Genomic DNA, 72,089 nt, shown 5'->3' with positions numbered 1-72,089 from the left:
GGAGCCCAATGTGGGGCTCAATCCCAGGACCCTGGGATCATGACCTGAGCCGAAGGCAGTTGCTTAATGACTGAGCCACCCAGGTGCCCCTCGTCCTTATCTTTTATTACAGTCTTTGGTTTAAAATATAGTTTGTCTGATATAAGGATTGCTATTCCATCTTTCTTTTGAAGTCCATTAGCATGATAAATGGTTTTCCACCCCCTCACTAAATCTGGAGGTGTCTTTGGGTCTAAAATGAGTCTCTAGCAGACATCATATCGATGGGTCTTGCTTTTTTATCCAGTATGATACCCTGTGTTTTTGATTGGGACATTTAGCCCATTTACATTCAGAGTAATTGTTGAAAGCTATGAATTTAGTGCCACTGTATTACCTGTAAAGTTGCTGTTCCTGTACACAAGTCTCTGTTCCTTTCTGGTCTTTGTTACTTTTGGTCTGTCTTTCCATTCAGTGGGTCCCCTTTAATATTTCTTGCAGGGTTGGTTTAGTGATCACAAATTCTTTTAGTTTCTCTTTGTCCTGGAAGCTTTTTATCTCTCCCTCTATTTTGAATGACATCCTTCCTGGTTAACTATTTTTGGCTGCATATTTTTCTCATTTAGCACCCTGAATATAACATGCCGGTCGTGTCTGGCCTGCCAGGTCTCCATGGATAGTTCTGCTGCCAGTCTTTTGTTTCTGCCCTTGTAAGTTATGGACCTCTTGTCCTGAGCTGCTTTCAGGATTTTCTTTTTGTCTCTGAGATTTGCAAGTTTCATTCTTAAATGTCAAGGGGTTAACCTATTTTTATTGATTTTGAGGGGGGTTCTTTGCACCCCCTGGACTTGAATACCTGTTTCCTTCCCCAGATTAGGGAAGTTTTCTGCTATAATTGTTCCAACATACCTTCTGCCTCCCCCCCGCTTCTTTTGGGATCCCAATTATTCTAATATTGTTTTGCTTTATGGTATCACTTATCTCTCAAATTCTCCTTGTGATCCAGTAGTTGTTTATCTCTCTTTTTCTCCATCCTTTTGTCTTTTATATCACTAATTCTCTCTTCTGCCTCATTTATACTAGCAGTTAGAGCCTCCATTTTTTATTGCATCTTGTTAATAGCCTTTTTTGTTTCAACTTGATTAGATTTTAGTTCTTTTATTTTTCCAGAAAAGGATTCTCTAGTATCTTCTATGCTTTTTTCAAGCCCAGCTACTATCTTTATAATCGTTTTTCAGAACTCTAGTTCTTATATTTTACTTATATCCATACTGATTAGGTCCCTGGCAGTCAGTACTGCCTCTTGTTCTCTTTTTTGAGGATGAGAGTTTCCATCTTGTCATTCTGCCCAGAGAAGGATAGATGAATGAGATAATAAAATACTAAAATGGCAACAATGACCCCAGAGAAATATACACTACAGAAATCAGAAGAGACCCGAACCCCCCCAACACAAAAAAGAGAGAATATAATCAGGTGAACAGAACAGAGCAATACACTGGATTCTCTGTGTATTTTGGTCTGTTTGTTAGAAAACTAGATCCCAAAATTGTAAAGAAAGAAAAACTTATATATGTACAAAAATAAAATTATATACAATGAAAGGATAGACTGTAACTGTAAAAATGGAAATTAAAAGACAAAAAAAGAAAGAATATAAACAGGCAGGTGAACACAACAGAGCAACACACTATATCATGGATGTATTTTGGTCTGTTTGTTAGAAGAAACTGCATCCCAAAACTGTAAAGAAAGAAAAACTTATGTATATACAAAAATAAAATTAAATACAATGAAAGGATAGAATGGAACGTTAAAAATGAAAATTAAAAAAGACTTAAGAGAAAGAGTTGATAAACTAAGAAATTGGTTGAAAAGGAAAGAGAAAAAAATAAAATTGAAGGACTAAAGAATCATGCTAAAAGACCCAAGAATTCTATATGCTATATTCCCCTAGCACTGGAGATTTGCAGTTCTCATTGATCAGTAAACTTGGTCTTAGCTGGATGTTCTTGCTGATCTTCTGGGGGAGGGACCTATTGCATTGATTCTCAGGTGCCTTTGCCCCAGGCAGAATTGCACAGTCCTTGCCAGTGGGCCAGGCTAAGTAATCTGCTTCAGATAGCTCTATGTGGCTTTTGTTCCCTGAAGTCTTTCTGTGCCACTTTAGGGAATGAGAATGAAAATGGTGGCCTCCCGATCTCCAGCCTCAGAGCCGAGAGCTCGGGACCCCATTCCTCAGTACTCCCTCAGGGAGAAGCAGTCAATCACTCCTGGCTCCCTGGTCTCTGTCTGCACTCTGTGCTCACTCAACCTGTGACTGAGTGTTTCTATCTCAGCCACATGACCCTGTTTCAAGCCTCTAAACCCTGCAGAGTCCTGTGGCATGCTCCTGTGCCACTCTTCCCAGGGGAGGAAGGGGAGTCTCGCTGGTTCTGCTGTTTGCTGGGCCCCTGCTCAGAGTGCGGTCACCCAATCATGCTGCAGTTCTCAGTTTATGGCAACACCGAGCTGAAAGTCCACTCCTGGGCTTGCTGATTGCATCCAGCTTCCCTGTTCCGATGCCTGGGAACTCTGCTGCATGCAGGCCCCCTGCTCTTCCTATGACCCCGGGGATGCTGAGACCACACTGTCCCATCTAGGATTCTGCCCCACTTTGACACCTGAGCACCTTTCACACAGGGCCATCCCTTGCATAAACAGACTTCTAAAAGTTCTGATGTGTTCAGCAGCTATATCACTTTCAGGTAGCAAGCTGCTGGAAGCTCCCTCCCCCTGTGGTTTATCTTCCCATATATCGCTTCAGATTCACTTCTCCACGCCTCCTACCTTGCAGAAAGTGGTTGCTTTTCTTTTTTTTTTTTTTATATTTCTTTTTTTTTCCTTTTTTATTGTTATGTTAATCACCATATATTACATCATTAGTTTTTGGTGCAGTGTTCCATGATTCATTGTTTGTTCATAACACCCAGTGCTCCATGCAGAACGTGCCCTCCTCAATACCCATCACCAGGCTAACCCATCCCCCTACCCCCCTCCCCTCTAGAACCCTCAGTTTGTTTTTCAGAGTCCATCATCTCTCCTGGTTCGTCTCCCCCTCTGACATACTCCCCTTTTCTTCCTCTCCTGTTATCTTCTTCTTTTTCTTTTTTCTTAAAATATGTTGCGTTATTTGTTTCAGAAGTACAGATCTGTGATTCAACAGTCTTGCACAATTCACAGCGCTCACCGTAGCACATACCCTCCCCAATGTCTATCACCCAGCCACCCCATCCCTCCCACCCCCAACCACTCCAGTAACACTCAGTTTCTTTCCTGAGATTAAGAATTCCTCATATCAGTGAGGTCATGTGATACATGTCTTTCTCTGATTGACTTATTTCACTCAGCATAACACCCTCCAGTTCCATCCACGTCGTTGCAAATGGCAAGATCTCATTCCTTTTGATGGCTGCATAATATTCCATTGTGTATATATACCACTTCTTCTTTATCCATTCGTCTGTCGATGGGCATCTTGGCTCTTTCCACAGTTTGGCTATGGTGGACATTGCTGCTATAAACATTGGGGTACACGTAACCCTTCGGGTCCCTACATTTGTATCTTTGGGGTAAATACCCAGTAGTGCAATTGCTGGATCGAACGGTAGCTCTAATTTCAACTGTTTGAGGAACCTCCATACTGTTTTCCAGAGGGGTTGCACCAGCTTGCATTCCCACCAACAGTGTAGGAGGGTTCCCCTTTCTCCACATCCCCGCCAACATCTGTCATTCCCTGACTTGTTAATTTTAGCCATTCTGACGGGTGTGAGGTGGTATCTCATTGAGGTTTTGATTTGGATTTCCCTGATGCCGAGCGATGTTGAGCACTTTTTCATGTGCCTGTTGGCCATTTGGATGTCTTCTTTGGAGAAATGTCTGTTCATGTCTTCTGCCCATTTCTTGATTGGATTATTTGTTCTCTGGGTGTTGAGTTTGATAAGTTCTTTATAGATTTTGGATACTAGCCCTTTATCTGATATGTCATTTGCAAATATTTTCTCCCATTCTGTCGGTTGTCTTTTGGTTTTGTGGACTGTTTCTTTTGCTGTGCAAAAGCTTTTTATCTTGATGAAATCCCAATAGTTCATTTTTGCCCTGGCTTCCCGTGCCTTTGGTGATGTTTCTAGGAAGAAGTTGCTGCGGCTAAGGTCGAAAAGGTTGCTACCTGTGTTCTCCTTTAGGATTTTGATGGACTCCTGTCTCACGTTTAGGTCTTTCAACCATTTGGAGTCTATTTTTGTGTGTGGTGTAAGGAAATGGTCCAGTTTCATTCTTCTGCATGTGGCTGTCCAATTTTCCCAACACCATTTGTTGAAGAGACTGTCTTTTTGCCATTGGACATTCTTTCCTGCTTTGTCAAAGATAAGTTGACCATAGAGTTGAGGGTCCATTTCTGGGCTCTCGATTCTGTTCCATTGATCTATGTGTCTGTTTTTGTGGCAGTACCATACTGTCTTGATGATGACAGCTTTGTAATAGAGCTGGAAGTCCGGAATTGTGATGCCGCCAGCTTTGCTTTTCTTTTTCAGTATTCCTCTGGCTATTCTGGGTCTCTTCTGGTTCCATACAAATTTTAGGATTATTTGTTCCATTTCTTTGAAAAAAGTGGATGGTATTTTGATGGGGATTGCATTGAATGTGTAGATTGCTCTAGGTAGCATTGACATCTTCACAATGTTGATTCTCCCAATCCATGAGCATGGAACGTTTTTCCATTTCTTTGTGTCTTCTTCAATTTCTTTCATGAGTATTTTATAGTTTTCTGAGTACAGATCCTTTGCCTCTTTGGTTAGATTTATTCCTAGGTATCTAATGGTTTTGGGTGCAATTGTAAATGGGATCGACTCCTTGATTTGTCTCTCTTCTGTCTTGTTGTTGGTGTATAGGAATGCCACTGATTTCTGTGCATTGATTTTATATCCTGCTACTTTACTGAATTCCTGTATGAGTTCTAGCAGTTTTGGGGTGGAGTCTTTTGGGTTTTCCACATACAGTATCATATCATCTGCAAAGAGTGAGAGTTTGACTTCCTCTTTGCCGATTTGGATGCCTTTGATTACTTTTTGTTGTCTGATTGCTGTGGCTAGGACTTCTAATACTATGTTGAATAGCAGTGGTGAGAGTGGACATCCCTGCCGCGTTCCTGACCTTAGGGGAAAAGCTCTCAGCCTTTCCCCATTGAGAATGATATTCGCTGTAGGTTTTTCATAGATGGCTTTTATGATATTGAGGTATGTACCCTCTATACCTATACTCTGAAGAGTTTTGATCAAGAAAGGATGTTGTACTTTGTCAAATGCTTTTTCTGCATCTATTGAGAGGATCATATGATTCTTGCTCTTTCTTTTGTTAATGTATTGTATCACATTGATTGATTTGCGGATGTTGAACCAGCCTTGCAGCCCAGGGATAAATCCCACTTGGTCGTGGTGAATAATCCTTTTAATGTACTGTTGGATCCTATTGGCTAGTATTATGGTGAGAATTTTTGCATCCATGTTCATCAAGGATATTGGTCTGTAATTCTCTTTTTTGATGGGGTCTTTGTCTGGTTTTGGGATCAAGGTAATGCTGGCCTCATAAAATGAGTTTGGAAGTTTCCCTTCCATTTCTATTTTTTGGGACAGTTTCAGGAGAATAGGTATTAATTCTTCTTGAAATGTCTGATAGAATTCCCCTGGGAAGCCATCTGGCCCTGGGCTTTTGTTTCTTGGGAGATTTTTGATGACTGTTTCAATTTCTTTAGTGGTTATAGGTCTGTTCAGGTTTTCTATTTCTTCCTGGTTCAATTTTGGTAGTTGATAAATCTCTAAGAATGCACCCATTTCTTCCAGGTTATCTAATTTGCTGGCATAGAGTTGCTCATAATATGTTCTTAGAATTGTTTGTATTTCTTTGGTGTTGGTTGTGATCTCTCCTCTTTCATTCATGATTTTGTTGATTTGGGTCATTTCTCTTTTCTTTTTGATAACTCTGGCCAGGGGTTTATCAATCTTGTTAATTCTTTCAAAGAACCAGCTCCTAGTTTCGTTGATCTGTTCTACTGTTCTTTTGGTTTCTAGTTCATTGATTTCTGCTCTGATCTTTATGATTTCTCTTCTCCTGCTGGGTTTAGGCTTTATTTGCTGTTCTTTCTCCAGCTCCTTTAGGTGTAGGGTTAGGTTGTGTATTTGAGACCTTTCTTGTTTCTTGAGAAAGGCTTGTATTGCTATATACTTTCCTCTCAGGACTGCCTTTGCTGTATCCCAAAGATTTTGAACAGTTGTGTTTTCATTTTCATTGGTTTCCATGAATTTTTTTAATTCTTCTTTAATTTCTTGGTTGACCCATTCATTCTTTAGTAGGATGCTCTTTAGCCTCCATGTATTTGAGTTCTTTCCGACTTTCCTCTTGTGGTTGAGTTCTAGTTTCAAAGCATTGTGGTCTGAAAATATGCAGGGAATGATCCCAATCTTTTGGTACCGGTTGAGACCTGATTTGTGACCTAGGATGTGATCAATTTTGGAGAATGTTCCATGGGCACTAGAGAAGAATGTGTATTCCTTTGCTTTGGGATGGAATGTTCTGAATATGTCTGTGAAGTCCATTTGGTCCAGTGTGTCATTTAAAGTCTTTATTTCCTTGTTGATCTTTTGCTTAGATGATCTGTCCATTTCAGTCAGGGGGGTGTTAAAGTCTCCCACTATTATTGTATTGTTGTCAATGTGTTTCTTTCCTTTTGTTATTAATTGCCTTATATAATTGGCTGCTCCCATGTTCGGGGCATAGATATTTACAACTGTTAGATCTTCTTGTTGGATAGACCCTTTAAGTAGGATATAGTGTCCTTCCTCATCTCTTATTATAGTCTTTGTTTAAAATCTAGTTTGTCTGATATAAGGATTGCCACCCCAGTTTTCTTTTGGTGTCCATTAGCATGGTAAATGGTTTTCCACCCCCTCACTTTCAATCTGGGGGTGTCTTTGGGTCTAAAATGAGTCTCTTGCAGACAGCATATTGATGGGTCTTGTTTTTTAATCCAATCTGATAGCCTGCGTCTTTTGATTGGGGCATTTAGCCCATTTAGATTCAGGGTAACTATTGAAAGGTATGAATTTAGTGCCATTGTATTACCTGTAAGGTGACTGTTAACTGTCTGTTGTCTGTGTTCGTTTCTGCTCTTTGCTGTTTTTAGGTTCTCTCTTTGCTTAGAGGACCCCTCTCAATATTTCTTGGAGGGCTGGTTTTGTGTTTGCAAATTCCTTTAGTTTTTGTTTGTTCTGGAAGCTTTTTATCTCTCCTTCTATTTTCAATGATAGCCTAGCTGGATATAGTATTCTTGGCTGCATATTTTTCTCGTTTAGTGCTCTGAAGATATCTTGCCAGTCCTTTCTGGCCTGCCAGGTCTCTGTGGATAGGTCTGTTGCCAATCTAATGTTTCTACCATTGTAGGTTACATATCTCTTCTCCCGAGCTGCTTTCAGGATTTTCTCTTTGTCTCTGAGACTCGTAAGTTTTACTATTAGATGTCGGGGTGTTGACCTATTATTATTGATTTTGAGAGGGGTTCTCTGTGCCTCCTGGATTTTAATGCCTGTTTCCTTCCTCACATTTGGGAAGTTCTCTGCTATAATTTGCTCCAATATACCTTCTGCCCCTCTCTCTCTCTCTTCTTCTTCTGGGATCCCAATTATTCTAATGTTGTTTCGTCTTATCATATCACTTATCTCTCGAATTCTGCCCTCGTGATCCTGTAGTTGTTTATCTCTCTTTTTCTCAGCCTCTTTATTTTCCATCATTTGGTCTTCTATATCGCTGATTCTCTCTTCTGCCTCATTTATCCTAGCATTTAGTGCCCCCATTTTTGATTGCACCTCATCAATAGCCTTTTTGATTTCGATTTGGTTAGATTTTAGTTCTTTTATTTCTCCAGAAAGGGTTTCTCTAATAACTTCCACACTTTTTTCAAGCCCAGCTAGTATCTTTAAAGTCATGATTCTGAACTCTAGGTCCGACATCATACTAATGTCCGTATTGAGTAGGTCCCTGGCTGACGGTACTACCTCTTGTTCTTTTTGCTGAGGTGATTTCTTTCGTCTTGTCATTTTGTCCAGAGGAGAATAGATGAATGAGAGAACAAAATGCTAACAGGTTTACAACGTCCCCAGCAAATATACTGTATACAAATCAGAAAAGACCTGAAACCAGGGGAAAAGAAAGGGAAAGAAAGAAAAAAGAAAGAGAAAAAGAAAAAAAAAAAAGAAAAAAAAAGATAAAAACAAAAACAAAACAATACAAAAAAGGCAGAATATGATCAAATATGATCAGGCTAGTGCATAGATCAGTGCCACACACTAGATTTTGGGCGTATTTTGGTCTGTTAGAAAAAAGTGCCTCCTAAAATTTTAAAGGAAGAAAGACATATATGTACAAAATAAGGGTTGATACAATGAAGGGACGGAAGATGACTGTAAAGATGAAAATTATAAAAGATCTTATAAAAGGACTTGGTAAGATAAGTTGTTTGAAAAAAGAAAGAAGATTTAAGAAAAAAAAAAAAGGAAAAAGGGAGAGAATGTGATCAGGCAGGAGACTAGAACAAAGCCATACACTAGTGATTTAGGGTATATTTTGATCTGTTAGAAGAAACTGTACCTCAAAATTTTAAAGAGAGAACAACTTATATATATATGCCAAAAATAAGGGTAACTACTATGAAGGGATAAAATATGACTCTAAAAATGAAAAATAAAAAATGTTTTGTTTTTTTTTTTAAAAAAGGGATTTATAAGATGTTGGTTGAAAAAGGGAAAAATAAAAATAAAAAAAACAGTCAACAAAAATTAACTTTGATGAAATAATGAATCATGGTAAAAAAAAAAAAAGAAAAAAGCCATGAATCTATGTGCAGTATTCCCCTAGCGCTGGAGTTCTCCTATTCTCCTTGATCGATCAACTTGGTCTTGGCTTGCTGGCTGTTTGTGCTGATCTTCTGGGGGAGGGGCCTGTTGCTGTGGTTTCCAAATGTCTTTGCTGGAGGCGGAATTGCCCCGCCCTTGTCGGTCAGGGCTAAGGAAGCTGCTCCGGTTTGCTCTCAGGAGCTTTTGTTCCCTGCAAGCTCTCGGTACAGCTTTGGAGGACCAGGGCAGTAATGGTGGCCTCCCAATCTCCACCCGGAGGAGCTGAGAACTCGGGGCCCCGCTCCTCAGTGTGCCCCCAGAGAAAACCAGTCACTTCCGTGTCCCCGGTCTCCGGCCGCACTCCATGCTCACCCGGCCTGTGATCGAGCGTTGCTATCTCTGGCACCCGACCCCGCGCGGAGTCTCCAAACCCAGCAGATCCCTGCAGTGCGTTCCCGCACCGCTCCTCCCCGGGAAGGAAGGGGAGTCTCCCCGGATCTGCTGCTTGTTGGGTCCCTGCTGGGGGAGCCGGGCCCCGACTGGGCCGCAGATCACAGTTTATGGCAACCCCGAGCTGAGAGCCTGCGCCTCTGCTCCGTATCTGCAGCCGGCTTCCCTGCTCTGATACCTGGGAGCTCTGGCGCACTCAGGCACCCCCGGTCTCTCTGTGACCCCAAGGGTCCTGAGACCACACTGTCCCGGGAGGATTCCACCCCCCGCTTAGCCACTGCAGCGACATCCCTCTGCCGAGCCAACTTCTAAAAGGTCCGATTTTGTGCTCCGCGGCTCTAGCACTTGCCAGAAGCGGCCGGCGGAGGCCCCTCCCCCGCCGTCTATTCTCCCGAATATCGCCTCGGATTCACTTCTCCGCACGCCCTACCTTCCAGTAAGTGGTTGCTTCTCTGTTCAGAGAGTTGTTGCTACTCTCCTGTTCGATCTCCTGTTGAGTTCGTAGGTGTTCAGAATGGTTTGATCCCTATTCAGCTGAATTCCTGAGACCAGACGAAATCTAGGTCTCCTACTCCTCCGCCATCTTGCTCCGCCTCCCAGTGGTTGCTTTTCTATTTGTAGAGTTGCAGCTCTTGTTTTCTTAGATCTCTGGTTGAGTTTGCAGGTGTTCAGAATGATTTAATAGCTATCTAGCTGAATTCCTGGGACGAGACAAAACTAAGGTCTCCTACTCCTCCACCATCTTGGACTCTTCTTCTTTTTTCCATTTCTAACTGTTGGGCTGCAAGATGATGCTTGCTGAGGAAACTTAAACTATCTAAGACCTACCTTATTCCAGCCTACTTCCTTTTGAAGTCTTCAAAAGGAGATAATGCACAGAGTTGTCTTTTAAAAACAGAAAGCATATGACATCACTCCTGTGCTTAAAATCCTTTAATGGACTTCATTCAGCTCCACTCTGAAGTGTGAAAAACTTAGTCAACACTTTAATCCTTATGACAAGAAAAAGCTGGACACACTGAAAATCAATGACATTTTTGGACCCATCAGAGAACTGAGGTCTTCGGGCAAACCACCAGTATGAAATCTGAAGAAAAAGATGCATCCAGGGAGTCATGGCCAAGATCTATTTCCCTCAAGCAGAAGCTGCTGAAGCCATAGCCTTGGATCACTTAAGTCGTAATTTTGATGAATTGTTAGAGGCTGAGTATGGACTGTTTGAGAGTGAGAAACACCTGGGGGATGATACTTTATGGGCTTTACCTCCAGGAACCCCATCAGATTCTCATGGTGAAGATCTGAGAAAGAACCTTGTATGGCTCTGATAGATAAGGGAAGCATAATTGTTATTAAATTTGCCTGGAGCCCTCTCTGTAACCAAAGGACACTCTCCAGGGAGAAATGGCTTACCATGTCCCAGTTCAGGTCAGGTCATTCCTCATACCCCAGCTCCCTCCAGCCTTCCTATCTCACCTAAGAATGGAATGGTGGTAGTGGTGGACATAGGTGACAGGGCTAGGAAGAAAAGGAAGTTATGTCTGTGGAGAAACCCTGTGTAGATCACAGCTCCAAGACAGACCAAGCAGAAGACTAGTGAGGTTTAATTAGAATATTATGAAACACTGCCCCTTTCTATACTTTACCACCACATCAGTACGGACCCAGTATAACAGTTGGTTATAGTTGAAAGAGCTTCAAGACACAGACTCTTTATGGAGAGGAAAATGCTCAGGGAAGCAAACATCAGGGGTAGATAGGGGGAGACAAACAAGGACACTGGAAGACCTTGAAGCTCTGGCACCTATAGCTACAGCAAACATTAAATATAGCCCAACTCCTACTCAGATTGACATAAATACTCACACTGAAGGCCATATACCTCAGTTCCTATTACCTGATACATGTGAAACTTTCAACAGACCATTATAAGGCATGAAAAAAAAACAGTCTACAGAGACAAAGCAATCCTCAGAACCAGATGCAGATATGACACACAGTATTGGAATTATCAAATGGGGAATTTAAAATAACTGATTGTTATGTTAGGAGTTCTAATGGGAAAAGCAGACAACATGCAAAAACAGGTGAGTAATATAAACAGAGGAATGGAAACTCTAAGAAAGTATCAAGAGGAAATACTAGAAATCAAAACAGAAATGAAAAGTGTCTTCGATGAGCTCACCCATGGGCTCACCATGACCAAGCAAGGAATCAGTGACCTTGAAGATAGGACAATAGAAACTTCCCAAACTGAAATGCAAGGAGAAAAGTGAAAAAATAAGAATAGAATATCCAAGAGCTGTGGGATAACTTCAAAAGGTGCAATATGAGTAACTAGAATACCAGAAAGAGAAAAAAGAAAAGAGCAAAAGAAATATTTGAAGTAATATGGCTGTGAGCTTCCCAAATTAATGACAGGTATCAAATCACAGACCCAGGAAACTCAGAGAACATTAAGCAGAATAAATACCAAAACCAAACCAAAAACCAAAAACAACCCCTACATCATGACATATTATATTCAAATTACAGAAAACCCAAAACAAAGAGAAAATTTTTAACCAGAGTTAAAAAACCAAAGTAAGGGTACACTTGTCTTGATGAGCACTGAGTAATGTATAGAATTGTTGAATCACTTATATTGTACACCTGAAACTAAGATAACACTGTATATTGTTTTATTAAAAGATTTTATTTATTTATTTGAGAGAGAGAGAGGAAGAGCACAAAGGGAGAGGGAGAGGGAGAAGCAGACTCCCTCTTGAGCAGAGAGCCCAACGTGGGACTCCACCTCAAGACCCTGAGATCATGACCTGAGCTGAAGGCAGACGCTTAACTGACTGAGCCACCCAGACACCCCCAACACTGTATGTTAACTATACCAGAATTAAAATAGAAAATTAAAAAACAAAAAAGACCCCAAAATTTTTTAAAAAAACCTTTACCTAGTGGAACAGAATAAAAAACCATGAAAAGAAGAAGAGAACAAAGTGAAATATTTTAAGTGTTGAGAGGAAAATTCCCAACAACCCAGATTTCTATAGCCAGCCAGATTATCCTTCAAACTTGAAAAAAGAAATAGATTTTCTCAGACATCCAAAAACTGAAGGAATTCATTGCCAGCAGACCTTCCCTACAAAAAAATGTTGAAAGATGTTCTTCCGGGAGAAGAAAAATGATCTAGGTCAGAAACTTAGGTCTACATAAAGAAAGGAAATGTATTGCAGAAGGAATAGTTGAAGATAAAATAAAATATTTTCTTTAAAAGATAATGGTTTTTGGAAGTGATGATAATCACTGGGTGATTATAACATTGGTACGTGAACTGAAGTCAGTTGTGTCACAGGACTAGAAGGGAGAAAGTGGGAATGTTCAGTTCTGCACCACATGTGAAGTAGCATGGGGTCATTTGAAGGTGGGCTTATAAAGGCACGTTGCAAACTCTATGGCAATCAGTAAAATTTTAAAAAAATTTTAATTTTTAAAAAAGGAGAGTGATATGCTAAGAGAGGAGATAAAATGGAATCATGTGAATACTTTAAATTAAAACCAGAGAAGGCCAAAAAAAAAAAAAAAGAAGGGGGCAAGCAGGACATAAAGAGTAAATGCAGTGAATAGAAAATGGTTGCAAACATGATAGACGTTAGCCTGACTTTATCAGTAGTCGCTTTAAATGTGAATGGTCAACATGTACCAATTAAAAGACTGAGACAAAGTGGATTGGGTGCAGGGGGGAAGGCCCAACTATGTCAACTCTGTTGCCTACAAGAAATCCATTTTATTTATTTGTATTTATTTTTGATTTGAGTGTAGTTGACACACATTGTCACATGAGTTTCAGGGGTACAGCATGGTGATTGGACAAGTCTATATATGCTGTGCTTACCATGAGTATGGCCACCATCTGTCCCATTACGTCGTGATTACGGTATCATTGACTGTATTCCTTATGCTCTGCTTTTTATTCCTATGACTTTCTCATTCCATAACTTGAAGCTTATATTGCCTTCTGCCTTTCACCCATTTTACCCAGTCCCCCATCCCACTCCCCTCTGGAAAGACACAGATCAGTTAAAACCTTCTAATGGCTTTCCATGGCATTGAGAATAAAATCTACATTCCTTATTAAGGGCTCCAGGGCCCTGTGGTCTGGCCTCTGTTACTTCTCTGGCTTCATTTCATACTGCTCTTCCTGGTCCTTGAAAATTTTGCTCCCAAATGGAATTTTCCACATGTACTTCTACCTCATGACCTTTGTATATGCTTCCTCTAACTGCGTTGCTCTTTTCCTCAGATGTCTCATTCCCTTGCTGCCTTTATAGGTCATTTTTCAAATGCTACTTCTTCAGAAAGCCTTCCATGCTCCTGTGTTTAAAATCTTCACTTTCCCCTGTGGTTGGCTCCATAGCTCAGGGGTTAGAGCACTGGTCTTGTAAAATCTTCACTTTCCCTCCAGCCCTCCCTATGTCTTTTCCCTACTGCATTTTTTTTTCCACCTCAGCTATAAACCATCTGATGTTCTTACATTTTACTTTTTTTGTTTGTTTCCAAACTGTCCTTATCTACTACAATGAAATTCCATGAGGTGATTTTTTAAAAAAAATTATTTGTTAGTACTATATCTCCAGGGCTTAGATGGTGCTTGGTACAGAGCAGGTCTTGATAAATATGTATTGCATGTTTGAATGAAAAATGGATATACTGTTAAATGTCATGTCCTCAGTGCCTAAAACAAGTCCTAGAAGAATGGGAGCTGAATAAAATACTTGTTGAATGAGTGAAGGTAACACCTTATTATTAACTGAATTTTGGACTCAAACTCTAGTAAACCTTCAGGGAGCTAGGCTACTTCATGTGGGGAGATTCCTTTTTCTTAGGCAGGTTGGGCCTCAGAGGGCCTCAAATCAAATAGGCCTTAAGGCCTGCTCTATCTTCCCCCCAATGCCCTATGAGCAGTGTGTTGGAGCCAGTTTGTACCAGATCTGGAGAGATCATTGTTTAATTCTTAGAAATTATACAAGCTAATTGTTAAGTTTGAATTTGGCCTTGATGGGAGTATTTATAGCACAGTATTTATACTCCCCATCCTCCCCTGGGCTTGAAGAGCTAGTCTTTTACTGGCATATCAGTGGAGGACAGGAAGGAGATGGGAGAGATATTTGTTTTTTTCCCTTGGTGGTTTTCAAATGGGAACATACATTTTGATTTACCTGGGGAACGTAAAATGCACACACTCACACATAAATATCTAATACCTGGGTTCCATTCCATTTATCTACTGGTAAAAACAGAGGTATATTCATTGCCTATTGCTGCTGTCACAAATTACCATAAACTTAATGGCTCAAAACAACAAAAAAGTATTCTATAGTTTTGAAGGTCAGAAGTCTAAAATTAAGGGATCAACAGAGCTGTGTTCCTTCTGGAGGTTTCCTTGCTTTTGAATGCTTTTTCAGCTTTGACAGGCCACCTACGCTCCTCGGCTCATGACCCTTCATTGCTTCACACCATCCTTCCTTGTATGATCACATCTCTTACTACTAATGCTGAAAGTTCTGCCTACCTCTTATGAAGACCTCTTGTAATTATATTGGGTCCACCTGGATGTCCAGGTAATCTCCTCATCTCAAGATCCTTCACGTAATCATATTTGCAAAGTCCCTTTACCAGGTAAGGTAACATACTCATGGGTTTGGGGAATTAGGGCACGGTCATCTTGGGACAATTATTCAGCCTACCACAAGAAGTTTTGGCTGAACATTAGAATCACATGGGGGATCTTAAAAATTCTTACGCTCAGGCGGCATCCCAGAACAATTAAATCAGAAATTTCTGGGCTGAGACTCAGGCATCTTATATTAAAAACTCTTCAAGTGATTCCAGTGTACATGTAGTGAAGGTTATACAATACTGGGTTAGAAGTGCCAGGATGGGATCTAAGACGCATATTTAAAGACACCGTCAAAGGTGAAATCTGAAGAGTACCCTGATTTAGAACTCCTGCTTTTAAAACTGAGAGGATTTATTAATTTATATTCTGTTTGCTTATCAACCTAGGGAGACTGGGAGCTCCTTAGGTTCAGGGCCATGTTTTGCTCATCTTTGTCACCATAGGACAATGTGTGATAAATATTTGTTTTAATGCATGAATATACTTTCAAAAAAAGTAGTCTTGGGCACCTGGGTTGCTCAGTTGGTTAAGCGACTGCCTTAGGCTCAGGTCATGATCCTGGAGTCCCGGGATCAAGTCCCACATCGGGCTTCCTGCTCAGCAGGGAGTCTGCTTCTCCCTCTGACCCTCTTCCCTCTCATGTTTTCTATCTCTCATTCTCTCTCTCTGAAACAAATAAATAAAATCTTTAAAAAAAAAAGTAGTCTTGCTTATGTAATGCTTCACCTCAACACTGTCTTCTACAAGATGCATGCAGTCTATCTACTGTCCATGAACCTGTACAAATTTATTAGGAGTGCCAAGACGGGGTAGAGGAGGGCTGAGTCATTTCAGTGGGAGAGGACCACTGTCTTATCCTCATCTGAATTGCCTGGTGGCTAACTCATTTTCTTCATGCAGTTCCCCCTCTACTGTGGCTGTTTTCTCCTAGTGCATCTATGAGACATATAGTTTATCCATTCAGAGCAAGGGCATTGCATATTCCCCAGAAATATGAGTGTTAGAAGTTTAAAAACATAAGCTCCCATCTAGAGGAAGTGGTGCAAAGTAATCTGTGTCAAGATTTTTTTTTTATTAACTTGGGGCAACCACTTTTTTAAAGGTCTAAGAACTATCCATACACAGATGCATATTATCAGGTTTATTGAGTGGAAGATACCAAGTGCATCAGCAAACAGAGAAAGCCGGTGATATTCCAGAGGGGTCAGCTAACCCCCGTGCTCACATTTACCCACACTGCTTTGGCCACATTGGCCAGTCACTGCTCCCTGAATTTTCCAGACAAGGCCAAGTGCCCTTCTGCCTGAGAGTCTTTGGTTAAGCTGGCTGTCTTTTCTCTTCCCTAAGATACCTGCTTAGCTAACTCCCTTGCCAAGTTCAAGTCCTCCTCCATGAGGTTACTTTCACCATACTCCTGTTTGCCTTGCCCTGGTCTACTTTTCTCTTTTTTTCTAAGGTGCTAACCATAATCTAGTAACATTTATTTATTTTTTTTAAGATTTTATTTATTTGAGAGAGAGAGACAGACAGACAGAAAGCATGAGCAGGGGGCAGAGGGAGAGGGAGAGGGAGAGGCAGACTCCCTGCTCAGCAGGTAGCCCGATGTGGGGCTCCATCCCAGGACCCTGGGATCATGACCTGAGCCGAAGGCAGATGCTTAACCTACTGAGCCACCCAGGCACCCCAATCTAGTAACATTTAAACAGGATGCTCATTTTTAAATTTGTCTCCATTTTCTAGAATGTAAGCTCTGCAAAAGCAAGGATCTTAATCTGCTTTGTTTGCTGATTTACATCCAGCCTTCGAACAGTTCCTGGCACATACTTGGTGCTCAATAAATTCTTGTTGAATGAATGAGTGAATGAATGAGAGAAAAGGATTCCAACAGCAAACAGAGAAGCTAGGGAAACACAGAGCATGGTGTGGAGAAGACAGGATGCAATGTCCAGGATCTGTGGGAAGAGGGAAGACTTTAACATCCAAGCCAGCATGAGAAGAGATACAGAGAAGTCAGCTATGAGGAAGGAGGTTGGGATGTCAATGCAGTTTTGATTAAGGTTAAGATGCAGGAATTATTGTCCAGTGGAAGAGACTTATTACTCCCGAGGAATCCAGAAAAAGGCTAAAGATGGTAATTTAACTTGGGAGTTGAAGGGAGAAGTGTATAGGTACTAATTATTTATAAGCTAAAAGTTCAGGGCTTTGGAAAGAGGGTAGAGAAGACAAAAGGGCATTTAAGGAGAATGCTGACAAGCAGTGCCTGGAAAGAATTGTGCTTAATATATTTATACCTGAGCTGTCACCAAAAATGGTAATGGCGCGATTGAGTGCTTTAATTAAATCTGAGCTGTGCTGACCATTCAGTGTGAGTGTAAGTATTGTGGTGCTTCAGTGGGATGTGATCTGCGTGAAATTCCCTCCCTCGGGCTGCTCAGCTGACTTGTGTGTGCTTGACTCCTCTGAATAATCAATGGTTGTGGCTGGATGATGGTGCAGGAGGCAGTCTAAAGGGAATCGCTTTAGGGATATTGGAAACAGGGGAGCCGGACAAAGCCAAGGGTAGGCAAAGCACAGGTACACACATGCACACACACATTTGCAGGCATGTGTGCACATTCCCATAATGGCCAATGAGGACCAGTAACAACCATATTTTATACCATTCCTGTTGGCCTCATGGTCCTTAGCAGAGTGGTAAGTAAACCCTTGAAATAGATAACATTCGTGTTTGGGGATGGCTGGGGGTACACAGGGCATTTTTTTTCCCAAAGGGTTCAAGGAGGATGGGATTTGAAAGGTGGTTGCTACAGTTCCCTACCCCACCCTGCCTTGTGCTGGAAACAAGCAGGCAAACCGACTCCAGGACTATTAGCAAATAGCTCCTGATTGATCATGTAAACCTGCTTAGACATCAGTGCTTGTATGTCTTACCAAGGGAAGGAATCTCTTTAAAATCTGCCCACCATGACTGGATCCTAAGGAAACATGAGCTGCACTTGGCTGTTTTTCTTTTCTAGTTTGGGCTAATTGGGCATTTCTGGGAAGCCCAACAATTCCACCCCTGTCACAGGCTCAGGGATTGGGAAAGGGTGGAGGGTGAGTGGGCTGGAGGGTGAAGGCGAAAGAGCCGTGGCATATAGCTCCAGCTTTCTCCTTCAGTTTATTCTTTAGATGATTCCTTCTGAAATGGCTCTTACAAATAAGCAAGCGGCCGTTAACACAACCATGCAAAGTCTTTTGAAGTTACAACACCCCTTTCTCCTTGATCTCTGAATCTCACTGATGAGCTTTTATCCTTGGCATGGTCCCAATCTTGGTTGGCTTTGATTGCTGACATAGTGGATATGTTGTTATTTTCTGTAAACTCTACAAGTTGGTCTTAAATAACCTAATTAGAATTGAGGCTAATTAATAGGGAGGAAATTGGCCTCATGATTAAAAGGACAGATATGTATACAATGTCATATGCATCGAAGGCTGGAAACTGAAAGAGGAAAATACGAAATGTTGGTTTTTAGGATTAATAAGACTCGGTTCTGTTTATGTGCTTACTGAGAAGTGGAATACTTACCTTGATGTGAAGAACATCCTGGAAACAGCCAAAATCCTCTTCATTAGTAAGATGCTTTGGGAAGCTTTTCTCTTCTAAGTTATTTACTCTTTAGTGCTTTGGGGAGATAGAATTTTAAAAGCCGGAAGATAGAACATCATGCTCTCCCTGACCCCAGGGCATATACAAAGGGATAAAAAGAGACAAACCTAGATAATATCAATGGATTAAACACCAAGCACATTAGCCCTTTGAGTAAGCATGGTACTAAAAAAAACAGCAGAGAAATGTTTGCTTTGTTGAAACAAAAATAAATGGAACTTAATGATGTCAGTCAGGACTCAGTTGCCAAATGCAAATCACTTACTGTAACTTTTTTTTTTTAAAGATTTTATTTATTTATTTGACACAGAGATACTCAGAGAGAGAGGGAACACAAGCAGGGCGAGTGGGAGAGGGAGAAGCAGGCTTCCCGCCGAGCAGGGAGCCTGACGCGGGGCTCGATCCCAGGACCCTCGGACCATGACCTGAGCCGAAGGCAGATGCTTAACGACTGAGCTACCCAGGGGCCCCTAACTTTTAAGCTCTCTAAATAAAAATTGTGACAGAAAATGACTCAGTGTTCTGAATGTCATACTGATAATTCTAAACAACGAACACAGACCAGCACGCACAGAACACAGACTGGTTTGTAATTCCATTCTAACCCAACAGGGAACCAAAAGGACCCAGGGTCTCCCATCCTATACCCCACCAGGCTTCTGTTGTGAACACTTCATATAAACAATGGACAATTTTACTAGTTGTGTTGAATTTCGTAAGAGCTGACCATTAGTGAGTATGTTAGGCAGCCTGTCTAAAAAAACATGATGATGGAGGAAAGTGAAGACCAAAGACCAAAACTGCCCCCAGATCTGAGGTGTCAGAGACAGATTTTGAGTATGAAAGCAAATCAGGACATGGAAGTAGGAAGTACAGCAAAGAAAGGATGTTTCAGGGAAATTGTTCCAGTTAACTTAAATATTTTAAAATAATAATTCCAGCCCCCAGTGTAGACAATGAACCTCCTATCAATGTTTAAAAGTTTCCAGTCTTCCTAAAAGAAGTGTGGTCTTTTGAGCCGATAGATCAACATCATGTATCAAATCTTTTGCCAAGGAACACAGATTTTGACCTGGTGACATGAAATCATTCTGGAAACCTAGAAGTCACTACATAGAGCCTTCAGAAGGCCACCGGACAGAGTTCAGAGAGGTGGACGAGGCTGCGCCACTCCGGGAACTGTGAGGCCCCCATGGCAGTGGCCTCAGGCAGTTTGATTTTCAACAGACTTGAAAAGGTAGAATGAAAATGGTGGCTCTGGATCTGCTCCCAGAGTATCTGAGGGGAAGACTGGCCAGCAAGACGGCTGGGGGGAAGATGCTGGGGGAACAGGACTCAGGAGCCAAAAACAGATTTGATTTTTCTGTTTCATCCAATTTCTAAGTAAAACTTTGTGCGTGTGCGTGTGCGTGTGTGTGTGTGTGTGTGTGTGTGTGTGTGTGTGTATGCTGAAGAGAGATGAAAATATATTTCTTACTGCCAGGCTGAACATTTGGCCAGAACACAACTCACTCTTTGGCTGCTAGCAATACAGGCACCTTTAATAAACCCCAGTCTTGATAGGGTAATGTGGTGGGACATCTGGCTGCCAGGCGCCATGTCTTGACACTTGGAACTATTGACTTTCTGAAAGAACAGTTTTGCGAAGGCAAACAATGGTATCTGCTTGTGTTAACAGCCTGCTTAGTTTTGAGTTGCTCTCAAGGGCAGTTTTTGAGGCTTCCCACCATCTCTGATGGCAACTGTAAAGATATTTGCACCTTTATTTCACTTTCTTACTCCCCCCAACCCCCGACTTTGGCTACTCTCAGTTCAGGACATTTATCAGGGCCCATTGCCTGCTATTTACATTGGCTTTTTACTTAAACCTCCTTGAGCCTTGAAAATGTGAAGTCTTGAGAAGAAACGAATCATAGATTTTTAGGGTTGGAAAGAGACCATGAAGGTCAACATTTATCATTTTTATTTACCAAAAGGTTCTTAAGTCATTTTAGAGAGATCATTGCGCCTGTGCTGGATAATGAAGTGGGACTAAAAATAAAGACTCTAGCAACTGTGAGGACCGAATTTGCTCTAGGATCTGTATTCCCTACTTTAGGTTTCTACTGTTTAGAAGTATTAACAGAATCTGATCACCTGGGAGTAACAACTTCTTGGAGTCAATGGGCGTTTTAGGGGCAAGCATGGCAATATGCCAAGCTGCCACTGGGGGGGCGGGTGTTGCTCTCCTGCACATAGCAAGTGGGCTGTGTGGTATGTTGGGGAAATAATGTTTACCATCAGGTCTTTGATGCTGAAACATAGGGGAGACCCCATAGCTGTGTCTGGCCCCATGACAGGCGGCTGGGCTTCCACACTCACTTAAAATAAACATGCACAATTTCCTAGAGAGATTGGGAGGCAGTTTAATACCATTGAAAAAGAGGACATTTCCTTACCTTTCAGCAGCAAAGAAGAATGCTGGAATATGGTTGTACGATGCTCACATCTGATACTGAAATTTAGCAGGTGAGAAGAAAGGCTAGATATTTACTGGGTCATTTGAAGATCTTGCTCAGAAATTGTATTCTATTGTAGACCATCCTGGAAAAGGACTCCAGGGTCTTTCTAGTGTGTCAGTGAGGACTCACATACATGTACAGGTGCTATCTGTTGAACGGAACTAGAGTTTGGACCTGCCATGTGGCAGACATGGTGCTAGACCTGGAGATGGAAAAACAAAGACTTAGCTCCTGCCTTGAGGGAGAAAGCAAAAGATAGCTATAGATGGATGTCCTGCTGCTGATGTCATTCTTGTCACTCTTGGAAGAGTAAATCATTTTTCAGACACTGAAAGTAGCTCCCTTTTCCTGAAGGTGGGCATAGCCCCAACTCTCCCTGCCCCAATTTAATTTCCCGTGTACAAAGGAAGCAAGTAGGGTTGATACCCTTTAGTAGGTGAATGGAAAGCCCTGTTTTCCAGCGTAAGCAATGTAATCAGAAGTCTATGGGGGCAGGGGAGAGAAATCCATGGGGATGCTCCTCCTGCATGACCACATACGGTATGGTGTATGGCTTGATTATCTAGGAAAGAAGATGTATGGAAACATTTTGCGTGTCAGGGGATGAAGAGAAAAACTGTTTTTACTATAGGTGATGAGAACCTCCTAGGAGGAAAGGGAGTTGAGACCAGGTGTGTGAGGGCAGATGCCGAGCTCTGTCAGTCATCTCTGACACAGCATTCCTAATTTAGCTAATGCCCGGGCTATGGTGGGTACAGGGTTCTCAAAGCCTTGGGAAACCAAGGCTGGGACATTCTTGGCTGAGGTTAACTTCCAGGGAGTGGATTCATGCTCCTATGCAATTCCATGGATGGTCTTTGGGAAGACTTGGAGCCCTGCCCCCCAACCGTCAGCACAGGGCATCCCAGATCAATTAGTAGGAGCATTATGTGAGCACCTTCTTAGCTTCCAAATCCACTTCCCAGCTCACCTGATCCTTTTCTTTTGTATTAGTAGAGGTGTTCCTTCTCCTGGCAGAGGCTAGGCCACCCTATCCTTCTCAGAGCATTCTCAGAGCTTGTATGTTTAGCTGTGTATCCTCTCTAGCTTCATCTCATTCCTCATCTCATCCCCTTCCCTCTTTCAGGTCCTTAAAGGCATTAGGATTTCTTCAGCCACAGATTCTTTGCTTGTGTCATGCGCTCTGCCTGGAAGGCCTTTCCTGCGTGGGACTAGAACATACTGTGAGGGAATACCAGATTTGAGGATTGGCAAAATGTGGATAAATAACCTAGGTTATTTTTCACTTTATTTATTATTGATCCAGGAAATGTAGATCAACATTACATGACAGTATAAATTGTCTCTTTCTCTTGTGCAGGAGGGAAACCCAGGGAGTTGAATGACAGAATAGGGCCCACTGCCTCTTTAAGGCTAGGTGTAGGAGAGGGCAACAAACATGAGAATTCCTCATAAGAGGAATTCCTGATTCCACCAGTTGTATGTTTCTGGGCTTAATCAAGGTTCAGTAAGACTGGATATGGTCTACCATGCTCTCTCTCATCTTGATACCTTCTCATCCCTGGATGTTTGTTGAACCTTTGCTTCCTCAGAGAAGACTACTCTGATCCCCACTCTGCCCTCCCTTCTCGAGTGATTTATATAGGGGTTTATGTGGCACATCTCCAGGACCATAAGTTCACACAGTAGACTCAGATGTGGATGGTGTCACTTCGAGTTAGGTAGAGCAGCTGCTCTTGGCATAAATGATGAGGCCAATTTATTATCTTCTATAACGAGTATGTGTGTGTGTGCTAGGGTGGGGAGCCTTGAAGATTACTTAATTCACCTCAGCGATGGCATCAGCCCTAGCCTACCTTCTTCAGTATGTCATTTAGCTTTCCTGATGGCTCCCAGATGCCTGCCATAGGACCTACACAGTGCAAGAAGAGTGTCTAGCTCTTGCTACATGTCTCTGTGTAAGAGCAGGACACTGTTTCATAGATGTGACCCTGACAGTCTTATGTGCATATCTCCTGAAGCTGTAGGTGTATACATGGTAATCACTGCAAGAGGAATGGGGTCATACCTGTTGACATAAACCATTGTAGACTTACACTTGGGCTCACCATAGGATCCCCTCCCTGAGTCACATGGAGGGAAAATACCTAAATAGAACGAAGACTCTGCTACCAAGGAAGAAGAGAGAAGAGGTTTTTGTGCAGGCTACTCCCAGTGTTGGTGACATCATTACATATTTACTAGTGTTACTCTTGAAGTGGTCTCCTTGGCTCATCTAAGCCTTCCCTGAGAACAAACTGGTGACTCTTAGTCCCCAGGACTTTGCATGGGGTCTGATTCATAAGAGGCACTCAGTAAATACACGTAGAATGTCTGAGCCAATGAACCACCCTCTTCTTTTGGGGTATTGAAACAGGACTGACTTCCCCTTCCAGACTCCAAAAATCCCTAGGGATCTTGGACCACACTGGGGTGAATCCTCAGGAGGGAGATCCCGAAATTCTACCTACAGTCAATCCTCATTATTTGCAGAGTCTGTATTTGTGAATTTACTTACTTGCTAAAATGCATTTGTACCACACCCCGCCAAACTGATAAAGCACTTTTGCAGTCATTTGTAAACATTGCAGAGTGATCAAAAATGTGAATTGCCTAATCTGCATATTCCCTACTAAAGTAGAATAAGGCCAAGTTCTGCCCTTTTGTATCAGCTCTCATGCTGCAAATGAATGTCCTTTTTATGATCTATTTAGTGCCATGTTTTTCACATTTTTGTGCTTTTTGTTGGTGATTTCACTGTTTAAATGGCTCCCAAGTGTAGCACTGAAGTACTCTCTGTGTTCCTTAGCATAAGAAGGCTAAAATGTGCTTACAGAGAAAATGCGTGTGTTAGATAAACTTCATCAAGGATGAATTATAGTGTTGTTCACTGTGGGTTTGATATTAATGAATCACCAGTATATATTAAATAAGGTGTCTTTAGAGAGGAACACACACAACACAAGGTAATGCACTGATTGACTGATGAAAGTATTGTGACCAGGGGCTCACAGGAACCTAACCCTGTATTTCCCATAGGAGCAATGGTTCAGTATTTGCTAATTCAGTGTTCATGGCAGCTTTATGGAGCATAACTACTACAAATAAGGAGAATCAACTATTCTTTGTTTTTTTTTGAGTAGAGAGTAAATGAGAGAGGACTATATTAGTACTTGTAGATTACAGAAGTATTTATAAAGTTAGATGGTTAACACTAAATCTTTGTATATTCTGTGACAGAAATTACATAGGTATGCTCCTAACATTTTCAGACAAGAGAACAAATGGCTCCTCCAATCTAGTTTTTTTCCCATCTCTCGTTTTATCCTATACCATGTAGAATCTTGTATGCATGCGTGTGAACAATTCAAATTCCATGTCCAAGCTCCATTCATACTATCCTGCCAATATTTGCCCCTTGGTGACCCCTGTGATCCAGGGGTGAATATGCTGGTGGCAAGGTCTGTGCTTGGGAGTCAGGCCAGGGAAAAGGCCTTTGCAAACCTTGGAAGAGGGCTCAAGGCCACTTCTTGGATCCAGTTTTTGGTCTAGAAGGAGGGGGAGACACAGATATTGGGTGCTTGAATCCTTCTTCACTTCTCCTAGATTCCTTGACCCCAGGGGAAGGTCACAGTCAGAGGAAGTACAAGGTAGGACCCTGCAGAGTACTGGGCCCAGCATAATAGGAGACCAAGTTTGCTAAGTTTAAGGTAAGTACTGGGTATGGAGTATGATAGGGCACAAAAGTGGTTATTTCTATTTCCAGATTAGATAAGAAACAGGAAATTCCTTATGAAGAAACAGCGTTTGAAGTGAGTTTTGAGAGATGATTAGGAGCTTTCCTGGTATGTGAAGATAAGGGTGGGTTGGGAGGTGAAAATTTCTCAGGCAGAACCAAGTAATATGATAGTGTTTTCAGTGACCTGTGAGTACTTCTGTAGGGGTTCAGCATCGTATGAAGGCATGGAGGCTCCGATGGTGGCAAGGGCTGGGTCACAGAGGGCATTGCATGCTGAATTGGAGGGTTTCTTCTTTATCTTGCTGTGCTGGGGAATTATTGAGTGACATGGTCCCATCTCTGTTTTAGTTACAGCAATATGCATTGGATTGAAGAAGCGTAGGGTGGAAGTTGGACTTTGGAAGTAGCTCTGGGTTTATTGTGATTTTTCCAGATGTGAGGTGAAGAAGGGCTGAACCTCGGTCCTAGCCCTGTGGGTAATGAAAAAGAACATGAGCAAGAATGATGAAAATACATTTCTTACATAAAAGGAATCATCCCAAGTGTTTTACAGACAGGATTTAATCCTTGTCAACCCTGAGCAACAGGTGCTATTATTTACCTCTATTTTATAGATGAAGAAGTTCAGGCAGAGAAGGGTTAAATAAACCACTTCTATGGACTGAATGTGTGTGCTTCCTCAAAATTCATAGGTCAAAGCCCTAATTCCCATTGTGATGGTATTTGGAGGTGGGGTCTTTGGGAGGTGATTAGATGTAGGGAGGTCATGAGAGTGGAGCCCCCATGATAAGGAGAAGAGGAGCCCAGAGTTTCGTCTCTCCCCCATGTGAGAATACAGCGAGGGGACCGCCCTATGTAAACCAGGAAGAGAGCCCTCACCAAGAACTGTGCTGGCCCCTGATGTCAGACTTCCGGCCTCTAGAACTGTGAGAAATAAACGTTTGTTGTTTAAGGCACCCAGCCTAGGGTATTTTTCTTACAGCAGCCTGAGCTGAGATGTTGCTCAAGGTCATATTACTAGTAGGTGGTAGAGTCAGGATTTTAACTAGCTATGACTCTTGTCTCTTTTCCCCACATCTCTAAATCCAAAGGGGCTGGAAAGAACCAGCTTTTCATCTCCCCCTTTGTTTTGTGGGACATTCTCCATGTCATAGTCACTTCCGTAATGGTGTTATGTTCCCTATTCCCCTTTCTGGAGCTAAGGGGGATATGAAAATAACATTGATTCTTCCAGTGATACCACTGATGGGAGCCCGTGTTTCTGATCCAAGATGGTCCATTGATATAAGCCACCAGAACCCTGGAAGGAAAGATAGGACAACCATACAACTCTACAAACATGTATGTAATAAAGCTATTCTAAATCTTGTAAAGTCATTTCTAAAAAATATTTTATTTATTTTAGAGAGAGAGTAGGGGTGAGGGGCAGAGGGAGACGGAGGGAGAGTCTTAAGCAGACTCCAACTGAGTAGAGAGCCTGACACAGGGCTCCATCTCATGACCCTGAGATGATGACTTGAGCGGAAATCAAGACTCAGACACGTAACCAACTGCACAACCCAGGCACCCCTTTATAAAGTCATTTTAATGCACTTAATACCTTAGTATATGTGAGGAATTCCACAGTATCATAAGTGTTACTTTAGCATATAAAAGGAAACTCAGTTGTGTCATAAATTGGACCTCTTTAAAACCAATATGCTAACATAATAAGCATTCATTAAATATTTAATTAGCAGGAATTTAGCCTGCTTTTTAGAATGTGGTTATGTCTCCTACGGGCAGGATTGTAATTAATGCATACTCTTACTAACAATGTGTTTCTAAAAAAGTTATTTAGCTCTTTGTACCTAAGATGCCCCATTTGTTTGTAAGATGGGTGTATCAATAATACCTACGTCATTGGGTCATTGTGAAGATTTGATTAGAACAGCACCCGGCACATAGTAAGCACTATATTAGCATTCGCTACATTCATTATGGTTTGGGCAGGCTGAGTCTTAACCTCTTAACCAATGCTTTCCTTCACTGCTGCAAAGATGGGTGTTAAAGTTTATCTTTCTTTGATCGTCATTCTTTTCATTATTTTTGTTGTTGTTGTATGTATTGGAGCACCTGACAGTTGAGATCACTGTGATGCCTGAGGTTGTGAGAGTTTGGAAAACAAAAGTAACTTGGCTTAATGTACAGCTTCCTCCCCATTGCTTCACTGTTTTTTAGATGTCTGAGGTCCTATCCACTCTGGAATGCCATGATTCTTTCCGCCTCTTTCTTTCTCTCTCTCACATTCTTTGAGCACTAAATAATTCAGGCATTACAATGATTTTTGGTCATTTTCTACTTGATTTATATACAGAATTCTTTCAAATGGTGAAAGATACAATGTCATAGCATTTGCTAATCATAGCTACACCCTGAAAGGTTGTATCAAAGATGGGAAAAGTTGGAAGACACAAACGTTGGGTGTTTGAGGAAGGAGAGAGCATTAAACCATCTTCTGGTTTAAATTTGCATTTCTGGGATTACTAGTGAGGTGGGCTCCTCCTCCCTTTTGTTTGTTCTCTATTTGATTATTTTCTTGTCTAAATTCTCTGTTCCTGTCCTTGTCCATTCATCTGTTGAAGTTTTTACCGGTTTACACCTTGATTTACATGAGCTCCTCAAATTTAATAAAACCTTATTGGTCATATTTACAGCAAATATTTGTTTTTACCAGTTATCTTTTGAGTTCGGGAAAGAAAAAGTTTTGAAATTTCCCATAACCAAATCTACTGACCATTTGTTTTGAGACTACTTATGTTGCTTTAAAGATTGGACAACTTTCCTCTCTCTTCCTTTGGCAGAGTCACTTATATTATTCCAAAGTTGGTGAATTTTGACTCTTTTAACCACTTAACTCTTTTATATCCTTGGAGCTTATACTGTTCATTGGTTGATATATATACACACACATGTATATATCTATATACACACACACACACACACGTATATATGGGCATCAAAAGAGAAACTGTTTTAATATCACTTAATGAATTCATGTTTTGTTTGTTTTTAGAGAGGGAGAGAGAGAGAGGGTTGAGGGAGGGGCAGAGGGAAAGGGAGAGAGAGAATCTTAAAAGGCTCCACATTCAGCATGGAGCCTGATGCGGAGCTCCATTCCCAAACCCCGAGATCATGACCTGAGCCAAAAATCAAGAGTTGAATGCTTAACCAACTGAACCACCCTGGCACCCCTGTTTTTTTTTTTTTTTTTTTAATCACATTTGCTCTGTACCTGCCCTGTCTAACACTGCAGCCTATGGTTATATGTGACTCGCAAGCACCTGAAATATGGCTAGGCCATGCTGAGCTGGGCTGTAAGTGTAAAATGCCTACTGGACTTCAAGTCCTTAGAACAACAGCAGTTAACAACAGAATGTAAAACACCTTGATAATGTTTTGATATTTATGGCATGTAAGAGTGATAATATTTTGGGTGCAATAAAATATATGTAATATGATATATAATATATTGACATATAAATAATATAATTGACATTATTCAAATTAACTTCACTTTTTCCTTACTTTTTAAAATGAAAGTATTAGAGAAATTTCAATTCTCTATGTGGCTCATATTGCATTTCTGTCAGACAGCAGCTCCATACATTAGGGTTTGTTCTTTTTTTTTTAAGATTTTATTTATTTGAGAGAGAGTGAGAGCGAGAGAGAGAGAGAGAGAGCATGCACAGAGGGAGAGGGAGAAACAGGCTCCCCGCTAAGCAGGGAGCCCAATGTGGGGCTCGATCCCAGGACCCTGAGATCATGACCTGAAGTCAGACGCTTAACCGATTGAGTCACCCAGGCACCCCTAGGGTTTGTTTCTATACACTTGATTTTTTTCTAAATGCTGTTTGCAAATTCAATGACATTTTAAAATATGTTTTCAGATCTGCTAATTTCTTTTCTATTCTTTACCATTTTCTCTTTCTTTCTTTCTTTCTTTCTTTCTTTCTTTCTTTCTTTCTTTCTTTCTTTCTTTCTTTCTTCTTTCTTCTTTCTTTTGCCTGTTCTTCTGGACAAATTTAAACATTTTTGCCAAGTTTCAAGAAAATTAAATCCCTCTGAGTCTTTGATTTAAATCACACAAAATTTGTAAAGTGATTTTGAAAAAAGTGACATCTTTACAAGACTAAGTCTTTTTTTCCCAAGGAAATAGAATCTCTTTTCATTTTTGTCTTTTGTGTATACATTTCTCGAGCAATCTATGTGTTGTTTTTTGTTTTTTTTTTCATAGAAATGATACACATTTGTTCTTTGGATTATTGTTAGGTATCATGTTTTTATTGATGTTGTAAATGTGAGTTATTATTATTCCAATACACTAACTGGTTTATGTTAGTTTGCAAGGAGTGACCTTTAAAAATGAACCTTGTAACTACTTTTACTGAGCCTTTGAAAAATTAATTCTATAGTTTTTCAGCTGATTCTCGAGTTAGTCTCCATTTCAAATTAAAATGCTGTATCACAGTAAGCTCCAAATCAGCTTCTATAGTTCTCTCCCAAATTCTAGCTGTCTAAAGGTGATTTTTGAAAAAAGTGGAATGTTTAGGTATAAAGTCATCTTGTTTATTTTAGATGCAGTTTTATCAGAATTTATTGGAAATCATGGAGATAGAACACCCTTCCCCGCCCCCCCCGTGTCTTTCTTGTTTCCAAGGACTTGATCCAAGGACTAGGGAGAAGTGGTATAGGATTCAGCCACATAGCTAGTAAATTCACAGTCTGTGCGTGTGCATAAGACTAATTGTAAGGAAATATTCTGACTTCTGATAGCTGCCTTTTGCTGGGCATTTTTGCATTCATCACTGCAGATGGTTACAATGGCTTGCTGAATTATCTTCTCAATTGGGATTTCACCTTGAAACTCTCAGCCTTTTTCTTGGATTTCTGAGAGCCTGGGGCTTACGTTTCTTTCTTGCTACATGATTATAGGAATTCAATTTTTATTTGGTCTTAAACATCTCTTCTTTCTGCTCTCTGCCCATATCCTTTTACTAATGCCTTTAAAAAGCTTTCTTTCTTTTTTTGGGTAGCACGAATAACACTTTTATTTCATTCAAAAATAGTAGTTTATTTTTAACAAAAATCTTTGAGCACAGAATTGCTCAGGTATTATGACAATTTTAGTCCTCTCTGAATCCGCTCCTATACAGAATTGTTTCTAATCACAGAAATTATGATGTTGTTGCATTCCATCCTAGGAGCTGCAGAAATATAGGACAAAGGCAAGAAAACAAAAACACGTCCTCATTAGAAGGAGTGTTGGTAATCAGCACTATCAGAGATCAAACCAAATTAATACCATCTTGCAAAAGATAACACGTATTTGTAGATTACCTTCAACCCTTGCCTTAAGGGGGAAAATTAATTTTCTCTGTTGATGTATTTAAACAAAGTTACATGACTACCCATAACAAAATGTTTCCTCTCTAGGTAACTTACGGGGCAAAAGACAGGCTCCAGACTTTTGATGTGTTCGTGTGGGCATGCACCAGCTTCCCCCACCCACTGCCCCACTGGATTTCCATCAAGGTGCTGCCATCGCACTGGCTGAAAACCGTTAGTTTGCTGGTGTGGATTTTTAACATCCTTTCATGGAGGCCTCTTGATTGGGTGTTTTTGTTAGTCCTCGCCTGGGGCCAAAGCGGGGGGGGGGGACATGAATTTGACATTTGGAAACATGAGATAGCTATTATATTTTATATACTGTGAAAGTTTATGTACACACACACACACACACAGGCACGTTGTGTGATGTGAAATGAAATCTTTAATGAAAAATGTTATATTGACATGGTGCAGGTGTGTGTGTGTGTGTGCGCGTGTGTGTGCGCGTGTGTGTGTGGTGGTGAAGCCATACCATTCCAGCCTACTGGGATTTTTATATAAAGAGAGATTATTTATATGTGGTTGGTATGTGGACTGTGACTCTCTTGCCAAGTCCTCCAGTTGGTTAGCTTATTTCCTGGGTAATATAATTAGAAAAGCAAAAACCCATAGAATTTACGGTGTTACACATCTCTTCAGCTCCGAGTGAGAAATCACTTTACATGAGACAAGAATATATTCATTTGTATTCCAAGCAGAGATGGAAAAATATCTTATAAATTTTTAATCCACCAAGTGGCATGTATTATCCTGAGTGATTGTCCCGGGTCAGGCTGCATTTTATACCTGTTTGTGTTCCATTTGGAAAGGAAGCTACTGTGATGTGGAGGATAGAGCCACTCCTCTCCCCCATGCCACTCCCAAACTCAAGAAATACCGAAATGATGGGTTTTAGTGAGGGGGTAAAATTACTGGAGTTTATTCTTATTCATACCTTTTCCACCAGTGAATTTCACTGAAGCAACGTCGATTTTTCTTTCCTCCATCCCAACACTGAACTCAAAATGTATTCTAAACTTAAAAAAAAAAAAACACCTCATAGTAAAGAAAGGAATGTATATGTATGTATTTTAGTTAGAGTATATTTTAAAACAGAATATATTATACTACTACAATAGCAAGATTCATGACACTGGCTACCTCTAAGATATGAAAAATTGAAAGCATTACCAATAATGATCAATTATTAATTTTAAATGATTAATATTTTTATTAAGATTAAGCATAGCCTTAATGAAATACATCATATTCTTGTAATTATTAAATTCTACTGCAGAAATAAATCTTCACTAATTAAATCCAAATGTTTACAGAATAAATTCTCAAAGTTACTACAAAGACACATAATATCAAACGGACTGTTAATTTTTCTCACTTATTTATGGCCAGAAGTAGGAGACTGAAATATCTTAGGAAATCTCATAGGTGAGTACGGAAATACTTTTCAACCAAAAGGCAACTGAGGATATAAGGTTCTGGGATTACTTTTGGCTAGGATTGTTTAGATAGTTCAGATATGGCGTCTACATATTTTAGGTAGGGTTCATGTATTTCAGGGAGAGTTTATGTATTTCAGGTTTGGAGTATTTAGCCCACTGGATGTGTGTCTGCACTTAATAGGGCAGTAAAAACAAGACCCTATACATAGTTGAGTGGTAGGGGTGCCTGGGTGGCTCATTCGGTTAAGCGTCTGCCTTTGGCTCAGGTCATGATCCCAGGGTCCTGAGATCGGGTCCCACATCGGGCTCCCTGCTCAGCGGGGAGTCTGCTTCTCTCTCTCTCTCAAATACATATATAAAATTCTTTAAAAAAAAAAAAAGGACTCCCTCTGGGCCCCTCCCCCTGCCCCTGCTTGCACTCCCCCTCCTTCTCTGAAAAAAGAAAAAAAATAGATGAGTGGCTAAAATTCTCTTAAACTCTGTCCTACCCCAATTTCTCTATTGTGATTTAGTGACTTAGGGCATAATGTAGGCTAATAAACTTATACAGGCTTTTCTGTCAAGGATTAAGGACATTTTCAGAGAATGGAGGAGGGTTTCTCTGGGAACATAACTAAAGGAGGAGCCAGGATGAATATTTCCAGCCTGAAATGTCTTGCTGAATGATTCTGCCCCTGACATTCCTTCTGTGAACTGTGATGACTGCGGCCATGAGGGAAACATGCTTTCGTTAGAGTGAGGCTTTCTTAAGAAGAGGATTGTTATAAAATAGCATTTGGCAGTAAAACTCAATTTGCAGTAAAATACGTTTAAAATTGTACTGTTTAAAGTTCCCTGGGCATCAGGGGTTATGACATTCTTCTCTGAGACAGAAGGTCAGAATTTCCATGGTGCCAGAAATTAAAACCCTACTGAAGTGTCAGGTCATGGGAATGGCCTGGTCCACAGTAGGAAGGGGAACCCCCTGATGGCCAAGAGGGCCTTTGATGTTTTGCCCCCAGCGGGCTCTGCCTCACCTCTATTTCTGATCTTAGACAGAATAACCTTCTAACGAACCTAATTGGAGGTCCAGCACACTCCTCCTGCTGGCTACCTCCAATTCAAATGAGAATGGCTCGATAATTAAGCCCTTGCTTAGCTGCCTCAGGCCTGGCCTTTGTGACCCGGCAGAACCCCTTTGCCATCATCCCCCAAGTTCGCTGGGGTGGGTTTTTGGCATCCTTCCATTGAGGTCTCCTCGTTGGGTGTTTCTGTTAGCCCCCACCCTGTGCCAAGCAAACAGCTCCTTTAACACTGGACATGCCCAAATGATTAAAGCACCATAAATTACATCCCATAGTGCCCTTATACTTGACTACTTCCTCGCCTTACCTTGTTCACCCGCTTCGACCCCATCTGAACAGCAGTTCTTTACACTACATTCTTTTTTTTTTTTTTAAGATTTTTACTTATTTATTTATTTGAGAGAGAGAGAATGAGAGAGAGAGCCCATGAGAGGGGGGCGGGTCAGAGGGAGAAGCAGACTCCCCGCCGAGCAGGGAGCCCGATGCGGGACTCGATCCCGGGACTCCAGGATCATGACCTGAGCCGAAGGCAGTCGCTTAACCAACTGAGCCACCCAGGCGCCCTACACTACATTCTTAGCAAGGTTATTTACTCGGCATGCCCAATGAGATTGCGCCTTATGTCATAAGTTCTCGGCCTTGAGATATGCCCGAGAGCACAGACTTTTCAGCTGCTAAAAGAATTAACCTTTTAGCTGAGGATGGCCCTTATTGCTGGATGTGCCTTCGTAGCCACGTCTGTGACCATTTAAGAATGTTACCGTGGTACCCGGAGACTCTTCATTCCCCACAATAGATCCGTTTCGCTAGTCAGAGTGACCAGGAGGTAACCGTCTTTGCCAGTTGTATAGTTAAGTATGCCAATTTATTTTAAAAATGGTTCTGTAGACTCACCTCCGTTATTTATGGAAGTCAGAGAAAGGAGTGACAGCGATAATCAGAATCCACTCGTCCTTTCAGACCTCATTTGGGTGAGTTCAACCCACTGTCTGGCTCCTTAGAAGGCAGAAGAAGAGTCAATGGGTCAGGCAGCGGTCTCGTTAGACTCTCAGGATATTGAGATCCTTGGGTGCGAGAGAAAAACATTTCTTAGTTTTATAACCGTGTACTGAGCGGTTTAGACAGATCTGATAAGGATATCTAGACTCGGCCCAGGGTAGGTGTTCTACAAATTTTAATTCCCGTCAATGGTTCTTGCCTTGTTTGTGTGTGTCTGTTGGATGCATTTACTCACCCAAATTTGATAGCACCCTGATACTACCTGCGTCCCAAATACTCACCGCTGCTGAACTTTCTCTCTCCACGTTACATGCGGCGCACAAGGGGGGCCCTCTTACAACCTTAAACAGCACGCTTCTCGTCTCTTCTCCTTTTGTCCCTGTGTATTTTCGTTTTGTTCTTTCTTGTGCCTCTTTGCTTCTCGTTCATGCGGTGGGGGACTTGGCCCCACTGGATGGCATTGAACGAGGAGGACAAGAGATGGCAGCAAGAAGTAGGCGGAAGGCCTTAAAACTTGGCACAGCTGCAGAATCTTTATATTCAGAAGGGACCTCTTGAAGGTGGACCCACGTGGTAGTTGTACCTTGCCCTCTTTTGCCGGCACCTGAGGATACCATCGTGATTGTGGAGTGCAAGGGGGGTGGGAAGATGGAAGAGAGCAGACTCAGGGTCCCTTCAGACTCAAAATATGGAAACAGTGATTTCACAAAAATACTGCATGAAAAATTCAGCGTGTGGAATTCTACTATGTTATCCTGGAGCCCTCACTTAAAATAGAAAAAGACACAGACCCTGTGGCTCTCTGGGCTTGCACCTGCCCCTCCACAGTGAAGCAGGGTCTTAGAATTGAAGGTTTGCAGGGAGAAGGGAAGGCCCAGCCACGGGAAGGAGGAAATGACAGCCTTGTGTGGCTGCACGGGGGCTACCTGCGGATTCATCTGAAATTCTGCGTTATTCTCCTGAACGAGAGGGTTCTCATGCTCAGCTAAAACAGTCGCGGTGAACGGCCTATTCAACGATCTATTGGAAAAGAAGTTCATGGGTAGGAAGTTGTCAAATCTTTGGCTTCTGCTGCTATTTACAGTTGAATCTGGAGCAAGACGGTGTAGAATTTCACCCCAAATGATCGCATTTTAATTTCAGCACATGGCCATTGCGCCGCGCTCTGAGAGAGCTCCTTGCTCTCATGAGTCCTGCATCTTGGAAGGCAACATGTCCTCGCCAGGGCACAGACCTTGGAGTTAGGCTTCCTGCTTAAGCACTTGCACTTCCTAGCTTGCTTTTCCCCAGGGAGCCCCTGCACCTCTCTGGATGTCCGTTTTCCCTGAGCTTTGGCAAATTGGGATAGTGACACCCGCAGCAGAGGGCTGTTAGGATGATTAGTTGCAGTTATGCATGTTTAAAGCGCTCAGCCCTTACCCCTGGTGTGTGACCTGTTTCTATGCACAGTGTATGCCTCTACCTTTTTCCTTTACTTTTCCTGTACCAGTAGGGAAGACCACAAGTAGAGGCAACACCGTTTTTTAAGGCAATTTGAGTTCTTTCAAAGTAACTGAGGCTAGTGTTCTCAGACTTTCATGAAATCTTATCTGAAAGCTCTCTATAGGACAGGTAAAATGGAACTTGCGGGGGCTGGGATTTCCACTGTTCAGTCCCTCCAGCAGCATTTCCCCTATGATCTGGGAGCAGCACCCCCAGTTCCTTGGGTAGAGTGACCCTGGGGTTGTGTACTGAAATGTATTCCCGGCTATCTCCACGAGCTACTCCAACTCTGGGCCACTCCTCTAATTTGCTTGTATATCTGAGATATTTTAATGGTGTCATACACTGGATTCATAAAGAATATGTCAAGGGGCGCCGGGGTGGCTCAGTTGGTTAAGCTGGCTCAGGTCATGATCTCAGCGTCCTGGGATCAAATCCCACATTGGGCTCCTTGCTCAACGGGGAGTCTGCTTCTCCCTCTGCCTCTGCCCCTCCCCCTGGTTGTGCTCTCTCTCTCTGACAACTAAATAAATAAATAAAATCTTTAAAAAAAAAAGAATATGTCAGAACTCTGTACCACACATTATCTCTGAAACCAAAGGGAGAGAAGCACATGCCTAGGGGATTCTGAAGCACCACGTGCTTGGGCCTGGGATATTTCCTTGAGGGCATTCCATTTTTAAGCAATGTGAGCCAGCGATCAGCACGTTTCTCAAGGATTATTGCTTGTCCTTGGGCATACTCTGACACCTGAGGTCAAGATGAGCCAGAATATTTACTCAGTCCCTGGCAGGTAGTGCATTTCCTGCTGATAATTTATAAACAATAGATTTTAGTGGAAAGTGATGGAAAATTTTCCTTGAATAACCGAGTTCCCCTATATGTGCTCACTGATGCTTAACTCAGTGGAACAACAGTACCCAGAATATTAAATCCTTTTTACACAATTAGATGGTACACTTACGCATACTAATAAGGTGTGAATGTGGGATGTTTATCTTCTTCCTGAGGATTATAAATTCTTTTGACAGGTACTGTCTCTTTCTATTTCACTGTGTAATATGTGCCCAGAGGCAACTATTCTTTGCCAGAGTGCATCCTCCAAAAACCAGAAATCAATGAGGTTAAAGAACATCCTGAAATGTGTGTCTCAAATATGTTGCATTTTCCCTCACTGGTACATTCACCAACCAGTCGGTGGCTGTCCTGCAGCTGTTATATTTATCATGTTGGTTTTCAGGATAGATCCTTAATTTTATGATCATTTAAAGAAGAGAAATAAAAATTGGTAGAGTATTGAATGCCGTACTTTGTTTTTGATTTGGGACAAATACTTAAATGGCTTATGCAAGAGCCAAATTTTATTTTATTTTATTTTTTTAATATTTATTTATTTATTTGAGAGAGAGAGAGAGTGGTGGGAGGGACGGGGGGGGAGGGAGAGAGAATCTCAAGCAGACTCCCTGCTGAGCATGGAGCCCATTGTGGGGCTTGATCCCAGAACCCTGAGACCATGACCTGAGCCCAAATCTAGAGTCTGACGCTTAACCAACGGAGCCACCCAGGTGACCGAAGAGCCAAATTTTAATTTTCAGCTGCAGTTGACAGTATTTTGAGGTCTGAAGAATGTCCTTATGCTGTCCCTGTATTTGGCTTTCATTTGTTTGTTTTGCTTTGCTTTGGTCCATCTTGTTGTATCTGCGAACTAGAGTAAAGGTAGTGGTTACCAGTTCCTTTGATGTTTCCAACCCAATCTGAATCAGGCAATTTATTGAGAGGTCATACCTTTGGAGTCAAATTGCTAGATCAGAGAGCCCTCAGCCTATTCTTAATCTCAGGAGGGGAGCGGTCCTGGGTTATAGAGAGATAAGCAATAAGAGGAAGAAGGAGAAGAAAAATTTCCATGCCTTTGCATTTTCTGAAATCCGGGGGCCCATATGACTCTACTATCTGTTTGCAAGTGGTCAGGGCTTTCTTGTGGATAGGGAGGTTGACATCCACCATTGTGGTTCTGTTGTATTTTTTGGGTCATCTTTACAAATTTGAAAGCAACGGTATGCTTTAGCCTCTCATGATTTAGTAGTAGATGCCTCCTAATTGTCTGTGAGGCCTCCAAGGTTGGGCTCCCACAGTGGTGGTGGGGACTGTGTGCTTACTACGATAGTACATCAATTTGACATACTGGTTATTTGCTTCCTCTACTCTGCTAACCACAGTGGATCTCAGCCCTTACATGTGAAACCAAAAGAAGTGATTTGAAATGAAAATGAATATTAATAATCTATCACATAGGTGGCCACTGGCTGTAATTCATTCTGAGTAATGCTGGCACAGATTCTGAGCACATGCCTGAGAGTCTTCAGACATATGACGATTCTAGCCCACAGAAGCAGCTATGCACAAGTATGCTGCAGGGGGCTTCAGGGTGGGCCTGCCTCTATCAGTCTGAGGAACATCCGTTTCTTGGATCTGCTGTCACCAAAGATAAGCACGCCATCATAATTCTGTCACAAAGATGGATTTTGGGGTGTGGTGGTATTCTACCTCTACCACGAGTGGCCATGTGTTCTGAATAAAGGTCTGATGGTAACTGTAGACATTATCTTCATTTTGAAGATGAGTAATTTGGAAGTCGTGAGGAAATAGTGCATGCCATTATTATATATGTACGTGTGCATATGTATCCAAATTGCATGCTTGGAAAAAAAAGTACACGTTTTCGTTTCCTGAGGTCGCATCGGAGGTTAGGAAAGAAAAGTAGATGCGTGCTCAACTGATGAGCAAAGAGATAGGTTCACTGGTGACGGGGCATTAATCAGGGAAGAGGATCCCGAACGAGCTGGGAAAGGTGGCTGGCAGAAGATCTAGAAGGGGTATAGGCAGGGAGAGGGCTATCCTCACAGTGTCTCATGGCTCCAGGGGACCCTTGTACTCTCCTGTCTCTTTTGGCCAGAGGTTGACAATTGTTTTTCTTCAAGGCGAGAGGGAAGCGTGTAGAACAGAGAGCACAGGGCAGGGGAGGTATAAGCAACAGGGAGAAATCTGAAGGTAAATCTTTGCAGGTTGTTAAAGGCCCAAGAAAATCCTCCCAGAGGGCTCGTTCCGAGTTTGTGTGGTGGACGGCTTGAGGCCCGGAGGGGATTCCAGGCCTCTGCAACAGAGCAGGTAGCAGGAACCATAAAGACGACAGCAACAATGACACAATGGGTAGCTGACATTTATGCGACAGCTTCTAGGTGTCAGTCACTGTGGTTAGCACTTAACGTGCGTAATCTTATTTCATGCAGTGGGCACAGAAAGATGATATTATGCCCATTTTACAAATGAGGAAACTGACGTGGAGAGAGGTTAAATTGCTTGCTTAAGGTCATACAACCAGGAATAACAATAATTTAAATTTAATCAAAAAGGAACCAAATTGCTTTTAGGTGTTTGTAGCTTTTTTTCTTTTTTTCTTTTCTGCAAGAGTAAAGCAGTTGACTCTCAATCTCAGCTGTGCTTTAGAGTCATTTGGGGAACTTTAAAAACTGGTGCCTGATCCTACTCCCAGACATTTTTTAGTTGATCTGAGGCGCGATTGGGAGTTTTTAGAGCTCCTGGGAGATTCTAATGTGATGGCCAAAGTTGCAAACCCCTGCTCTAAAGTAGGTTCTCTTCTGGCTTTTCGCTAGACTTTCATTTGATTCCATCATTTAACTTAATCATAACTGTGAACCTGTGTTTATGGTCTGATCACGTGTTTGGTCTGTGCCTCCTAGAAGAACGCAGACCCCATTCCCGTATCCCCAGAGTCCCGTTTAATGCTGGATAAATGAAAATGAGTAAGTATCATCCCTCTGTAAAAGTACTTAATCACCAGTCAGAAAGTATCCGTCCCTCAGTTTTTAAAGCCAGCATTTAATGCTTTAATTGAAATAGTAATTTATTTAAAGGGGTGGGGGGGTCCCGGCAATTTCTCCTTATATGGGACCACTCAAGATGGTCAGATGGAGGAGGGGGTGAGGAAGAAGAGAAAGACCAGGAGCCCAGTGAGGTCAGTGGTGTGGAACTATGTTCCTGAGAGGAACATCCATTACAAAAGGATTTTTCAGGATGAGACATGGGCTTTAATATTTGATTCAAACTCTTACATCAGTTTAGATAAGGGACTTTGATGGACAACGCAGGATGGATGAAGACAACCTGGGTAGGGAACCTTTGGTTTCACCAGCCGGGCAGGGAGAGGCTCCGCCTTCACCCAGTGCAAGCTGGTGTGGGCTGGACTGGGCTGGGTGGGGCAGGGGATCGTGAGAAGCTAGGCTCTCCTGTGTCTACTTTAGTTCTGGACCAGGTGACAAATAAAACCAAAAGGCATCTTTCAGCTTGGAGAATAATTCAGGCCCCAACAGCTCATCAATCTGCTATTGCTTTGCAGAGCAAAAATTTAATACGTAATAAATAATTTCTCACTGCCTCAAAAGGAATAAAAATTTCTTTGTAAGAATCTTTCCTATTTAAAGGTAACCATCATCACAGCATTAATGCTTGATCATACACTTAATTTGAAATCCAAATACGGGAGATTTAAACAGAAATTCTACTCATAAAATGAAATGATTAACTTGGTAAGTTGTGATTTTGGCATGTAGTTCCAATCCTCACAAAGATAGGATGTGGAGGAAGAATGGAAGCAAGGCTGTCAGGGTATGTGTTTATATGATGAGTGTCATGAACTATTTTAGATTTTATTTAATAGGCGTTTTAATAATACTTAGTATGTACCAGGCACTCTTAGGAGCACAGTATAACTATTAACTCATTAAGTCATCATATCAACTCTATGAAATAGATATTATTGGTATCATTCCTGTTTTACAAATAAGAAACCAAGGCACAGAGAGGTTAAGTGACTTGTTGAAGATCACACAGCACAAATGTGATATAGCCGGGACTCAAACCTCAGCTCTGGCTCCAGAGCCTGCGTACCTAACTACGATGTACCTCACCTCTCTAGGGAAATGCCTCCCAGAGTCACATGCTTTCTTTTTTTTTTTTTAATTTTTTAAAATTTTTATTGTTATGTTAATCACCATACATTACATCCTTAGTTTTTGATGTCGTGTTCCATGATTCATTGTTTGTGCATAACACCCAGTGCTCCACGCAGAACGTGCCCTCTTTAATACCCATCACCGGGCTAACCCATCCCCCCACCCCCCTCCCCTCTAGAACCCTCAGTTTGTTTCTCAGAGTCTATCGTCTCTCATGGTTCGTCTCCCCCTCCGATCTTCCCCCCTTCATTCACATGCTTTCTTATTAAAGCTGAGCAATTGCTTCCTGTGGAAAAAGCCCGTTCTTGTCAATTCGGTTGAAAATGTCCCATGCCTGAGATGAAATCTGTAAGATTGTTGAATAATGACAGGTGGCACTGTAGGTTCATTCTGAGGGATGGCCATCCTGGCTATTACACAGGCACTCATCAGATCCGCCCTCCGCTCCATGGTGGGAGCGGCTAAGGCCAGAAAGGTGAACTCACACATGTGTTTGCAGGTATGCTCAAGGAGAAAGAAAACGTGGATGGAATGGACACAGAAAAAACGTGCTCTCGAAAGTGGGCTGAGAGGTCTGTGGCAAGTGGAGATGCACTTTTCCTTGTATATTTTCTGCACTGCAAAAATTCGTTTTTCTTTTTCCATACTGTGCAAGGGCTAGTTCCGTAATCTTTTCAACAGAAAGGGCTATCACTCTATATGTGTCCGTTGGGGTAAGACTGGAATCAGGGAGGCTAGGTGGCCTTTGCTGTGTGTCTGAGCAAAGAGAGAGCAGATGGGAGAGGAGGGTTTTTGGGTTTGGGGGCCATTCAGGAGAAGTAACCTCGAGTCAGCTGTGACTTGTGAGTTCTACCATGTTGGGCTACACACCTGCTGATAGGAAGGTGAAATGTACATGGCAGGTTGAAGTGCTAGTGATGATAGAGCAGATAGAGGCTGAAGAGATTCTGGAGAAGGGGGCACACACAGGTTAGGATACATTACGTCAGTGGATGTATATACATTACAGCGGTGCCCACTGGCATCTGCAAAAGGGAGAGAACCGAGATGCATGGTCTTCATGCCAGGTGGTGTTGCTCCTTGATGCACCTACACGTGTTTGATTCTGAACCCTGGACAGACCTTATTTTGACAACTTACCCATAGGAAATGTGCATAGGAGGTAGTCTATGCCTGTCCAAGCGGCAGACATTTTTTTTTTTAAGATTTATTTATTCGTCTTGGAGGAAGAGAGCGAGAGTGAGAGAGAGCATGGGGTAGAGTGGCAGAGGGAGAGGGAGAGAGAGTCTTAAGCAGACTCTGCACTGAGCATGGAATCTGATGGGGGGCCTGGTCTCACGACCCTGAGATCATGACCTGAGCCAAAACCAAGGGTTAGACACTTAACCGCCTGTGCCATCCAGATGCCCCAAAACTGGTAGACATTTTTGTTTATGCCCATGTCTATAAATCTAATAGGAGAATGAGGTGTTATGAATTAAAACACATATGATTATTTTTTAAAGCTATGGTTAATCACATCATGACAGAGTTAAATGAATACATTTAAACCCTTATTAATGTTTCTAACGCTAAGCAGTTACTGTTAAGATCAATATTTTTCTCAAAGTGATGACTCTAGGTACTGGATTGTATCCATTTAAGCATAAAACTTTCTGTGATAAATATGCATTGGAAAATGATTTTGCATCTAACTTTCCTTTTAGGAAAAGTGGAAAAGTTAAAGGGTTTGGCAGAACCACATATAGTAATTTATTATTTTATGTAGAAATAAATTTTTGTCAATAATATGTATTTAAAATATGGTAAAAGTATGAACTCTCTAGTACTGTATGAATTCTTTTTTTTTTAGATTTTTATTTATTTATTTGACAGAGAGACATAGCGAGACAGGGAACACAAGCAGGGGGAGTGGGAGAGGGAGAAGCAGACTCCCTGCTGAGCAGGGAGCCCGATGCAGGGCTCGATCCCAGGATCCTGGGATCATGACCTGAGCCGAAGGCAAATGCTTAATGACTGAGCCACCCAGGCGCCCCTACTGTATGAATTCTAAGAACGCAAGAAAAATGATTGTTAATCAACTGTTGGATTCATGTTGATTCTAACTAGGAATTTATATTTAGAATTGTGAAAATTATGATAGGGCGGAGCTGTATATCCTACATGCTGTAATACTTTGGGTCCCCTCATGAAAGTCACGTGTCAGCATTAATAAGAATATCCGTTTAAAAGGAGCTTAACCATTTTATTGTTCTTTCCATTCTTTGTTTCCCTAAGTGGGTCTCAAGTATAAATTCTTTCTGCCTTCAGGTAAAGAGGAATTTGGAAAGTTCATTTAGTGTAATAATTAAGAGTGCGAGCTCTAGAGAGACTCCATAGATTCCAGTCCCAGTTCCAGGGTTTACTACCTGCGTGGCCTTGGGAAAATTACATAACTTGTGTGTGTCACAGTTTCCTAATCTATAAAAGGGGAATGAAAGTGGTACCAACCTCTATCGACGTGGGAATTACATGAGTTACTATATAAAGCAATTAGGACAATGCATACATATAGTAAATGTTCACTTAATACCAGATACCATTATTAGTCAAAAGCTAATGACTGCGAATAGCTTCTGACTATTAATAATACCTCAACATCTTTGACTCAGGATCTTAGAAAAATGTGCTTTTAAAGCCTATTATGAAAGACTCACGCGAGTACAGTGAGCTGACTTTGGTGAGTGCTTTCTCTGTGTCTGGCTATTTTCTAGGTACTTCACATATACTCTTTTAGTTTGTGTCAAGAAATAAAGAATAAAAAGGAATTAATAGGCATAGAAAAACTGTCTTAGATAAACATAATGGAGAAGAATTTTCCCTAAACCTAAGAGATCCCCTAAGTTGGCATGAGAGACCGTGGGTCTTGGTAGGAGGATGGCCTTGGGTCCAGCTTCTCAGCAGCACAGCCCCAAGAGACACTGCTGTTTGGTGTTTCCGGGTCCATGAGATCAGAGGCCAGTGTTTTGTAAAAGATTCCTGATGGAAAGATTTCCATCATGGAAGGGTCACGGTTCCAACTGTCTTGTCCTGCAGTTTGGACAGTGGTCACTAGAGGGCGCACTGCCCACATTTGCACACAAGGACTTAGGTCAGCTCTTCTGTACCTGGACATCTCCAGATTTCATTCAGAAATCTAGGGCAGTCCTTCCACCAGGAGAGGTACCTGTGGTACCCAGTACCAAGACTGCCCAATTCCATGTGTACATCCTTCCTCTTCTCACAACACTCCAGTACATCTGAGACCAGAAAATGTGGTGTGGCCCCCGTCACTTGGAGGGGTGGGCTGTGTTATTAGGGGGCTGCAGTGAAGCCACTTAAAACCCCGAGCTGGGACAGCCATTAATGCTTCCCACATTGCATTAGTATTTGGTGTATATTTGTGCTTATTTCAGAGAATTTTTAAAAAGAATACTATGTCCCATAGCACGACAGAAGGGGTAGGTTCTTTACAGATTTCCCTATATCCTTGTGAACCTAGGCAAGCCATGTTACTTGTTTTCTTCATCTTGAAGCATCAAGGGGTTGGCTTATAAGATGATGTTAAAAATTTCTAACAGTCACAAAGACGTTGTGCGTTAGAACTCAATTTAATGATTTTGAATGCTTATAGAAGACCAGGGTTAAATTTTGGAAGCAAGGCTGTAATATAGGGTTATGATTTGCAGATTGACAAGGATGAGGGCTGATAAAAGCAGAGCAGCTTTTGGGGACAGGGACAACAAGCTGGTCAAGGAAGAAAAAACTATAGTCTGGAGAACAGAAACAAGATGGAGAGTGCTGGAGAATGTGATTAAGTCCTTACCCTCTGCTGACATCAGGCAGGGGTTTCGAAATCTTTGTGCCTTGGGTAGATTTGCAGGGTGATTTTTGTCTGTGGACAAAACAGTAATTTACAGCTTCTTTCTGATTTCCTTGGGTCCTTCGATTTCCTTAACCCTGAGAACTTAAAGAATAGGAAGCTATGCTTTGAATACCTGGACAAAAGGAAAAAGGTAGGAAGGGTTGGCAGAAATAGTTTCTTAGCTTTCTGGTCGCCAGGGCTTGGCTCCAGGAGGAGTCATCCACAAATCCAGGCCCACTTTCTCTAGGGAGGAATGTGGCATGGAGTGAAGAGATAGTCATCACTCCTTGTGGGCCACGGTGCGAGTGGCACATACAACCTCGACCTTGAAGAAAACCAAGGACTAGAAATAGGTCTCAGGGGATAGATATCATGCCAGCAGTAGCAACTGTGCCTCTCCCAGCTTCTGTGCCTCAGAGTCAAACCATTCTCTTACTGGTTTCTTTTCTTCAAAGCATCAGAAATGTGTATTTATCTCTCATTAGTTTATTTCTTCCTCGGACTCGTAAAATGGAGAATGCATCTAATCACTTTCTCTTACATAGGGATACGTTGTTTATAAACTTAAAAAGTACTTTTTGGGGGGGCATTGGTTTCAGCATATATCTTTTGATATATAATACTCACTTTTTAGATTTTTCACATTGTCATAGGACTTTTAAAAATAAAAACAGGAGATAAAAATATCTATACAGGGATGTTTCCTTGATGAGGCTGAAATTTCTTTTTTTCTTTCTCTCTTTTCTTTCTTTCTTTCTTCCTTTCTTCCTTTCTTCCTTTCTTCCTTTCTTTCTTTCTTTCTTTCTTTCTTTCTTTCTTTCTTTCTGTCTTTCTTTCTTTCTTTCTTTTCTTTCTCTTTCTTCCTTCCTTTTCCTTCCTTCCTTCCTTTCTTTCTTTCTTTCTTTCTTTCTTTCTTTCTTTCTTTCTTTCTTTCTTTCTTTCTTTCTTTCTTTCTTTCCTTTCTCTTTCTTTCTTCCTTTCTTCCTTTCTTTCTTTCTTCTTTTCTTCTTTCTTGATGTAGTGTTCCATGATTCACTGTTTGCGTATAACACCCAGTGCTCCACGCAGAACGTGCCCTCCTTAATACCCATCACCAGGCTAACCCATCTCCCCACCCCCTCCCCCTAGAACCCTCAGTTTGTTTCTCAGAGTCCATCGTCTCTCATGGTTTGTCTCCCCCTCTGATTTCCCCCCTTCATTTTTCCCTTCCTGCTATCTTCTTCTTTTTTTTTTTTAGCATATAATGTATTATTTGTTTCAGAGGTACAGATCTGTGACTCAACAGTCTTGCACAAATCACAGCGCTCACCATAGCACATACCCTCCCCAACGTCTATCACCCAGCCACCCCCTCCCTCCCACCCCCCACCACTCCAGCAACCCCCAGTATGTTTCCAGGGATTAAGAATTCCTCATATCAGTGAGGTCATATGATACATGTCTTTCTCTGATTGACTTATTTCGCTCAGCATAACACCCTCCAGTTCCATCCACGTCATTGCAAATGGCAAGATTTCATTCCTTTTGATGGCTGCATAATATTCCATTGTGTATATATGTATACCACATCTTCTATATCCATTCATCTGTCGATGGACATCTGGGCTCTTTCCACAGTTTGGCTATTGTGGACATTGCTGCTATAAACATCGGGGTGCACGTACTCCTTCAGATCCCTACATTTGTATCTTTCTTTTTCATTTTTTTACCCTAAGTAGTTAGGTCCGAACAACCCGTATTTATACTCAACAACTTAATAGCCATTTGAAAAAAATAGTATATATGAATTAAAAATTTATGAAAAATTCTTTAAAACCCACAGTTACTTACTAATGGGATATGTGTATCTGTTTGGCAATTCTCAGTTTCTCAAACTTTGGAATCAGACTGAACTACCTTCACTTCGTGTTCCATGTTGATTTTCATGAAATACTTGTTTTTTATCATAGCAACTATCCAAAACTTAGCTTTGCAAAGATGTGAACCTCATCAAAGGCAATAGAGTGTGACCTAATGTCGAAAGTATGAACTATCTCAAGCTAGGAGTTGGTGCTGTGTCTGAAAGATATCAAATATTATAATGTTTTCCTCAAAAATTTAAAACACCTGAGATCACTGTGCCTTGGTGCACAGTTTGGGAACTGTGACTCTAAGGTTCGATGGTGGAACTTAAAAAGTGGAATTCAAAGTACTGGGTGTTATATGAAAACAATGAATCATGGATCACTACATCAAAAAATAATGATGTATTGTATGGTGACTAACAAAACACAATAAAATAAAAAAATGCATTAGTTTCTAAAAACAAACAAACAAAACAAAGCAATTCCACTGTAGTAGAGAGTTAGTTAAACAACCAACAACTTCTTCATTACCTGTCACTTTCCAGATAGTGGAAAGTTGAGAAATTACAGTTCGAGCAACGAGGAAGGCAGGTGTGATACTAGCAGGCAGAAAGGAAGATGGCTCTCTTGGGAAGGGGCTGAGAAAAGGAAAAAATCTTGGCTCATTTGACTCAAGGAACACAGTGAAGGTCCTAGAAGAGATAATTTTAACCTGCATCTTAAAAAATTAATATTTGAATAGATTTAGGTGACCAGATCTCTGATTTATTTGATACTGTCTTCAAGGTAGGATTACAACATCTAGCTCTAACATCGTATCTATGGGAAAGTACAATCTGTGTTAAGTTGGTTCTTTTGCGTACTGGTTTTCTGTAATGCACTATGGTTAAAATATGGATCATTTGTCTACTGTTACTGGTTTTTCAATATACTAATGCTGAGTTATGTCTATAGCATAGTCCTGAATGTATAGAGAATCTCCTTCAGGTGAATGCTTCTAGTCATTAGGATATAACAATGCAGATTTATTTCTAGGCATCTGTAAAGTCTCTAAGCCTATTAATACATGCCTATTTTCCATTAAAGTCCTAATGGTATGTTATATACATAAGTTTCTGCCCCCCCCATTAAAAACAAAACAAACCCTCTTCCTTTTGTGTCTTTTAGACAAGATGGGAAAAAGAAAACACCAGAAAATGTGGAGACCAAAATATCACAAAATATAGCAGATATGGTTTAAAGACTATTAGCTAAATGGTCATGTTAATATTGAACACCAAAATTAGGCAGACTTAACCATTCACTTCAAGTCAGCATTAGAGTGAGGCGGTCTTCTCCCTGCAGGAATAGGCCCTGCACAATTTATGCCATGCGGGAGTAGAGGAAAACGTGTGCTTTCCTCAGATAAAGCCCGCCTACCAAAGAGGGATGGGGTGGGCATGACTCTTATGCTCCCCACATTTAGCGGTCTCTAGGGCCAGCAAATGATCAAGGATTACACCGATTAGCACCCTTCATAGAAGGGAAATGTTGGGAGTAGGGAAGAAATATTCCCAGTCACATCTGAGAGTTACTGGGAAGGGCTTAAGGAGTCCCTTATTTGGGGCTGAGATCATCATGTCAGTTTAGAGACTTCCAATCCATGACTCAACATCTTGAAGGGTTAAGTTTGGGAATGCTGGCTTTAACAAACAATTCCAGACTCTTACAGAATGCAGTTGTGTATCTAATCTTTTGCTTATGGTGGTGAGTAAGGACCTACTTAATCTAAACCAGAAAAAGAACAAACTCTAGTTACAAATAACAGATGACAAGAAATGGGAATGACTGCCCTGTGCTTATAAAAATGGCGACCATGAGATTTCACGTTAATGACTATAAGGGCATACTATCTGGCATCAGGGTTTCCCTTTCCCATAGAAAGGATGGCCAGCTTGGCATTGGTGGGGACGCCCGGTAAGAACACGGGATTATGGGGCGCCTGGGTGGCTCAGTCGTTAAGCGTCTGCCTTCAGCTCAGGTCATGATCCCAGGGTCCTGGGATCGAGCCCCGCATCGGGCTCCCCGCTCAGCGGGAGGCCTGCTTCTCCCTCTCCCACTCACCCCTGCTTGTGTTCCCTCTCTCGCTGTGTCTCTGTCAAGTAAATAAAATCTAAAAAAAAAAAAAAAAAAAAAAAAGAGAGCGCATGGGATTACGCGCACAGCACAGGTCCAGCGCCTGGACGCAGGCTCACTAGACTCCTCGCTGCGCTGCTACCACGGAGGACGTGGCATTCAGTGCGCATGCTCACTCCGGTACCGGCGAGTCGGCCGCTCAGGTGGGGGGACGTCTCATCCCCCGCCCCCCCCCCCAGGGCAGTTCAACGCCTTACTCAGGACTTGGCTTAAGTTAGCTAGGGCTCTTTTCAAAATCAAAGCAACCCAGCTGGGGAGAAGGTTGACTTTACCCCATGGAAACAGTTTGTAAGGGCTTTTGGTGTAAAGCAGTTTGAGAATCTAGAACCCTGGACACTGGGAACATTTGGGTCTCAAGTGAAGAATTCCGGGCAAGTTACAAGAGGAGTCTGTCCACGCCTGGAGTAGGAACCCAAGGTGAGAGACAATTTGTCACTACCTCCTAAGACTTAATTAGGAAAGCAATAGCCGTCCAGATATTTGTCTTTCTTTACATCTCGTTTTAATTGAATGTCTTTAAAAAATATATAGAGGCTAAGAATACTGTTTTTTTTTTTTTAATTTTATTGATTTGACAGACACACAGTGAGAGAGGGAACACAAGCAGGAGCAGAGGGAGAGGGAGAGAACAGGCTTCCCGCTGAGCAGGGAGCCGGATGCGGGGCTCGATCCCAGGACCCTGGGATCATGACCTGAGCTGAAGGCAGACGCTTAACGACTGAGGCACCCAGGCGCCCCAGAGGCTAAGAATACTGTTTAAAATAAATTTTAGTAGACTTGATATTGAGGTTTTTATTATTTTTATTTTCTTTTTTTAGGTGAAAAGGATTATTGGGTAGCAAAAATATCCCTTCTTCTGTCTTCCCATTTTTCTTATGTTCATTTCCTCACACTGAGTAGATCAGTACTGAATATACAAAATTTGGTGCCCAACCCATGTATCCTTTCTCTTTCTGGTCACAGCATGTCCAAATAACAGACAAAATATCTAAGAAAAAACCATGTGTCTTAAGTGTGGAGTTTTCTGTCTCAAATGCATATAATGAAAATATAAGTCCATATTGTGGGAGTAAGGATTTATTTATAGAAACTGAAATACCAGATGTGGAGCCATGATTATTTTTCCAGATAAATCTAGAGACAGTGAATCGATTTCATTAAAGAAATGAGGACACTTTTAAAAGGGATTTATTTAATGAACTATTTTAAAAGTCTTATTTAAGGTAATGGAGGTCAGGGGGTAGTAGGTCAGTACCTGGGAGAGTCCATTGTTTGGGCGCGAAGTGTCAGAGTGCAGGGTCGCTCCAAGCAGGAGGGACTGGAGTCTTTGTTACCTAGATTTGAATATGGCAGCTGTTAATTCTGGAACGTGGAGGGCATTGTCTGACGCAGAGCCGGCCCCATGGTGAGGGGGCTGGAAAGTTGCAGGGAAGAACAGAGACCGCATCCGGCACAGCTGAAAGAACTTCGCTTCCCCTCCACACTGGTCAGTGACACACAAAATCAAGCATGAAAACAGGAAAAAGTGGTTTTGAAGCTGAGGCGGTCCAAGCCACCCACGATCACTTTGAAAAACTTTTAGCATTCACCTCAGGAAATGACCCTTCACATCTCTTGTTCACATGCTGGCTGGCAGCCCAGAAGTGGGGGGTCAAGGAAGATGATTATACAATTCAGAACTTGCTTGAGTAAGGCCTGAGTTGTCGGCAGGCTTCATATTAAATTTGTTCCATGTTGTGGTGGGGGCCGAGGTGATGGGGAGGAGTGTGAAGGCAAGTTGTCATGATGGTGATGTGTTTTAGTTCTGAAGAGAGTGCTTAGAAGATATTGTAGAAAGCCTTTAATGAAAGAGTTTATTTTGACGAACCAAAACACATTATAAAATTCTTCAACTTTGACGTATTTGTGACACGGAGTGGGGCCAGATTGATGGAAATGTTAAATCTGTGGGGTGTTGGGTGCTCAGGTGGATATCTGAGTCACAGATGATTAACTTGGGATATACTTTTTCCACCATCCAGGCCGGCTAATATACTGTGTGGTTGTGGAAGTCCTATCTTAGAGAAGTTCAATTTCTAAAAATCTCAGCACAACTTTATAGAACCCTCAAGAGGGGCACCTGAGTTTTTTGTCTTGGCATCTGGTGCTGCCCTTGTTCTGAAAGGCCTGAAACATTGGCGTTGTTATGTTGTCTTGCAGGATAAGATGCGGGATCTGCACCAGGGGCCAAAGACGTTCCTCTCTTGCTGAATTCAAACGACTGAGTGGCAGAGTCTCCAAGTCCCTGTGGATCTAAAGGCAGTGCTTTAAGTCATAGGATTTCTTTGGATAAATTTTTTAGAAGTTTAACAGAAACCACTTTCTGCCAAGTTAAGTGGGACATTTGTAATCATTGGGTCAAATGGCCACCTGGAATTGTGATATCTTATTGAACGAGTTAGCATTTCTGCCAAATCTATTCAGTTTACATTGGGCCCTAACTGCCTTTGGCTGAAAGTGGTTACTAAAAGCCCTTCTGTGAGCTTGTGATTGGCCCATTGAGGTATCCACTTGTGCAAATTCCTGCATCCGTCAGTAAATGAGTCTGAAATCACGGCTCTGGGTTGGGCAGGATAGCCCTGACAACTCAGACTTTCATGTGGGTTCGGGACATAGGTTCTGTGCAAGCGGGAAGCGCTCTCACTCTTGGCTCACGCAATGGACTCGTGAGTCCTTTCCTTCCAGGAATCTGACCAAACGAACAAACTCCAGGTTTCCTTTAAGCAAAATTCCAGCCTATCTGTATGAACTTTGGACACTTCTTACTGAACCTTCAGACTTTGGTTTGCCTGTGAATTTGCAAGGTTGCACATATTGGTGACTGGAATAAGAACAGGGAACTTGGGGCTGGCATTGAAAGGGATGTGGAAAGTTATATTAAAGTCAACTCAAGACTTTTTGCAGTGAAGCCTTGGAAGAGAGAGTTCGCCGAGGGAAGATGGAGGAGGGTAAGGAAGGGGGAGAGGCGTGAGGTAGGGAAGCGGACAGGAGGAGAAGGGGGGGATAATGAGTAGATAGTAATTGTTGCGTTAATTAGAGCACTGTGCAGTGAGTATGTCCCGCTCTCCTTGCCAATGACAACGGGTAATTACGCTCCTCTGTTTCTGATGTTAACCATGGCCTTCTGGCTTGCTTGGCTACTATAACATGGGTGGGTGTGGTATATGTTGCTTACAGGCAGAAATGTAAATAATGTAGTTCTCCACATTCCCTTCTGTCTGCTGTGATCATAGAAGTGTCTGCTCAGAGGAAGCCCTGTCAGCTTGATCCCTGAGTGACAGTCATGGGCAGAGTCTCTCTGCCAACCTGCATTGGACGTGTCATGTGAGTCAGGAAAGAAACTTCTGCTAAGGCATTGAGATATTGTTCCCATAGCATAATCTAACTTATCCCATCTAATACAGAAATTAGGACCTGGAAAGAGGAAGCTGGTAAAACGAAACTATACAATAGGTGGTTTTGGCCTGACTGCTGAGCAACAAAACAACTTGTCAGAGCCTAGAAACGCCGTGATCCATATTATATAGTGGCAAGTCATTTGTTAAAAGTGTTGCCTGCAGTAACTTTGAACAGCTATAAATCAATCAAGAAAAGTCCAACAGGACAATAGCATGATGTGCAAAGAGTATGAACAGTTAATGTGTTAGTCCAGATCCCCTGGGGCCTGGATGCCAAGACAGGATTACATGTACAAGGGGACATGTGTTTGAGAGGAAATGGGAAGGAGCTGGGAGAGGTTGGGCCAGTTCTCAGACCACGATGTGAGTGTGATGCTAAGTGAAAGAAAGCTCGGGCAAAAGTGTCCTAAGCCACCCTACCATCTCAGGAAACTTCTGCAGGGTTGTTGGAGAGTCCTTGGCCAAAGCCACCTTTGGGCTATCCTGCCCAACCCAGAGCCGTGATTTCAGACTCATTTACTGAGGGATGCAGGAATTTGCACAAGTGGATACCTCAATGGGCCAATCACAAGCTCACAGAAGGGCTTTTAGTAACCACTTTCAGCCAAAGGCAGTTAGGGCCCAACGTAAACTGAATAGATTTGGCAGAAATGCTAACTCGTTCAATAAGATATCACAATTCCAGGTGGCCATTTGACCCAATGATTACAAATGTCCCACTTAACTTGGCAGAAAGTGGTTTCTGTTAAACTTCTAAAAAATTTATCCAAAGAAATCCTATGACTTAAAGCACTGCCTTTAGATCCACAGGGACTTGGAGACTCTGCCACTCAGTCATTTGAATTCAGCAAGAGAGGAACTTCATGGAATGGGCCTGCTTCAGCGTCCCTGCCATGCTTGGTTATTGGCTGGGAGCAGAAGGTGGCCGCTGGGACCCTCGGTTTCTTTCAGACCCTTTGGTTGCAGGTCTGCAAGACACACTCTTTTGGTCATCACTGTTAGCTTCTAGATGTTAGACACATGACAAGATGGGTAACCTTCCTCATCCTAAATGGATTTCAAAGAACACAAAATGTGTTTTCATCCCTCACATAGGTAAGATATTAAAACTATTTGATAATATACTATGTTGACAGAGATGGGGAAAACAGCACTCTCCTCCTTGAGTTATGAGAATTTAAATGGGTATAACCTTCTCAGAGACCATTTTCCATATCTTTCAAAACGACACATGCGTATACCTCTGGCCCAGCAATGCCTTCTTTCTAATCTGTCCCGAGGATACATTCACATACGCACAGAGTATTATGTCCCGAGATATTTACTTAAGCAGTGATTGTAATAGCACAAGAGTGGAGACAAATGCCCATTGATAAGGAACCAATTCTATAAAGTATATCTATCCATAGACTGAAATATGTGCCTTCAAAATAATGAGGCATGTGATGATAAGGCACACTCTGTCAGATTTAAGTTTAAGTTAAAAAAAGAAGATACACCAGTGGTAAAAGGTGCTCGCATTTGTGTTTTGAAAAGAGAAGGAGTCCTAGATATGCATGCCACTTGCATTTCTGGATGGCCACATAAGAGGCTAATGGCAGTGACCATCCCTGTGGGCATATCCAATGAAGGGATATTAAGGGACAGGAGTGGAAAGGCGACTTAACTTTTCAGTGTTTCTTTTTAGTATTATCTGAATGTTTTACCATGAATATGGATGACCAATTAAAAAAACAATTAAAAGATAAATAAATAAAACAGTAAGAAAAAACTTTCTCTCCCTTCTGCCACTCACAGCCACTCCGTCAAAATGATTTCTTATCCTCCTGTTAAATGGCCATGTAGAGCTGTTCTTGGCTGGCGTGAGTACATATTAATAAATTGAAAAGGAAAAGAACTGAAATCAGCGACCCTGGAATCGTGTACGAGGACAATTTTTGCAGTATTGGGAAGATTCGCCTCTTACCAGGATCTACCCTATAATGAATAGGGCCACCACAATCTAGAGAGAACCAGAATGCAGTTATAATCAAGTTTGGGGACATGATTTTAAGGTTCCATATATCATTTTGCCAAAGATTTTTTTTTTTTTAAACAAAACCAAACTCTGCATTTCTCTTGAAGGTCACACACTAGTATGAACCTGGGGGAAACTATTCAGAGAGAACAGAATGTGACGCACTTCACTTTTTTCAAGGAAAATCAGTACAAGGAACATTATTTTTTTCCAAAGGGGTTGGCCATTATTTGTATCATCCTCTATGAACATATGTTCTAGGCTCCTATCTGCATCTCTGAGATCTGGTATTCCAGAATCACCCAAGCAAAGGGATCTCAAAGGCCATCTCTTTTTCTGCTCTCATTTTATAGTTGAAAAAACTGGAGCCCAGAGAAATTGAACACATTTTCCAAGGTCATACAGCCAGAAGCTTTTCCATTTTCAGCATCAGAACACTTAATGTGAGCATGGCCCCGTCCTTAAAAATCCTGTGTCCCTGACCACTTCCGGCCACGCTTCCCAGAGGCTCAAGAAATCTTTCAGGTGGGCTCCTATATATGTTCTTTCCCACCTATGCTTAGGCCTTTCCAGAAAGACTATCTGTTGGTACACATTTGCTGGTAAAACTGGATAGCGAGATGGGCACAAAGAATGGAGATTGTTCATTGTTCTCCATTTTAAAATTTATCTTGAGTCCCTCCTTTTTTTTCTTTTCTTTTCACGATTACCATATGAGTATTGATTTTAATTAGTTCTGTCTATTAAGATTCCCCTTAGGTTCAGAAGCCAGCCTGGTAATTAACTGTTCAACTTTCCTCTTGCTGGCTGTTTTGTTCGGTGAGTTACTGCTGCCCTTGGTCACAAACTGGGATCGATGCTCCTCTATGGATCCGCCCTCAAGAGTTCAGACTCAGATGGAGTTCCTGTCTCTGGTGGTTTTCCCTGTCTTGTTACAGACATGGGAGTAGGAAAAGGTGGCTCTCAGACTATATGACCCTTTTCCTATTCATTAAAGCAGATACACTTGCATCAGGGTCTCCAAATGGTGTGTATGTTGCTGGCAAGGATTATGGTGATGTCCAGATGAATGTTTTGAAGCTTGTTTGATATAAAAAACCTCATCATGCTGCGCCCCTTTGTATTTTGTGATTAACTTGGTACTTCTGTTGGGTGGAGTAGGGCTTGAAGCAAAAGTTTATAGTCAGTTTTCTCTTCTGCTTTCATGCCATCGTGAGTTCTGGAAGGGTAAAGAATGCTTCTCGGTAGTTTATCGCATGTGTGAGATCTGATCACCCAGAAAATATGTGTGGAGTTTAGAGTTTTAGAATACACATTTTGAGGCTCAACTCCCAAAGTGCATTTTCCGTGCGTATGCACATTTTACCAACCAATTTGTATTTGGGTTTGTAGTTACGATAGAGTAGGTGTTTGGGATAATGATGGTAATTCTGCACTTTGTTTACAGACAATCAATTAATAATTGGGTGAGAGCCATGACAACAGTCCTTTCAGATTAAATCAAAATCCCTGCCGTTTTCTGGGGCCTATTATTGAATGCAATCCATTATTTTTAATGAAACAGCTCAACAGTTTAATGTGCTCTTTGTGATGTTTAGAGACTCTGGATTTGCTGATGAGACTACAAAATTCTCTGTGTTCACCTGAACAAATGGTGAAGGTGGAAAATGTCCAGGTCCATCTGTTCCTTAGGTGCCAAATGCCTTTCTTTTCCCATGGCCCTTCCCTCCTTCAGTGTCCCGTCTGCCTCCCAGACTCTCTCTCAGGTACCTGGAAACCTTTACAGTCAGAGGTTATTTCCTGATGTTGGTAGCCAAGGCTGTCACTCAGAGCTGAGGCTTTACTTGTGACTTTTTGTTCTTTCCTGATCAATCTGGGAGAGTTTCAACTGCATGGAAGCCCATCTTGAGGGCTAAAGCCAGAATAACTGGGTCAGGGAACTCAGAGTAATCATTATAAAACAATTATGTAACCAGAGGAGTGTCTTTTCTCATCTGCTCCTGATAATATTTTTAAACAACTGTCATATGGCAGGCTGAAATGAGATACTTTGTGTCCGTTGTCTTATGTTTAGCAAAATATCACCAGACAAGAAAAATAGAGCAGTGATTTAAAACATGCGTTGTTACTACAGTGAAGCAATTTACTCATTTGATTATTATTTACTGAGTGCATAGTATTTACATACCGACATCATGAGGTATATAAAATAAACTCTTAAGTTTCCTGCCCTCAAGAAGACTCTATCTAGGAGAGATTAGGTCTGATCAAAGACGTAGAGCTGTCTGTGAAGCCAATGAGTCGAAGTGGACCAATGGCGAGCCTGGGAACAGCGGTCATGCAAATGAGCCAGAGGAAAGAGTATTCACGTACTCAGCCCAGAAAAGACTTGGGTCACATGTAACTGCCTGTAGGAACACGACTCACAGCTGAGTTTTAAGGGCAATTATGCAACTATGACAATACTAAGCAAGATCTGATTTCCCCTTAGACTTGAGTCCTGCAAAGTAGGAACGTGTTATCTATCTCCTTTCACAGCGATGCTTAATGATGTGTCTGTACAACAACAGAACAATCCTTTAAGGGGGAAAGTGAGTGACAGTCATTGACAAAATTTGCTGGGAATTAATTTTCTGCAGTTCCCTAGTGAGCACATGCGTTTCATATTTCAAGACCATTGTTGCAGATGAAAGAAATGTAGGAAAAAAGGGGGCTATATTCGATACATGTTAAACATAATACTTTATACTTCCAGGGGAAAAAAATGTTCATATTTGCTCCGAAGAAGGTTATATAGAAACTAAAGTTGCCAGTCATGAAACATTAAATGAGTACTAACCCACCTTGAGATGGTTTAATAGTGTTATATTCTGAGGCCTGATGGCTTCAGGTGTGTGATGTATGGTTATTTCCAATGTTCCTTTTCTAGAAGATGGTGCTCCTGGGAAGAATACACAGGATTAGGCAATAAGTTTTTTTTTTTTTTTTTAAAGCAGTTTCTTTTAAGTTACTCACAGTTTATCCTCTGAAAGAATTGCTTTAGAGAATAAGATGCGAAATAGGATCTACATGCAAGTTTGGTATTAGCAAATGACCCCCAAATAGCATGTAGGTTAAAGTGTACCTCTGGAATCGGACTGCTGGATTGGCTTCGAGTCGTGGCTTTGACACTCATTAGCTGTGTGATTCTGGACAAGTTAGTTAACCTCTCTGTGTCTTACAAGGTCTATCTCCTACAGGTTTTGTGAGAATTAAGTAAGTTAATAGTAACCGAAGTTGTAGATCTGGTATGTGTTTAGCAAACGCCGGAAATAGTCCTGAGCAATACGCCGGAAGTAGTCCTGAGCATTCATGCCTTCAGAAAGTGCTGTGTGGTGGAACCTGAAACTAATGTAGCATTGTGTGTCAACTGTATTCCAATAAAATAGAAATAGTTTCAGAAGCGCTGTGTTTGTGGTTGTCATTAGCACAGAGCCTAGCCACCTGCTGTTTTGTCGTGCCAGGGGCCACCAGGCTTCAAGTCTGTCAGTGACTGCTCAGCTTAGTAACCCCAGAAACATGTGGAGTGGTCTTGGAAATGGTGATTCCTTCCGTGAAGGCCTAGGCTGATTCCCGAGACCGCTGCTTCTTCCCCGGATGCTGCACGTTGGATAAATTCCCCATTGTTTACTTGGTATATAATTTATCCCCTGTTTCCAAAAGGGATTCAGAGTGTTGATGAGGGGCCTCGGTCCTCCAGCTGCGTTGGCGTTTCCTGGCGGGCCATTTCACCGTTGGGTATAGAGACCTCATTGTTCTCTGCCACCGAATGTGACACAGTCCTTTTCTTGTTGGACTCTGCGGCGGGTTTGCTGAGGGGGGGGAGTTTCTGTTGAAAAATCTCATGTGGGGCCGAAGGGATCCTCTTTGGCTCTGTATAGACTGTAGTTGCACTGGTGTTGGAGGGTTGGGGGACAAAAGCGACCTGCCATCCCACCAGGCCTGTCAGGATTTCCTTAGCACCTGCTCTGTGCAAGGGAGAAAATACTCATCTGCTTTCAGAAGATCTATTTCCAAATCAGAAAGCATCACATGTGAGATTTTCCCCATGTCAGGCACCAGAATAGATCCAATGGAAAGTTTCTGAGTATTGTGTGGAAAAACACAACAAAACCAAGTGTAAAGCAGTGACTTTCTCTCAGCCTCACCTGGTAGAAAATATCCAAGCATATCAGAGTACCAAGACTAGGGCAGCCCGAGAAAGGGGCAAGAAACATGGTGCCCACACCCCATTATTCTTAGAGTCTGTATGGAGACAGGCCATAGGGCTGCCCTTCATCCTTTGCCCCTTGGTTTGTGGTTTCTGTCGGTTTTACACCTGCTGGCAGACCCTGCCCACCATTCTGCCCTCTGTCTCCACCCCAGTTCTCAGGGAATTCCGTGATTTTGGATTCCTTCTCTGGTCAATCTAAACCTTCTTAGGCTCTGTCCCTCTGGTGTCTTCCTTCTCGGACAGCGGAGAAATCAACGGTGTTACTCACATTAGCTGCCTCGAGGTCACTTTAATTCCAAGGTAGGCATGTGTATGCCTCTATGCGTTTGTGAGAGTTGGGAGAAGTGAGGGTTGATATATATATATTTAGGGAAGAATGTGAGTAACTCTTAGGCTATTTCTAATTAATCTAGGCACCCTAGCTATTAGTTTTATCGTTGTTCCTCTGAATAAGCTAGGACTGTGAGTGTTGATTGGATGTATTTTTTTCAATCCCTCCATCCATCCATCATATGTCATAAAACACAGTTTGTCCCTTATTCTACTGATGGACCAATTTGATTATTTTCAGGAAGAAATATTTAAAGAGATGGGCAGATGAAGTCCAAGTATGCCATCCTGATTGGGTTGGAACAAATCCCTATCAGAATATGGAAAGAGGAAGGTAAGGGAGAGTTGTACATTTATTTAATTTATTTTTTTAAAGCTTTATCTAAGGGATCGTGTGTCATCATGTGACAGTTATCTTGACAAAGAAAAATAAACCCACCCCTACAGTGTGTGGGGACATGCTCTTGGTCTGTATCTCAGTGCTGACCCTACTTTACCCTCTTGAGAAGCCGTGAAGGCTCCTGGTCTTCCTTTGCCGCATGTCTTTCTCCTGGTCAAGGGGAGATTTTTCTCATCATCAGACTCACCCAGGGGCAGCTTCCTGGCCTGGAACTGCTGTGAGGCCCAACGTCACGGGCCTTCTAGTTTCCACAGCTCTGGCAAGGAATTCAAGAGACCTGCCACATTATGTAATTTAAAATCAGAACTGTCCTGGGGAGTCCAGGGCCCAGAGAGCAGGCAATGTTTTACTGGACGACCCCCAGCCACCACAGGTGGGCTGAGGAGGAAGGGTACCTGCCAAGTGTCTTTTCAGCGTGGAGTCCTCGCCTCATAATGGAAGACCACCGTCCACATGGCATTATTTTCAGGTGTTGATAGTCTCTTTGCTGCCGCATTCATTTTGCTCTGAGAGTTGGCTTGTGATAGGGATATCATGATACACCTGTACATTACCTTTTGTTGTTTACAGAGACTGGATCTACTCATTTCATTGCAAACCGTGTTTAGTCATGTCGTTGAGCGGAGAGGGACAGAATGCAAATAGGGAAACAGTGAAGATATATGGGAGCAGAATTTAGGGAGAAATAGTGAGGAGAGTACTGGACTAGGAATCCCAGGGTTTGGGTGGGAGTCTAAGTGCCCATGTCTCGGGGCTGGTCCGAGGACATCTGAGGCTCTGTCCATGCTTGCTTCATTCTGTGTAGTCCCCGGGTGCCTTTGCTCTCTTCTCTTGTCCAGCCACGTGTTGACCCTCTTCTTTTGATTCCTTATAATTCTTCTAGGTCAGGGGCAGGGGCAACTCTTTGTTTCCTCCTTTCTTCGTCTTCCCTTCCCTCCCTCCCTCTTTTCCTGTTCTTGTTATCCTTTATCAAGCCGCCCAGAGGATGGGGAAATGACCTAGCATTTATTGAGGGTCTCTGTGTGCCAAGAATTTGACCTATATCCTATCACCGAGTCCTTGAAACAATGCTGAGTAATTGGACTGGTTGTTTTCGTCTTTTTATTATTTCAAGGAGGAGGAAACTGAACCTAAGCGATGTTGAGTATCTTGGCCAAGATCACATGGTTGACGTTGGCAAATCTACATCCGGCTAAGTCCAAAACTCTTTGATCTTCCCATTATAGAGCACTGCCTCCCCTTGAGAGTGTCTTGCCTCCCAGGGTTTCCAGTGCTTTTAAGAGTTGACCCTCTTCCAGTTCTGATGAGTAGAATCTTGGTGTCTCATCCAGGGCTCTTCTGTCTTTACTCTTCCTAATTCTACACTGAGGCAGACAGTTCTGCTTCTTTTTTTAGCTTCATCAACGTACTTACTTTGGGGTCCCCTTCATCTATAGAGACCAGGATTCTTAACCTTTCATGGGTCATAGAGGTAGAGAATCTGATGGAAGTTATCCTTATGAGTTTTCGTGTGTGCGTGTGCGCGCACACACACACACACATACACTCCACGTTTTTGTGTAGTAATTATGGGGATTCAGAGAACCCCAGAGGCTTAACTCTGGACCCCTGTTAAAGGTTGTTGGATCAGGAGGATTACTTTTTACCAGTCAGGGGCTGGGAAAACGTCCAGTTTTCTCTGTCCTGGGTAGGAGAGTAATTCATTTTCAGCACGCTGCAACGGCATGGTGCTCATGTCTCATCCCAGGTGAAATTTTTTTTTTTTCCAGGTGGGTGTTGGCACATGCTCTGCGTGTTTGCTGGCTTCCTTGGAGTGGCAAGCTCAGTGAGGCCATACACTAAAGATGATCAGTATGTCTGGGGTCTGTATCTGTGCCTCCTTTCTCCACCTGAATTATTGGCATAACTCTTGCTTTGTCTGCTTCTCAGGGCAAAAGGAAAATGGGATAAAATATATGAACACTTTGAAAGTAAAGCTACATGTCAGTGTGTCACCGAAGAAAACACTCTGGGCTTGGCCATTTTTTGCATAGTCTTCTATTCCAGCACTTCTGCTTGAATCATCTTGATTCAAAACAGCTGTAGCTGACATGTCTTAAACTTTCTGAAGGAAGGAAGAATTTGGTATTCCACCTGAGGCTTAGCTAAAGACCAGCAGCCTGCTGGTACACTTCCCAGCTGCTCAAGGCCTTCATTTTAAATGCACTCTGAGGCTTAAATTGGACAGACCCTTGCATTTTGCTTTTTTTTTTTTTCCTTCTTTCTGAGAACTACCCAGCACTGCTGGCAAATTTATAGCTGGCTGGTTTGGTTAATTAGGAAAAAAGTCTGATCCATGAAGATTATGTAAGCCACAAGCACTGTAAAGTAAGCATCTTTCGGGGTTCACAATCAACCCAGGGAGATGTGACACCTGTCCTTAAAATGCCCAACACGGTAATTTTGTGTTATGGATTCAAAGTTGGGGATGTGTCATGGCAGTTTCCCTGTTGTTTGCTTAGGTGGAGACACAATGTTACCGAAGCCTTACCGTGATCTTATTACAGGAATGGCTCCGGTGTCTTGCACAGAGTGAGCAATTCTGATTCGAATGTTTTCTCGTCGTGATGCAGAAGACACTTGCAACTTTAATGTGGTCCCTGCTGCCTGTTAGAGCCCTTTTTAGGACTAATCATTTGACTTTTCACTAATGAGATTAAACCCAGCAGGGGCAGATATTTTCCTTTTTAATTTTCATTCCTGTTACTTAATTGGCATTACACACACATAATGAGACCAGAAAAAATAAAAACAACCTGTAGCAATCTGTTCAAGACAAATAATTCAGCCAGATGCAGCCAGATGTATCCATGGTGACTTCCTTGACTCTGTCACTACCTGCACGACAGGGAAGATGGCCCGGAACACTTAACTCCCTGGTTGCTGAATGTGTCAGAGAGGCACTTTCTCCCTTCCTCCTTACACAGGAAAAGGCAGTTAGCCCACTCCGTGTGTTTCTCTGGATTGGGAGTTGTTTGCTCAGCATCTGTGTGAGTGATATAGGCTGGGGTTTGGCGTGGGTACTCGTCCCTGGTGTTAGGGCTGACTCACCACCATGTGGTTCCCGTGGTGTCGACAAAGACATTATCCATCAGTTCCCAAGGCTCCATCGTAGAGTATTCTTCCTGGAGGAGAAACACTGAACCAAACCGATGGTGAGGCCATCAGAACAGGTAACAGACAGGAATACTTCCTTTTTGTGCACCAGGTTTCTGTATCAGAACCAGTCTTCTCTTCTGAAAAAAAAGGTACTGTCTTTTGGAGTCCAGTAGGAGGAGGTCCTCTCTGATGAGCCATCATGGTTTTAATCTTTCTAGTACCTTCACTGGATTCAGGATCTCAGGATCAGCCTCTTGATACAGTGGTGTCCAGCAGAGCACCATCACATGGTGGTGACCATGAGGCTTCCTTCAATCCACTAGAAGCACCTCCTTTCTTCCCACCCAGGTCAGGTGATCATTATTGTAAACTCCACATCCCATGGAACAAATTGGGTGATTCTAAAATGTATTTTGGAACTTTCCTTTGTTGACACAGCGCATGGAACATAGAAGTTTCCATGCCTGTAATATACAGGATGTTAACGTGATATCGTCCATGTTCCCACTGAAGGAAAGGGGCGAAGGAAGGAAGCCTCGCTCCACTTCATTATGCTCTGTCCTTGTGATTTTTTTCTACCCAGCGCTGGTTCTCTTCCAGGCTTCCCTTTTCCGTGAAATGCACCAGCATCCTGGTGAGAGGGAAACTAGGAGGCATCCTTCAGACTCCCTCCCTTTTGCCAATGCATTTCTTTGTGTGGCTTGGGCTCTGGCTCTTGTCTACTAAGATGCCCCCATCTCTTGCAATTGCCTCTCCTGCAATAGTCAGTCACTTCTTTATTGTCTTCATTTCATTCTTAGACGAAAGTAGGATGATTAGCAGCCCTCTCTGGCTCTGTGCTGTCTGTCCTTTGCTGGACGCTCCAGCCTCACCTTGCTCTTTGTTCTGTCTGCTCTAGCCACTTCCTTTCAGTTTCCTAGTGCTGTGCCTCTCCCTCCCAGAGGACGACTCTACCAGCTTCAGACTTTACCTGGAATGTCCCTTCCTCTCCCCTTACTCACCTTCATCTTGCCAGCAGTGTGAGTGGCCGTTTCTCCAGAGCTGGCTCTCCAGGTCACGTCACACGCTTTGTCATTCCGGCTTCTACGAGGGTGGTCCCTTCCCAACTCCCACCATGGGCTATAAACTTCCATCTGTAAAGTGACCCCCGATTTTCTCTTTTCTCAGTGAGAAGATCTATTTTTTTTTTTTTTCCAAACAAGGATAAACAAACCTGAAGAGATAGAGTTGAAACAGACAGGAGCCTGGTTATGATATTTTATGTCGACATATATTCCATGTTCCCAATCACATTATGTAAAACAGTGTGAATGCAGAGACATGCTTTTTCCTGCTTTCACTGTGTCTGTGGTCTTCATATCCACCTTTGACATCACGTCTTCATCATCGCTAAAGCCACTTTTTGAATTCTCTAATGCAGTTTTGGGAGGCATGTCACTTTCACTTCTGTCTAAGTTGTTTGAGATACAGCACTTTCTGAATCATGTATGATGCTGTCACTGGAAATTTATGCCTAGCCACTAGAACCCATTTGTGTAACATTAGGACAGTTGTTTTTTTTTTTTTTCCCATTTGTCCTGTGAGTATGTATTTCTGCTTGCCACACTCTGGTCACTCACTGTATTGCTTTTAAAAGGGATCTTTAAAAGGCTTGTTTACAATGACATCCAACATTTGCAATTGTTAGGTCATCCCTCAGGGACAATTACTAAATCTTCATTAAATTCCATTCCTTCTTTATTGCCAATTATGTCCGTCCTAGGTTAATTTGCTGAAAGACAATTCAGTGAACGACCAATTTGCTTAATTTACCTGTTTCTTTTCACTATTTAATTTTAGCCCACAGGCTTTTGTTTTGTCTGCCCAACATCATTGTAAGGAATGTGAAATTGGTCTCCGCCTCAGTTCCTTCTGCTTGGACTGGGTACTGTTTGGCAGCTCAGCCCTCCCCTCCCCAATTTCTTTTTTCTAATAGAACATTTTCTTTAGGTATGCACCCCTCCCTCCCAGCCATGGGACCCTGGAAAAACTGACCCCATCTTTGTTTTAAGCATTTTATCCTGGGTGAGGCCAGATGCAGATGAAGAGAGAAAAACCAGAGTTTTACAGTCTTGTTAGACCACAGACCCCTGGGGAGAACTCAGTATGCTACTCGGGGACACTTGGGGGAAGCATTGAGGGCCTTCATGATGCAGAGTGAGGGAGCAGAACTGGGGGCAGGCACGTGGGTTGTGGTTTCGGTGGGAAGGAATGGGGAAGGCAGGGATAGGCGATCTTAGGATTGGATACCTAACTTTGGGGAAAGTGGCACCCCCACGGAGTTCATGTTCACTGTGATGTTAGAGTATATGGTTTGGGGTTATCTAAAATTTCCAGATGTTTTTGGGTGAGTCCAGGTTTATTTGGGAACAGCTAGTAGACGTTTTGTAGATGTTAAGGCATTGATTTACAGAAATTAAAAGAATGTCTGATATAATCCCCACTTCACAGGTGAGTCTTGATGAGTGTAAACCGTGTATGGAATATGGAATCTCCCTGGTGAAATATGACATACGTTTGCCTGATTCTGTCTTAGGCTGAGAAGGACTCAGAGAGTCCTGGCCATCTGAGGTTATGCAGGATCGCAGACTTCATACTGGATTCCAGTACGGAATATTGAAACCCAGATGAGGCAGATTACGTCTTAGCAGAGGCCAGCGTAGACAAAGAATTTTCACAGACATGTTGTCCCATTCCTCCTGATGCTCGCGGATCATCCACAGACCACAGACCACCCTCAGGGAGAAAAGAAGAAGGAGAGGTGAGAAAGGATAAAAACTGTGTGTTTATCCAAAGGAGTCTGAGTGTGTGGGGGGGGAGGGGAAAGGGGGTAAACCTCTGGGATGGGCTCAGTTTACTTGACTTGATGTATTCAGGCTTCTACCACAAGTGTCCCAGAGCTAAGCTGAGATGTTCAGAAATGAAAGAAGCAAGACTACTGCATTCATCCCTGCTCTGTAGCAAATATTCCGTCTTGATATCTTTAAATGGCCTTGAATGCAGAAGTTCAAGGCCACATTTCTCCTTTGTAAATTCGGTGTTTCAGTCGGCTTTATCTGTACGTCCTGCTCACCCTTCTTTTAGTATGGTGCCCCTTGTGGATGTTGTTAGAACTACAGGGGTCTAAGCCAAAGGTGAATTGTGTTACATTGGATCCTCTGGCTTGGCTATAGTTAGTGGAAATTGACTAAAGGTGGCCTTGTCTAATTATTTATACTGGCTCATTTGACATAACAGAAATGCCAGTGCAAAATTCTTTAATCTTTCTAGACTAAAAAGCCACAGTATTTCAAGCCCTAGGTGGGTGTCAGAGATGATCGGTTCGTCACCCTGCAGGTATGGATGCTCGCAAGCCTTTTCTCTCTCACATACCTAGGTATTTTGTGATAATACTCTGCAGATTAAGTCCTGCCTTTCACATTTTTACATTGTCACTTAAGATTTTTCGTTACATATTTCAATGTTCCAAAGGATGTAATTTCCATTATTTGGTAAATATTGACACCTTAAAATAAACTTTAAGATGACTCTTTTAAATGTATCCAACACATATGAATTCCATAGTAATTTGATTCCCACTATAATCTTTTAAAAAATTCATGAAGAATCTTTTCTGTAACAGTAGGAAATTTTGCATCATTTCTTTCTGTGTTAGCAATCATCTTTCTATTGGTCTTTGACAGAGATGTATTCCAACATAATATATTATGTTTGAAAGTCTTTCACCTCACCCTACTCTTCTAGCCCCAAAATAACTATATACATTTAAATTTTTAAAAATTTCTTACGACCTTAAGGCTTTAAAATGTGAATACTTTTCCTCTCAATTCACTTATCATTATAATTATTCATACATGGATCAGAAAGCATGCATTTGTTATAAATTATGACAAAATACATAAAATTATGACAATATACACAAAAATAAAATTATTATTGAAAATGCATTTATTGGGAGATGGTTCGGATGACTTTGGCTTCAAAGAGCATTCATCCTTTCTCTTTGTTCAGCTACCCAATTTGGCCCCTTGGGAAAATGGACCAAGGTAAGACTGGCCAGATATTGTGAAAGGGGCAACGGGTGATATGACTCAGGCATACTTCTCGAGAAAACCAGTGTTAGGAATGTGTGCATAGAGAAGTTGAGGATCTATTACCAGCCTCACCCTCCTCAGGGCATCCTTAGGGGTGTCCATAACCTACTTTGAAGACCAGTGTCTTTCATGATGGGAAATGTGGCAGAGATATATTTCAGCAAAATATCACCCCACTTGCAGGCTCCTCTTTTTAGGAAAGAGCAGTACCAGAGCAAGCCTTGGTCTCCTCTGCAGACTGGGATGCCTTCTGTGGCAGCTAGGCACCTGAAGTAAAATGATGATTCTGCATGGCTGAAAGAGTAAACTCCTATATTTTTAACATGGAAAATATCTGAAAAGCAAGTTAAACATGATAGATGACCATTTCTTGGAGTAGAACCAAAATTCTCAGGTGCTAGGGAATTAGCATAGCTCAGTGATACTAAAACTGAACTTATTTTTAGAAATCTATAGAGATTTATTTGTTCTGATACAAAACAGTGGCATTATTACGAAGGGTAAAATGACCCCAGAAATCAGAAGACATTCTGAGGTCCAAATCAACAAAATATCAGAGCAGATATCAAAGGGAAATCTTTGATTTATCATGTAAGGCTGGAATACCTTCGTGGAAGGTTTCTTTCCCCTCCCCCCCCCCCCAGGTTAGCTGATATACAAGCCAACTGGATATGTCAAATGTAAGACGAATAATGGTCTTAATAGAATTGCACAACCAAATTGCTTTGATGGAATTGGATCAAGGGAAAGCAAGAGAAGGAACACATTTGTACAGGGTGAAGAATTGTCTCGGAATACATTGTCTCGTGAAATTTGGCTTTCCAAATGGGCTCAATTTAATTTTAAGAATGGCCCTTTGAATTGAAAATAAGCCCTCAGAACCCGAAGAGGAATAATAATAGCACCAGGTTGAGCTGCAGACAGTGTGGGCCTTTCCTGAGGTTTCGTGGCAAGCTTGGTTTGACCTGACCTTTCCTAGTTCCCTGGACAGGTCTGGTGTTCCTACTTGTGACTTTGACAGTGCGCATGCCAGACCACTGTGCCACCTCTTCTGCCATGTCCCAATCACAGGACATACTCCTTGGTAATTTTGCTCTTGGGCAAACAGTCACACAATAGCAAAGATCGCCAGTGACCTTCTACTTTCACCTTGGTTTTTGGCAGGTGTGATATACTATTTTAATATAGAAAGTGTTATAGACTCTGAGGTTCTGGACACTTCAGCGAAATTTTTTTGTGGGCAAGTGCAAGGGTTTTTCCTCTGCTTTTATTTATGTTCTGGCTTTCTGATGATGCACTTTTATTGAGAAGATGTAAATATCTCTTTCTGTTAATTTATTTTCTGGTATCTCTGGTGGCAGTGATTTGTTTGTTTGTTTTTGGTTCTGCTGCTTAGGAAGGTAATTGTTTTGAGACTGTGTTGTTTTCTATCCTTGAGGGTCTCTGGTCATTGAAAATGATGTCATTAAGTACTTGGAAGGAGAACTAGGTCATTATTTACAGTTAAAGGGATATACTTTAAAAAACATCGTAATTATATGCAATAGTTCTATGCAGTTTTAAAACCAATAGTATATGAAAATATTTTAAAATTCAGAAGTAAGGGAAAATGGGTTCTATTTTCCTAATATTTGTTGTATTTTACAGAATCTGGTCTTATTTTTTGGCAACACCATAAATATTAGATGAAAATCTCATTGGTCCAAATAGTATTTACTGTGTGATTCCATGAATATTCTAGCCACATGCATGACATATATATAGTATCATCATATTCATACTCAAAGTAATTATGAAAGTCGTAGATATATGACCTGAACTATTCCCCTCAAAATTTTGGATCACCTTGAGCAATAGTCCCTAGGACATTTCCGCTGCTGTTGTGATAGGTACAGATCCCCACCTCTAGATACACAGAAAACCTAAAGGGAATGGGGAGAGGGGTGGTGAGGATGGAACCAACTTCATATTTAGCAAAATGCTGACTTGGGATTAGATGACCTTTCCTATAAATCAGAAGGAAGGCTGTCGGCTGGGCCCTTTCTCATTTGCAGGAAAATGAGGCAAAGCATTCTTTGAAGCAAAACATTACATGCGATGCAATTCGTGCTCACCGTTGTTTCTCTCCTCCTAGAAGCTATTAGTGAACATAAATCAGGTGAGTCCCTGGTACATCCTGCTCCTCCACGGGCCCTTCCTATTAGTAGCATCTTTATTTTCCTACCTGAAGTGCTCTTGCCCTTCCCAGCGACAGGAGGGAGATCAGGTAAGCTACTGCTGAGCGGGCTTTCTTAACAACAGCAGCAAGGAATGTTTTGCAATACAAAAACGGAAAGTGTTTGAGTCACATTGTTCCAGAGGATGGTAGTGAGATGCTTTTAAATTTTTCTGAACTGCAGAGCGACAGCACTCTGCTGTGGCCCTGGGAACCTTCCTGGTACCTTTGGGAAGTCACATCGATTCACATCGATCCTGGCCATCGTTTTAGACTCCCAGAAAAAATACCAGCAATCCCAGGGGCCACATGAGAAATGCCCCAACTGTTAGATGGCCGCCTTCATTCTCTGGGGGAGAAAAAAGTATTATGATTGAGGGCTTGTTTTCCTGTGCCCCTCTCCTCGCCCCACCCCCATCTTCCCAGGCTTCTTGCCCCCATCTTCCCAAGCTTCTTGCCCCCATCTTCCCAAGCTTCTTTCTGCTGGTAGCAGAAAGATTCGCTGCTTCTTTCCCGCGTGGCCCACTTGCCATGCTCTTCCCCCCTCTAGCCCCTGCTCACACCTCCCTTTCTGCCCCTCAGCTCCAGATCTCATGCCCTCCACCCAGTGCAATGAGTGCCCAGGGATGCTATTTTTCTCTCCAACCCACTAACTGCCTGCGATGCTCTCTGTCTTCGCCAATGTGACTCGATTCAGGCTGTCGGGGAGAAAACGGTCTTCGAGAGCCGCAGGTGAATCTTAACCAAAAGGGGATAGTAATGAGATATCCTACTAATGGCCCAATTAGATTGTTCACTTAACCGCCTTTGAAGCCCATTCCATCCTGAAAATCGTGTCCCTGAGCCCTTGTGGCCCTGTTGCAGCCGCCCATAAATAGAAAGAGTGTTGGAATGACACACTCCTTCTAAGGACCCTTAATGTTTAAGGCAGCCATCTTGCCCGTGTTTAAAGAGAATTGTCATCTCGCCTGTGTTTTTAAAGAAAGTTAGGGATGCCTGGGTGGCTCATTCGGTTAAGTGTCTGTCTTAGACTCAGGTCATGGTCTCCGGGTCCTGGGATCAAGTCCCGGGTCGGGCTCCCTGCTCCGCGGGAAGCCTGCTTCTCCCTCTCCCTCTGCCTCTGCTGCCCACCCCCCAGCTTGTGCTCTCGCTGGCTCACTCTCTCTCAAATAAATAAATAAATAAAATTTAAAAAAATAAAGAAAGTTAAGCTCTGGTTTTGCTTCCTGGGAACTCTCTCATCCCATTCCTGGGAGTGTGCAATTTGTGGTTGGGGCAAAATAAGAGAGAGTTTTCAGGGACCCTGACTGTGGTCTGGATGGCACGTGGAGGTCTGGGTGCTATACCCAGCATGCGACAGTGGGTGGGCAGCAGGACAGCATGCTCGCTGTGCTATAGGTAGAAATCCTCCGTCTCCCCCCATTTTAGCAGCCGGTGGCAGGACCGCTATGATCCCCTTTACTCTGGTTCCTTTTGTCTGTGGCTACATCGTAGGACTTGTAGTTTCTGCACTGTGTGTTTTGGCAGAATTAGCTATATTCATTATATTTATTGTGAATTCCCTTCTTAATAAGGATTTGGTGCAATCTTTTCATAGGGTTGGGTTAGAGAAACTACCATAGCTTATCCTGGACAGGCATTTGTTTGCATTGTCTCCTTGCCGCTTTGTGATGACAGGAGGGAAAGATGATGCACAAAGAGTGATTTTCCCCAGGTCACTCAGCCATTGACAAGTGGGGCTGGGATCTGTCCCTATCAGCCTGACCCCAGAGCTGGCGATCTCACCCGGTGGTGTCACTGGTGGTTGGAACTAATTTGGTCACTCGCATGTGTCAGGGCCAACACCTCTGCCAGTCTCCTGAGCTTTCCCTTGGAGGTGGCTGCTATCGTTTCTGCTCTCCCTTTCTGTTTTCAGGGTGAGAAGGATGAAGGAGGCTGGGATTGTGAGATTTCCAGTTAGATCTCATCGGCTTGAGCTCTGCCACACGGCGTCTCGAGCTACAGAGGAAGCTGCAAGAGGGAGTGTGTAGCTTTTCAACCTTTACAGTTAAACGAGTGAAAGGACATGGTTTGGGCTTGGTCGTGGGGTGACCCAATTGATAAGGTCGTCCACGTGTCTGATTCTATGGAGGTCTCTCTTACTTGGCTTTGAGACGGGTGCCAGGCAAAGACACTCTCTTTCCCTGAACACTGCTGTTCCCCGTGGAAGGCTGAATAGTGTCCCCCACAGACATCCAGGTCCTAATAGTGACAGAATGTCCTTGCATCCCTGGGGCCCTTCTGTGGGCAAAAGGGACCTTGAAGATGGCATTAAGTTAAGGATCCAGAGATGGGGAAATGTCCTGGATTATCCATCTTGGACCTAAATGGAATCACAGGTGTTTACCTGAGGGGCAGCAGAGGAAGATTTGACTGGAGAGGCAGAGGTTAATGTGATAACTTGAAGCAAAATGATATGCTTCTGGTCTTGAAGTCAGAAGAAGGAGTCCTACGCCAAGAAGTGCAGCTAGAAAAGGCCGGAGTAGATTCTCCCCAGACACCCCTGGAAAGAGTATGGCCTTGCTGACATTCTGATTTTGACCCCGTGAAACTGATATTGGGCTTCTGACCCCCAGAACTGTAAGAGAATACGTGTGTGTTGTTTGATGCTACCAAGTTTATGACAGTTTGCTTGAGCAGCCTGTGTGTGTGTGTGTGTGTGTGTGTGTGTGTGAGAGAGAGAGAGAGAGAGAGAGAGAGAGAGAGAGAGAGAGGGAGAGAGAGGGAGAGAGAGAGAGAGGGAGAGAGAGAGAGAGGGAGAGGGAGACGGCCAGAGACAGAGAAATAGAAAGAAGTAGAAGGCACGGCAGGGTGACCCGGAACTCACCCCAAATAATGGAAGTTCTCTGCCCCATGACATAGTTGCTTCATGTCTTTGTTCACAGCTCTGGTCCTTAGTAATTAAAGCTGAGAAAACAGGGGGAAAAATCCCTTTGGATTCCATTAGACACTTGATAGTACCCTGTGACATCTGTGGTGGTGAGGTCTGAAATAATAGGGCCTGAAACTTTTTCAAAGGCGAGAACTCGCATATGTAAGTCGAAGGGGTTGGTTATGTAAGTCAGGTTTCTATTTTTAACTCCACTTGGACTCAAGTAAGGGATCCATTTGCCATCAGGGCAGTACCACGGTGATGTCATCAGTCGTCAGAATGGGATTCTTTTATCTGGTTTTTGCCAAGGTCCTAAAGGCTGAGAAGAAAGCACTAGAAACCCCACATTTCAGAATGAGTTGCCCCAATCTCCCACGCAGGACTGGCAGAGGAAGCGGCTGAAGCCGGTGTCGTAACCTTACCTGGAGGGTACCTAGGAGACAGGCTGAAAGAAGGAAGGACTTAGGACAAGGCTGTGGGAGAGCAGTGGCCTTCTCTTCCCTCCTCCCATGCCATCCTGTTCTCAGCCTGAGAAGGGCTTCAAGAAGTCCGCCTGCAGATTTCCAGCTTTCCTGTGGAGCTTGTAGGGGAACAAGGGATGGGTGTCTGACCCTTTCTGAGGAGGTGGCTAGAGCCGTGTGCCTGGCAGCATCACACACACAGAAGTCTGTGCCAGGAGCCATCTTGCCCCCCTTCAGTAGCAGGACAGAAGGCATGAGTTTTCCCGGGGGGCGTGAGGGTCTATAATGGTGGAGGCGGCGGGGAGCTGACCAGGAGGGAGGCAGCGAGCCCACGTGATGTGACGACGCAGGAAAGTCTGCGTGGGGGGTCTGCTGGGGGGTCAGAACGGACCTGCCACCCGAGGTAGCATCACCCACATCCAGGGCCTCAGTTGGAGGTCACCAGAAGCGGGGCACCTCCGCATTCCCCTCCAACGGCCTCATGACACAAGGAGCTG

General features: G+C 42.4%; 1 long non-coding RNA gene across 2 annotated transcripts; it reads right to left on the bottom strand.

Annotated features, from left to right (window-relative positions):
* Positions 1 to 24,383: 24,383 nt before the first annotated feature.
* On the bottom strand, positions 24,384 to 49,809 carry LOC114209524 (uncharacterized). 2 transcript variants are annotated; one of them, XR_003609357.2, is made up of 4 exons: positions 49,554 to 49,809; positions 33,780 to 33,949; positions 31,317 to 31,398; positions 24,384 to 25,422 (listed from the first exon to the last, which is right to left on the bottom strand). It is a non-coding gene; the product is annotated as an uncharacterized LOC114209524 (long non-coding RNA). The 2 variants fall into 2 exon arrangements; XR_003609356.2 differs by having other exon boundaries at positions 31,317 to 31,393.
* Between the last annotated feature and the right edge of the window lie 22,280 nt (positions 49,810 to 72,089).

This window comes from Eumetopias jubatus, unplaced genomic scaffold (genome assembly GCF_037043125.1).
Source record: "Eumetopias jubatus isolate StellerSeaLion01/CBP00866 unplaced genomic scaffold, mEumJub1_p1.0 scaffold_5, whole genome shotgun sequence".
Classification (NCBI taxonomy): Eukaryota; Metazoa; Chordata; class Mammalia; order Carnivora; family Otariidae; genus Eumetopias; species Eumetopias jubatus.
The sequence above is the reverse complement of the archived record's forward strand: the minus strand, read 5'-3'. Positions and strand labels throughout refer to the sequence as shown.